Genomic DNA, 72,089 nt, shown 5'->3' with positions numbered 1-72,089 from the left:
GATCAATACCTTAGGCTTGAGTGGAGTGGAAAAGATAAGGATATCGTCTTTGCATGTCCGCTTCGGCCTCCCAAGTAGCACTTTCAACTTGTTGATTTCTCCAAAGGACTTTAACGGAAGCCACATCTTTGTTTCTCAACCTCTTCACTTGTCTATCTAAAATCTGGACCGGAACCTCTTCATAGGTCAAATTATCTTCAACAACACCCACAACATCAAGAGACACAATGGCATTCGGATCACCCACACACTTCCTCAACATAGACACATGAAATACCGAATGAATCAAATCCATTTCGCTAGGCAATTCCAACTCATAAGCTACCTTGCCAATTCTCCTCATCACCTTATAAGGACTCACGTATCTTGGGCTCAACTTGCCCTTCTTACCAAAACGAACCACACCCTTCATGGGTGACACCTTCAAATAGACCCAATCACCAACTCGGAATTCAGGAGCCCTTCTCCTCACATCGGCATAGGACTTTTGGCGACTTTGGGCCGTCTTCAACCTTTCTCTAATCATTCTAACCTTCTCAAGAGCCTCCATAAATAGGTCTGGTCCTAACAAGGCCACCTCACCAACCTCAAACCACCCAACCGGTGATCTACAACGCCTCTCATAGAGAGCCTCAAAAGGAGCCATACCGATGCTAGAATGATAGCTATTGTTATAGGCAAACTCAATCAATGGAAGATGATCATCCCAACTACCCCTAAGCTCCAATACACAAGCCCTAAGCATATCCTCAAGTGTTTAGATAGTCCTTTCGGCTTGTCCATCCGTTTGCGGGTGAAAGGTCGTAGTAAGCTTAACTCTCGTACCTAGACCCCTTTGAAAGGACTTCCAAAAGTGTGAAGTAAATTGAGTACCACGGTCCGATATGATGGATAGAGGAATCCCATGCAACCTTACCAAGTCATGAATATATAACCTTGCATAATCTTCCGCCCCATATGTTGTCTTTATCGGTAGAAAATGAGCCGATTTTGTCATCCTATCAACCACCACCCAAATAGAATCAAAACATTTTCTAGTCTTGGGTAAACCAACTACAAAATCCATATTAATTTCTTCCCACTTCCAAGTAGGAATCTCTATGTCTTGGGTTAGACCACCCGGCCTTTGATGTTCGGCCTTGACTTGTTGGCAACTATGACAACCGGAGACGAATTTGGCAAAGTCCTTCTTCATGCCTCCCCACCAATACACGTCCCTCAAATCTCTATACATTTTGGTGGAACCGGGGTGAATGGAGTAGGAAGAATTATGAGCCTCCTCAAGAATTTTCTCCCTCAAACTATCAACACAAGGCACACACAACCTACCTTGGTACCTAAGGGCACCATCTCTCCCTTGGGAGAAAACTTCCACTTTGCCCTCTTTCACCAAGGCCTTCAATTCTAACAAGGAAGAGTCAAAATCTTGTTTTGCTATCACCTCATCAACCAAGGAAGACCTAGCACCATCAACAACGACCACACCACCATTACCAACCTCTTCCAACCTAACCCCCAACCTAGCCAACCGATGCACCTCCTTAGCCATTTCCCTATCACCAATATCAACATGAGCTAGGCTACCCATAGACACCCTACTCAAAGCATCCGCCACCACATTAGCTTTACCGGGATGATAATGCACACTCATATCATAATCTTTAAGAAATTCTAGCCACCTTCTTTGTCTCAAGTTGAGATCTTTTTGGGTGAAAACATATTGGAGGCTCTTATGATCGGTGAACACATCAACATGTACCCCATACAAGTAATGACGCCAAATCTTTAAAGCAAACACCACCGCGGCTAATTCAAGATCATGCGTAGGATAGTTCTTTTCATGCACTTTGAGTTGTCTAGAAGCATAGGCTATCACCTTACCATTTTGCATTAGGACACAACCCAAGCCAACTCTAGAAGCATCACAATACACAACAAATCCCTAAGCCCATCCAGTAGTGACAATATAGGAGCGGACACAAGTTTATCTTTCAAAGTTTGAAAACTCCTTTCACACTCGTCGGTCCACTCAAACTTAGCCTTCTTTTGTGTCAACTTAGTCATGGGAGAAGCAATAGAAGAAAACCCATTCACAAATCTCCGGTAGTAACCCGCTAAGCCCAAGAAGCTCCTAATATCCGACGGGGTCAATGGCCTAGGCCAATTTCTAATCACATCGGTCTTCTTAGGATCTACCTTAATACCATCCCCCGACACCACATACCTAGGAAGGCAACCTCCTTCAACCAAAATTCACACTTTTCATACTTGGCATACAACTTCTCCTCTCTCAATCTTTGCAGCACAACCCTCAAGTGACCCATATGTTCTTCCTCGCTATGCGAATAGATTAAAATATCATCAATGAAGACCACAACAAAGGAATCAAGGTAGGGTTTAAAGACCCTATTCATTAGGTCCATGAAGATAGCCGGTGCATTGGTCAACCCAAAGGACATGACCACAAATTCATAATGCCCATACCTAGTCCGGAAGGCTGTCTTGGGAATGTCACACTCCCTCACCTTCACTTGATGATACCCGGACCGAAGATCAATCTTAGAGAAATGGCTAGCCCCTTGCAATTGGTCAAACAAGTCATCAATCCTAGGAAGAGGATATTTATTCTTGACGGTGACCCTATTGAGTTGCCGGTAATCAATACACATCCTAAGGGACCCATCTTTCTTCTTCACAAACAACACCGGAGCACCCCATGGTGATTGGCTAGGCCTAATAAAACCCTTCTCCAACAAGTCCCTCAATTGTTCCTTCAACTCCTTTAACTCCGCCGGGGCCATACGGTAAGGGGGAATAGAAATGGGTTGAGTATCGGGGAGAAGGTCTATGCCAAAATCTATTTCCCTTTCGGGAGGAACACCGGGAAGGTCATTAGGAAAGACATCAAGAATTCATTTACGATCGAAATCGACTCTATAGGAAGGGTTTTGGACTCCACATCCTTAACCCTCACAAGGTGATAGAGACACCCCTTAGAGATCAACTTACGGGCTTTAATGCAAGAGATGAACCTACCCTTGACTACCACATTTTGGCTTTCCCATTCAAGAATGGGTTCACTAGGGAATTGGAATTTGACCCTACGGGTTCTACAATCAATGGAAGCATAGTATGCATGCAACCAATCCATCCCAAGAACAACATCAAAATCGACCATGTCCAACTCAACAAGATCACAAGGCAATATTTTATGCAAGATGCAAATAGGACAATTCCTAAAGACCTTCCTAGCAACAATATATGCACCAATAGGAGTAGACACCTTATATGACTCACGCAACAATTCGGGCTCAACATGAAACTTTTTGGCAACAAAGGGGGTGACAAAAGAAAGAAAGGCACCCAGATCAATTAATGCATATACATCAAAGTCAAAGATTTTCAACATACCGGTAACGACATCGGGGACTTCATCGACCCCTTGCCTCCCATGCAAAGCATAAAATCGATTGTGCCTTGGGGCACCATCTTGTCGGCCCCCTCTCCCCAAAGGAACCGCATTGGCACCTTGTGGACGGACCTCCTTACCCTTGTTGCGATTTCGAGGACAATCCATTGCCTTGTGCCCCATTTCCCCACAATTGTAGCAAACACCGGTATTTCTCAAGCACGGGCCACCATGGCCCTTACCACACTTCGGACATACATCAATAGGACCCATACCACCAACACCTTGGGCCCTTGGAACATCATTGGAAAACCCCTTATGGGGCGCATGAGAAGACCCTTGGCCTTGATGAAACCGGCCTCCCCTTCGACTTTGGAACTTGCCCTCAAAACGGGCCCTCTTGGCCTCATGACCCCTCCTCTTTCTCAACTTCTCCTCCTCCATTTGTTCGGCATAGACCATCAAGCGGGACAAGTCCATGTCACTAATCAACATTGCGGACCGGCATTCTTCACTCACTAGGTCGGACACACCCATCACGAATTTGTTCATTCTAGATCGTGAGTCGGCAACCAAGTGTGGAGCATATCTTGAAAGTTGGTTAAACTTGAGGGCATACTCCCTCACACTCATAGACCCTTGTTTTAAATTCATGAACTCCACCAATTTCGCTTCCCTAAGTTCAAGAGAAAAGAATCGATTAAGGAAAGCCGTTTTGAACTCTTCCCAAGGCACCACATAGTTTGCCCCCTTCTCTTCCTTCCATTGGTTGTGCCATATTTAGGCCACCCCTTTTAGTTGGTAGGCCGCCAACTCCGCCTTATCTTCTGACCTCATGCCCATGATAGCTAATATCTTGTGCACTTCATCAATGAACTCTTGAGGGTCTTCATTTAACTTAGACCCATAGAATTCCGGGGGATTCATCCGCACGAAGTCTCTCACCCGAGATGCCGGGGTAGGAGCCTGAGGGGCTTGGGCCCCATGGTTGGCTTGATTAGCCATAGCTTGAGCAAATAAAGTAAGGGCATCCCGAAGATCCCCATTGGTCGGTTGCTCCTCGGGTGCACGGGCTCGTCTTCCTCTTGTATTAGGCATGATCTAGCATAGCAAAGAACAACCGTTAGGGAAGAACTTAATTCAACTCTATAGCATGACTTAGAACAAGGAGAAGGGAAACATTTCCTAAAACATCTCATAGCCTCCTACTCATAGTTGTGGTGCACAACACAACCATGAATCGGACTCTAATCAACGCGGTGTGTTGGACTCCGAGGATCTATCAACCTAGTGCTCTGATACCAAGTTTGTCACGACCCAAGCCTAGGGCCTAGACGTGACAGGCGAATGGGGAACCCGAAGGAACCCCAAACAAGCCTCATAGCGTATCATTACACATCCTTGGTAGCGGAAGCAATTAAAATGACCATAAGCGATAAGCATAATTAAGGGGGAAATCGGGACTAAGGGAGCAAGAAAAAGAAAAGAAATGATACATAAATACCATAGATGAGTCAAGTTCAAGCATAATACACAACTTGTCCAACACCACCTCTAAACATGAGTACTTAGCGGGGGCCAAGACAAACTACCGGGCTCACCCTCATAGTCAATACATAACAAAAAAAAAAAAAAGTCTTATACATAGCAAAAGATCATAAGCAAAGTCCCCGGAATGGAGGACTCACCAATAACCTCGATAGAAAATCGTATTAGCCACGCGGAGGAGGATGGTCAAGCGGTGCTCCGGTCCCTACATGGTGACATCATGTAGGCATAGAGTATGCATTAGTACGTTTGAATGTACTAAGTATATGGGATGCAATGCAATGCTACAATAGATGGACATCATAGGAAAAATGCATAATCATACCCGATAGATAGCACATTAATGAAATGATATATATAATGACGCTTACATAAAAATCATATTTAGTGGGACGTAGTACATGTGTGGCGAGTGACCATCAATATAGTATTTCCAAGGCCTACCACCCCCTTGGAGAGGGGAAAGAGGTACAAACCCCTCAATGTGGTTACCCGGGCCTACCACCCCCCGAGCTAGGGACCAAGGTACAAACCCCTCGATATGGTTATACGGGCCTACTACCCCCCATACTAGGCAACCAAGGTACCAACCCCTCGATACGGTTATACGGGCCTACTACCCCCCGTACTAGGCTTGGTCGACTCACAACACTATATAGAGAAATCATATACATGTATCCCTTTCATCATCATTTCAATAATTATATAATCATCCGACTCCTAGGATGTACATTGGACCTTCCATTTCCTAAGAATTCTATAAATGGCATTTTATCAAACACATGGTGGGCTATTGTTCATGTAGATAAAATTATGTCTTTCAAGAGTACTAAGTCCAACCAATTTCGAAATACATATAAATCAGCCCACCAACAACATACATATATATATCAACCTTCATAATTTGATCATGGAAGCATGAAAACCATAAACATCACATAATAATTCCATTTCATGATAATATGCAAAAATAGACCATAATAGAATGTGTAGTAGTAATTCCATAATTCAAGAGTTCATAAATGATCATAAGGACCCATAAACTTGAAGTAAAATAGAGGATAAATGGTTGGACTTGTGGAAAGGAAGGTTTCCACAATCAACCCGCATACCTCAACTTTGGAGAATCCTTGATGAAGATTGGAATGGAGAATTGAAGCTTGAGATTGAGTCTTGAATCCAGAATTAGAGCTTGAGATCTTTGAATTTGGTTGAAGATCTTGGTGGAATTTTGGAGAGGGCTTAGAGAGTGTTTTTGAGTGTTTTGGAGCTAGAAAAATTTATAACTAAGTATGGGACATATCCTCTTTTTATAAAAGAAAAACGTCTCCAGCCGCTACAGTAACTTTGCTCACTGGAATTTGCAATTCTGCCGAGACAGGTTTTACGAAAATGGTCATAACTCCCTCGTCCTAACTCGGAATGAGGTGAAACTAGGTGCGTTGGAAAGCTAACTCAAAGGGATTTAATTTAATATGTGGTGGCCCTTCCAGTTCCTTGTGTGCTAAGAGATATGCCCCTTTAAAGTTGACCCTGAAAATCACTTTTTTTGTGATTTTCGAATTTTGATACAATTGTTCTAAAATTCGGGTTAGACCCATTTCCTACTCAACTTGACCCCCTGAATAAGAATATGAAGTCGAATTTCCAAAATCATGCACGGATTTTGAGATATATGGAAATTACAATTATAGGTGTTTCCGAAACACTTTTTCTGGCATTTTGGGGTCGTTTCAGTGACCCTGTTCATTATCAGCCAAATAGAGTCATGTTGTTTATGAGTACGAAGTAAACCCGTAATGAAGTCCATGTTTATCACTTCCCACTTCCATGTAGGAATGCTAATCTGTTGAGTCACACCTCTTGATTTCTGATGTTCTACTTTGATATGTTGACAGTTAGGACACTTAGCCACGAAATCTGCAATGTTTGCTCTTCATGTCGTTCCACCAAAAGACATCTCGTAGATCATGGTACATCTTAGTGGCATCCGAATGAATAGAATACCTAGAATTATGGGCTTTTGTAAGGATTTGCTTCCTCAACTCACCCACATTAGGAACACATAAGCGACCATAGTAACAAAGCACACCATGTCCCCCTTCGGAGAAAACCTCAACTCTTTGCTGATGAATTGTACCTTTAAACTGAAGTAATATAGGATCACTATCCTGTTTTTCTATAACCTCCGCTACCAATAAAGATTCTAACCCATTCTGAACTATCACGCCACAACTGACGGTCCATAAGGAGAACTCCTAAGTGAGCAAGCAGGTGAACATCTTTGGCTAATTCTTTCTTATCTTCCTCAACATATGCTACACTACCCGTGGATAGTCTGCTCAAGGTGTCAGCTACTACATTGGCCTTACCCGGATGATAGAGCACATTCATGTCATAGTCTTAAAGGAATTCAAGTCATCTCCTCTGACGAAGATTCAACTCTTTTTGGGTGAAAACATACTGGAGGTTGTTATGATCTATGTACACATCAACATGAACACCATACAAGTAGTGTCTCCAAATCTTTAGGGCAAACACTACGGCTGTAAGCTCGAGGTCATGAGCCGGTTAGTTATTCTCATGGACCTTAAGTTGTCTGGAAGCATAAGTTATGACCTTACCATATTGCATCAATACACAACCTAGGCCGACCTTGGATGCATCACAATATAGCACATAATTGCATGACCCATCTGGTAGAGTCAAGACAGAAGTTGTAGTCAACCTGGTCTTCAGTTCTAAGAAAAATTCACATGCTGAACTTAGTAAATAGCTGGCGATCTTTGAGGTTTTGCAGAACAACTCTCAGATGAGTTGCATGTTCTTCCTTACTCAGAGAATAAACAATGATATCACCAATAGAGACGATGACGAACAAGTCCAAATACTATTTGAACACCTTGTTCATTAAGTCCATGAAATTTGTAGGAGCATTCGTTAGTCCAAAAGACATAACTACAAATCCATAGTGACCATACTGAGTCCTGAAGGTTGTCTTTAGGATGTCACTATCACTGATCTAAGCTGATGATAGTCGGATATGAGGTTTATCCTACAAAAGCAACTAGCACCCTGAAGTTAGTCGAACAAGTCATCAATCGTGGGGATGGGATATGTATTTTTGATTGTGACTTTGTTCAACTAACAGTAGTCAATGCATATTTTGAGAGAACCGTCTTTCTTCTTCACAACAACAATGGAGCACCCCATTGAGAGATATTGGGTCTGATGAAGCCCTTATCTAGAAGGTCTTTCAACTGCTCTTTCAATTCCTTTAGCTCAGCTGGAGCCATTCTTTAAGAAGGAACTGAAATAGGTTGGGTATCTGGAAAGAGATATAACCGAAAGTTGATTTCCTTTTTGGGAGGGGCTCCGAGAAAATCTTCTAGAAACACTTCTCGGAACTCATTTACAATTGGGACTGACTCAAGAGTTGGGGTTTCAGAGTTTGAATCCTTAACCTGAATAAGATGATAGAAATACCTTTTAGAAATAATTTTCCTGGTCTTAAGGTAAGAGATACATCGACCTATAGACCTTGAGTTACTACTCTTCCACTCTAAGACTGGCTCGTTTGGAAACTGAAATCGAGCGATCCTAGTTATACAATCGACTGAGGCATAATAGGAATGTAACCAATTCATGCCTAGAATGATATCGAAATCTATGATTTCTAACTCTACAAGGTTTGAGGTAATTTTTTGGGAAACTATGGCAGGGAAATTTTTGTATACCTGTCTAACTATATCTGGGTCACAAGCTGGAGTAGAGAATGAGAAGGGTTCTAAGAGAGTTTCTGGACTGACAACGAAGTTTACTGTTACATAGGGAGTTACAAAATAAAGTGTATCCCTTGGATCTAACAATGCATAAATATCTAAACAGAAAACTTGCAATGTATTATTGACCACATCAGGAGAATATTCTTGGTCATGGTGAGACTAAAGAGCATACAACTTGTTCTGGCGCTGACCACCACATGTACCAAACGAAGCACCCTGTTGAGTGGGGCGACCTGCTGAAGTTGTAGACTGAGCCTTGTTACCTCATTGTCCTTTCCTAGTAGAAGGGCAATTCTTCAACCTATGACCAGACTACAACACCCAAAACACCCCTCTCTGCCAGTAAGACACTCGCCCAGATGGTTCTTACCACACTTTGGACAAAATGGAAAATCCTATTACCTAAAGAACTCCCCTAAGACTTAGAGCCTGATGCCCTTCCTTTCTGATCTTGTCAAAAATCTTGTCGAAACCTAGGAGATAAAGTACTACCTGATGAAGGCGTAGGGGCAGTAGACCTTTGGTGATATTATGAGTGATTCCCACCGCCCGACTTATGCTGAGAGTATTCATAATCACCTGTTCTAGCCTTTTTGTTATCCTTAGTCATTTCTTTGAGCTTATCTCCCTCAACCTGCTGAGCATGGGTCATTAGTCTAGAGATATCCATATCCCCTAATAGCATAGCATTCCTACACTCGGTCTTCACCAGATCGGATACTCCAAATAAGAACTTACTCATTTATGCTCTCAGATCGGCAACCATATGTAGAGCATACCTATAGATCTAGGTAAACTTTAGCACATATTCTTGGACTGACATCGAACCCTTCCTCAAGATCATAAACTCTTGAGCCTTAGCCTCCCTCAACTCTCTCAGGAAGAACCAATCCAGAAAAGCTCCAATAAAACAATCCCAAGTCATAGAAATTGCATCCGCACCCCTGTTATCTTTCCACTGCGTGAACCAAATATGAGCCACATCCATAGGTTGATAGGATGCTAGCTCAACACTATCGGTACCAGGCACTTGTATTACCTCAAGAATCTTTTTGACCTCATCAATGAAGTTTTGTGTTTTCTCACCAACCTTTGACCCTAGAAACTCTGGCGGATTCATATAAACAAATTCTTGAACCCTAGCTGCAATTGATCCACCAGTGGTGTTTGCAGGAACTGGGGCCTGCTGATTGTTCTGGTTTGATACGGTCTGATCCAAAGGTTGGATCGCATTACGAAACTCTGCATTCGTAACCTCATGGTTCGGGACTGGAGGAACTGTGTTAACTCTGCGAGGAGGCATGATCAGAAGCACATAACGACAGATTACAAATGAGAAGTTGAATCACACTTCACGCACGATAGGAATAACAAAAGAAAGGAAATTTTCTTAGAACAACTAGTAAAAACTCTCTCTCTCTCTCTCTTTTAGGTGTGGCACGCTTCACACTCAAGAAACAAACTCTACTCAGTGCGTCTTTCAGACACCCTAGGACTCTTGAACCTGATGCTCTGATACCAAGTTTGTCACACCCTGAGGCTACCCCCTAGACGTACCACGGGACCTAGGATCAAAAGTGACCCCAATCTAACCTTGAGTCTGGCATATCACAAGTATACTGAATATAAAACTAAGATAAGCGGAAGCATAACTAATAAATGAGTCAAACCAAAGGACTCCAAATGAAAATATATCTGAATATTTAGGGAAACAACCCCAAAACACTTAACACTGATTATATGTCTGAAAGCCTATACTATTGATGAGTTGTTGGGACAAATCCCCAGCTAACTCAAAAATATACTGAAAGACTGAAAATAAGCTAACTAAACCAAACATAATGAAACAGGCTTGAACTGTGAGGACTCACCACTGAAGTTGTTGAGTATGGGTTGGAAATCGTACTAAGCGTGATCTGGATGTTGAGCGCCTGAACCTACATCATAAAACGATGTAGCGCAAAGTATGTGTCAATACTTTGAATGTACTGAGCATGCAAGTTATATACTAAGTTGAACAATATAAATAAAACAATATAATACTAACAATATAGACTGAGCATGGCAATAGGTTGTGCTGAAGTATAACTGAAAACTGAGCTAGATGCAATAACCAAGTACTAATCATGAAGATAACATGTAGAACTGAATACTGAATTAAATTCTGATAACATGGTCAATGTAATAAGAGTATGACTCAGGGAGCTACTATCAACCAACATAAACAACGTGAACTAAACATGGAGTCTGTTGTATACGCCTCATCGAGAGGACCCAATATACCTTGCCAGGGGTATAGAGGAATGATTGTGGCATGATAACTAAAATTGATGCCCAACAAAGGAAACTTCTGAACCTACATTGGCACATAGTTCTAGGACTGCGATGGTACACTGAACCCTAGTCCAACTTGGTGCTAAGTCTACTCCCAACTGAATATGTATATAGCTAAAATGCAACTAAAATACTGAGTAGCTCAAAATACTGTCATGTTATCTGAAAATGCAACATACATATACTGAAAGATATGACATTCGAGTTCTGAAGCATGATTTTTTGACTGATATGCCTAGCAAGTATAATTCGTGAGTATTGATAATTAATACAAGCTAGGGTTCTGAATTCTATACATGGAACTATGCAAATTTTCCAAGAAACATGTTATTTAGAATCGTGGAACTATAGCAGCTAAACTCACAATGAATCTCCAAGATTTGGAAACCCCAGGTCTGAACAATTTATGAGAACTTGAAGAACTGACCAAAATCTAGGGACCTAATGGGTGAAAGGAACCCATTAGTGAAATCTCATATACCTGGTGACGAAAACTATGGAGAAACCCTTTGGATTTTGGGATTGAACTTGAAGAAGACCTATGCTTGTTCTTGGGCAAACTATCACATCTTTTCTCTTCTTTTCGTTCTAAGTTAGATGATTTTAGGAAAATGAGGGTTCTGGGTAGTGTCTAACTAGATTATTAGGCTTAGACTAAGTAAAACGACATAGTTTAAGAATTAAACGACGTAGTTTAAGTACCAAAATCATAGGGGAAAAGACCAATGCCACCCTGACTCAAAAGCTGACGAAGTGACTTCAAGACAGGTTTTACGGGCCGTCTAGAGCACCACGGCCCATCAAGTGGGTCGTGAAGAGGCTCTACACGACATGGCTTCACTATTTCGGGCATAACTTTTTACTCTGAGCTTGGATTAGGCAAACTCGACAGCGTTTGAAAGGGGATTCAGAGATCATTAATTTGATAGGTTATGGCCCACGTAATTCATTTTGTGTTGAAAGATATGATCATTTAAAGTTGTCCCTAAGCTTCAAGTCTAATAAGTCTCTTTCACAGACAACTTTACGGTCCGTGTGAAGCTTCACGGATCATCTAGGCATCTAAGTACTTCACAGTGGCCTTGGGGGTGCAACCTCACTTAAATCTCACGAGGTGACCTTTAAGAGGGGCTTGACGGGCCGTCTAAGACGTGATGTCCCATCTAGTGGGTCGTCATGCTGCCCTGCCCGACAGGGCTTCACTAAAATGTGCATAACTTTTTACTCTGGGCTCGGAATTAGGCAAACTTGGTGGTGTTGGAAAAAGGACTCAAAGACTTAATTTGATAGGTCTTGGTCCACCAAAATTCATTTTGTGCTAAAAGATGTGATCGTTTGAAGTTGCCCCAACACTCAAGACCTGACATGGGTGCAACTTCTTTGACTGAGTGACTTGTACAGACACCTAGATGGGTCATCCAAGTCACCATGGACCGTCTAGGGCGCCATCTAGGTGACCCCTCCCAAGCAGTCCTGGATGGTTATTCACGACATCCTTAACGGATCGTGGTCCCCTACACAAACCGTCTAGCATGTCACGAAGGGTCCATGGTGCATTTTGGATTTGTGGACTTGCCCAAATTTCCCCTTTTAGCCCTTTCTCGAAGTTTGGGGTGTTACATTATCCGACATACCTAAAGCAATAGTATGTTGTGATAGTGTGTGCATATATATATATATATGTAGTGATGGTATCATGCAATAAGTGAGCATTTCTTTTCTTAATTTTTGGTTTTGTTAATTTGCTTGTATACTTTTATTATATGTGCAGGTTGTGAATTTTATATCAAAATAGATATTAATTACAAGTCGAGGATTGAATGTTTCACGAATTGTGATGTAGTTAATGATTTGATGATATTTTGTCAGTTGTACAAATTAAATTGTTTAGACAAACTTTCTTTGATAAATATCTAGATATGTCGCCAATTATGGTGGAAGGACGCGTTTGGCATAATTTGTTGATGAGGCAAGTGCATTCTGAAGAGAAGTTTATGATGCATTTTTTCGGTAAATGGTACGCATTTTCATTTTGGATTGAGTAAGTCTGCCCTTGTTACAGGGTTAAAATGCAAAGGTAATAGGGAGAGAGGTGAACACAATCGAAAGGTTGCGAGCAAGTTAGTCTATGTATTCCACATACATGCAAATCACACTAGATACATGTATATGGTATCCCAGATACATTTTGAAATATATGTACATAGGGAGAGAGGAGAGAGGAGAGGGGGAGAGGAGAGAAGGAGAGAGGCGAGCAAGAGAGTCAAATAAATGTGAATCCACTTGGTTATAATAGATCTAAAATCAATTACACTTAATTTTGACCTCATGTATTCGAGATACATGTATCTTAGACACACCATATACATGTATCCATAGTACAAATTCCGATAAGATTCATAATATTGAAAACTCACTTGACGTGGAGTAATTTGCTTCTAAACTAGTGAGATTTGTATTGTTTACCCTGTTTTTATTCATCTTGATGTAATTATAATATTTTTAAAATAAGTTTATTATTCTTTAGCAAAGTTCAAAAAATATATGTATTTGTGGCCAAAAAGCAGAATTATATTTTTTTTCTCCTTTTTTTTAAACCTTTTTGTATATATATATTTTTTTCATTTAATTTTTTTTCTAATTTTTCTACTGGTGTTCATACCAGCATCGGAGCCTTGTTATTGAGATTTGAGACGTAACCGATTTTGCTCATTTTTCTGTCACCTCCTACCTATAATAAAGATCCGAACAATCAACAAATTGAACAACTGCTCCGCTCGGTAGATTCAACAGCGCTCGCTATGTTTGCTAAATTTTTTGAAAAACTCAATCCCACGCCACCGGTAAATTGCTCCATTTCATCGTTTTTGAATTCTCAATTTTGCATATTGATCTTTTTTCACATTATAACACAAACCTGATTTGCTTTCCCGATCCTTTTTGCTTTTTTGGTAAATGTTTGAGTAATGCAATTATTTGCTGAATTGTTTGTTTAGAGCTTTTTAGGAGAGGGGTAACCACTGTCAGACATTTTTTTAGTCTTCTTCAATTAATGCTTGATCTTTTGATTCTTAGAGATTCTGTGCTACCATTTGTGTTGTTTGTCCAATCGTGTAGAAATCTGACGACGGAAAAAAAAGAAGGAAAATCTGTAATTATTGCGGCAGGAGAAGAGATATACCCCACCTAAAAAATGACAGCAGATGGTATTTCTTAGCACAAATATTAGCATAGGAGTATTTGACGTGACTTTTTATATCTGTTATGAAGTGGAAAGGATTACAAATTTTATTAACTTTAAGTTTAGTTCCATGAAATGGCTGATAAGGGTAAGAACTAGAAAGAAAGAGAAACCTATTGAATTACTTCCCTTAAGTGAAGTAATGGCTTCTATTTTTGGTTGTTTGAGATGTAAAAGATACATTTTTTCTCCCTCCTCGTCCAGTTTCAAAAGGAGAATACCCAACACTTCCAATTTGAGCTCTCTTCTGCCTCCACTTCTATGCTAAACAGGGGAATAACTCTTAAAGATACTCCTTTTTTAAGCTCAAAAGGAAGGAAAAGATGGTGTTGGTAGTGATAACCTGCCCCAAAAAAGTTACAACGGGTAGTTACTTGAAGTTAGTTAGTTGTGTAATAGTATTCTGGTGATTGATTGATGTACATAGAAGGTTCTTGTGATCAATTGATGCTAATACAATACACCTTCTGTTTAAAATTCTCTCAAGCTCTTTTCTTGGTGCTCTCGGATCAATCTTGATCCTTTGTAATTTTTCTGCCTTTTCGCTTCCCTTCTATCATATGGTTGTACAATTATTAATCATCACTGACAGTGTATGGTGCAAGATGCTAATGCAGTGGAGTTCTTAGATTTTGTTAAATATATTCTTAACATGTTTGTCATTTAGTAAAATTTATTCACAACGTGTTTGTTGATGACAAAGTTTGAAGATCAGTTTATGCTGCCAAAACTGATTTCAGTGCAAGGCAGGATCAAAGTGGTGTTTGTTGAGCTCCCAGAAACCCTAGGTCCATGCCTTTATCTTCCTTTTTAGTGTGAAGTAAAATCTAAGAGAAATCATCAGCAATGATTTCTGCTACAGTGCAGGAAAAATATAAGACATAAAACAGAAGAATAAACATGCCGTGTAGGACAATATGAAGTAAAAGAACTAGCATTTCGTGTCAGCTCAAATGCAATAGGGAGAGCCAATTGTTTCTATTGGAGCATTTTTTATTTCTTATAATCTGGGCTAGGGCTAGGGCCAGAGACACATTCCAGGATGTAAATGACTAAATGCTTTGAACTTGTCTCTGTCTTTGTTGAACTTTTTTCAGTCTTTAAAATGAAGACTTGAAATATGAGGTAACATTATCCAGACCTTGTTTCATGTCCTGTGAAAACAGGGCTAGGGCTTTGATTTCAGGTTGTGGATGAGATTAGATAGAAATATATAGCAAGAGTATGATTAAATGGAATAAACAGTTTTCTTCTTGAGACAATACCAAATTCTCAGAAGTTTGGTTTATGATATCGTGAAGGGTAAACTTTATATGCTAGGTTCAGCTAATTGTTGTTCTTGAATTGCTCCAATACAAATACTGTAGACTGGGTCAGGGATTCTACCAAGTAAAATGCAACACAATGTAAGATCTCGCTTCTTCTTATAAGATCTTCAATCAAGCATGCTACTGTATGTAGTCTATTTTCGTTCTCTTCCTGCTTATGAAGGGGAATCAAGGAATGTTAACTTCTCTCTTGAGCTGATGTCGACTCGTGTAGTGGTCGGCCTTCCTACCAGAATGCCTTCTTAGTTGAAGAGCATCCTGCAAACTAGTAAGGATGGAGGAAGCAAAAAAGAACTTATGTGAATGGTGTTTTTCAAAGGCCACGGAATAGACTGCATTGAAGATAGAAAACATGAAGGGAGAGAATCAGAGAAATGGTTCTAAGTTCCACTTGTGCTGCTTTGCCAGTCTGAGATGATTAGTATTGCTCCCATCATGCATTCTCTTCCTTCAATCAGCTCGAGATATGTTACTTACAGTTTGATAGTGCATTTAGAAAGTCGTCCAGCTTGCATAACAATACTTGCTCCCTTCACAAACTAGAACTAATGCTTGTTTGCATAGTATATAATTCAAACCTAATAGTCTCTATCTGCTGAATTTACTGTATTGTGCTTTAAAACTCCCTTACCACATTTTTCTCAGAATAATGCACCCGAAGGAAGTGAAAAATTGACAGACCTGGAAGCAACAGTTTCTGTTCACTATGGGATTCCATCTACAGCATCCATTCTGGCATTTGACCCTATTCAGCAACTCTTGGCAATAGGAACATTGTGAGTAAAAAAACATAGTAATTTATATGCCTTTGAAGATGCTTATGACGGTGCTTTGTTTAGTCTACCAGACCTTTCATTTACATGTTGTACAGCTTATAAGAAGCAGATGATAGTGCATTATTTGTCTCATTCAGCAACAAGGTATGGAGGCCTCTCAACTTTAGAAGTAGCACATTAATTAAGGAGTTCATCTGGGGAGTAATAAGTTCCTTTGAGAGAATTTCAAACAGTAACGAAGATAACTAATGACATGAATTTTTCTGATTCTCTTTTTGATAGCCTTAGCAGGATCCTAGAGTGCTAATAGCAAAAAGCAAGGTTGCACAATACTTAGTGCTGTAAATACATTTTATAGTTCTTTCAAGGCTGAAGCATCACCATGTAAAACACATATTAGGACCAATTGCCATAATTTTCAGGTCATGTGGACATAACATTTTTCCATTCTAAGCTGAACTCATAATCCATTGTATAAATACATGAAACTTCTTCGACCTCAAACATAGTTCAAAAACATGCCATTTAGGCTTCTGTGTTCATATGCAACAAGCGGGAAGGCATAGCTTGAAAGAACTGCCATCAACTAGAAATGTCCCATCCTCATGTCTCTCTCCTAGTTCTTTCATACAACTAATAATCATTATAATTACAGGGATGGAAGGATTAAAGTGATTGGCGGATCTAACGTCGAGGGCCTTCTTTTCTCTCCTAAGCCATTGGCGTTCAAGAATTTGGAGGTTTGTAATCTGAGCTGTGTGAGGTCTCTCTGTGTATCTGTACAGGTACACTTTTCTAAATTAAGACCGCGAGCATGTGGGAATTCCAAGCTCTGTTTCTCCAGAGAGCTTCATTTATCGCTTGTAGATTTTGTTTTGGAGTCTGGCATTATCATCTGATGAATTTTATATCTGGTTTCATGATATTTTTGGCAAGCTGATTCTTGACTCTACGCTTCCAATATTTAATGCTATATAATTTACTACTCGGGTGATGGTTAGCATGCACTTCAAATGTGTATGATTATGAACTTTAGAAATGGCTGTGATATTGGTAAAATGAAATAGGACAAGTGTGCTGTGCCCATGTGGAATTTGTAGTTTCAACCCTTATACTTGCATAGTGCATATGTGTTGGGCTCTTTTGATATAAATATATTTTTCTCTTACCTCTTTCCAGTTCCTGCAAAACCAAGGATATTTAGTGGGCGTCTCAAATGGAAATGAAATTCAGGTAATCTGTGATCTTTCTCCTACGCAATTTGACCTGTTAAAGACTAATTTCCGAGCTGGGAATTACTTGAATCTTTTAGCTCACTGGTGGAGATGTATAGCAACATTCTTTTACTTTGAGGGAACCTTTTGATAGGAGAGTATAGGCAAGTTAGTTCACACAGACACAGGTACCCAGGAAACTCTTCTCTCGCATTCATGTGTCTTTGGGGGAGATGGCATTACTGTTAATCAGTCATGAATCTGCACCACACTCTTCTTCTCCTCTATCAGTGCTTATATCTTCCCCGTTTTTCCATATGCTGCATTTGTATCTCTTTAACAGTTAATTTCCTTTAATAATTGACAGGTTTGGGATCTAGAGAACAGGAGAATATCTTCTAGTTTACAGTGGGAGTCCAATATTACTGCATTCTCCGTTATCTATGACACTCATTACATGTAAATGGGTAGATATTGTTATTTCAAAAGATTCTTGTTCACCGTACAGTTAGTTTTTTATTTGATACATGCGATATGACTGTACACAGGTTCGTGGGAGATGAATATGGTTATCTCTCTGTTCTGAAGTACGTGGAAGGAATCATGGAACTGTTGCCTTATCACATGCCTCCGAATCTTATAGCTGGTAACGGGATTGCTTTCAGATATCTGTTGTATAGTAGGTTCATATAGTTAAAGGATCATGGCTTTACTGGAAATTACTAACTAAATGTTCTTTTAGTTACATCTTTCTCCGGAGAAACTTAAAATGATTTGAAGCCATTGTGTTTCTTTCTTATTTCATTTCTTTTTAGCCTTCCATTCCAAGTTCGGTTGTGGGAACTTTCAGCTAATTTTGACCGAGGGAATAACCTATTGCTAAATCTTTCTTCTTTTCCTGATGCAATTTCACTGTCATTTTATCTCTAGGATTTCTCTCTAGTTTTAATATGCACAGTGAGAGGTTAGAAGGAGAAGAGAATTTTGGAATTAGTGTCATAATTATTCCCTCAAGCTAGTAGGATTAAATAGTTGTTACAAAGAACGTAAAGAAGAAAGGAAACTAATAAGAATATAACACAACTTACTAATTGCCTAATTACAGAGATTTGAGGATATTCTCATATCTACACTATCTAATTATACCATACTTAACAATTTCAAAAATTATACCATATTTAACACACAATATCTCAGATTTGCATTAGTGAGACCCTGATTATTTGACTTATTTCTCTTGTTATATGTAAGTTTTTATGAGAACTTATGGTTGATCAATTCGCAGTAGAGAGATTTGGCAAGAAAGTGACTATATAAAGTAGTTGACAATTTTATCTTAGCTCAATTGCATTTGTAGTCACAACACTACTGACAAACTAACTTGAACTAGAGGCCAAGCAGTGAAGTTTGACATGCACTAAGAATATCTACTCTGTGATTTATGATTAGCATCTTGTAAGCCTTAAAATTAGCACATAGGTTGATGGTTCGTATAAGAACATTGACATTAACTCTCAGGGTGATGTATGCCAAACGTTACACCATCCAGTTTTTGGAAATTTCTTTAACTTTTGACGTGCTCCTAATAACTCAAGTGCTTTTTCAACGATTGTTCATATTTTTAGGATTTCCCAGAAGAGTGCAGTATCAATAAGCTTATGATTTTACCATGAGAAACACAAATCTTTCGAATTAAGAGGGTAGAAGAGTAGGATGACAACTGATAATTAGAAACTCTTAAGGTCAATATGAGTAAGAAATGTATTTTCGTGAAAGTCTTCCCCTTTTCTTGGAAGGTGCTGACTTGTCGGAGTAAGTCAGTATCCTTCTCTTTTGGATCTTCCACTTCTTGCAAATTGCAGTGTGGTTTTCATCCTCCAAAAGCAAGTGTACCGATGAATACAATTTCTGTGTACTAACTTATGTGAACATCTTCTCATATACCCATGATCATCTGTTGCAGAAGCTGCTAATATTTCAATGCCCGACCAACTCGCCATTGTTGGTTTACTTCCCCAACCTAGTTCACATGGAAATAGGTAAGAGATGATCGAAATTTCTCCCTTAGTTTCTCGTCTTTGGTTTTTCATTTTTAGAGTTGTTTTCAGCATCCACATTCTTCTGCTTCTTATCACACATCTACCCTTGGTCTCTTGCTGCACTCAAGTACTTTTTGGGGTCCTAGCGTCGTCTTTCTTTTTGTTTCCTCAGGGTCCTGATTGCTTATGAGAATGGATTAATTGTTCTCTGGGACATTACAGAAGATCGAGCTGCTCTTGTTAGAGAGTTTAAACAACACCAATTAAAGGATGAAATTGTTGTTTATGCTTCAAAAAATGCTAGTGAAGAGAAGTTTTGTGCTTCATCAGATAATCAAGAAGGCGAAAAAGAAATAAGCTCACTCTGTTGGTTGTCATCTGATGGGTCAATTTTGGCTGTTGGTTATGTTGATGGTGATATTTTGTTGTGGAATATATCAGTTCCTGGCAAGAAAAGTCCAGAGGCTGAAGCTTCGTCTAGTTATGTTAAGCTGCAGCTTTCAGCAGGAGACAAAAGACTCCCTGTTATTATTCTGCGTTGGTCCGCTAAAAATACACAGAATGGTTGTGGGGGCCAACTATTTGTCTACGGTGGTGATTCAATTGGATCAGAAGAAGCCTTGACGGTAAGCTCTAATCCTAATCCTAATTTAATTTCCCATCTTAATCTTTTTGTTTATCCCCATCATAATTTTGTTAGCATTCAGCAAATATGGCGTTTAAAAAAGATTGAGACATGCAGAATCCTAAATGGCTTGAAATTGAGGTTTAGTTGTTATTGTTTTAATTGGTAAAAGTCTATGGAGTAATTTGACTTACACATCCAGAAAAGGTAACAAAACTGATTTTCAAAATTTTAATTTTGAAAGTGTTGAGAATATAATTAAGTAAATAAAAGTGTGCTCTCCCTAACAACTTAAGCTTTAAGATGAGATGGTCACATACTTTAACATGGTACCAGAGCAGACAGATGTCCTGGGTTGAGTCTCAATGCCACCCGTTATCTAAAAGAATTTCCACATGCTTGTCCCTGTAAAAAAGAATCAAGCCCGCACTTAAGGGGTCATGTTGAGAATATAATTAAGTAAATAAAAGTGTGCTCTCTTTGATAGGCATCAACCCTTCTTCCTTTCAGATCCAATAACAGAGTTTTGCACAAAGATGGGGGAGAATAGGATTTACTTCAATGCTGGTTTTAAGTCGTTTGGCATCACTAGTGGACATCTGATAGTGCCATCTGGTATGAATGGGTGGAAAGAAGTCATAGTATGATGAGAAGATCATGGAATGGATTTGTTTTGTGCTTAGAGAGGCCTCCAAAGAGCAAAGATCAGCATAAAGTAGTTAGGAGATGGAAAACCACAGAACATGATGCAGAGCACTTCTGCACCAGGAAATTTAATGAGTATGGTAGATAATGAGCATATTATCCTTGAATGGAGGTGGGGGAACAGTCATTATTATCCCAAAACAACTTTGAATGCAGGTTGATGTGATATTGCATTTAAGATAGAGAGATTCATTAAATGTTCTTCAAAGTTGGAATTGACAGTTCTTCCCAGAGCAACTGAAACCAACTACTCACATGTTAAGGTAGTGCAAGAAAGTAAATGGTAGTCCAAGAATCTTAGAGAAGCTGAGGTGGGGATACAGAAGGGTATAAAGGTTTGAAATGTAGAAGAGAACGATGATTTTATTCATGAACAACATGCTCCTTATATAGAGCAGATACAACACTGAAATACTAATCCAAAAATACATCGTAATCTGATAAGATACTGTGCAACTAAAATACAGGAAACTAGTGAAAGTCCTAAATGGTTAAAATTACTAGAATACGGAAAGCAGATAGCTGGAAAATAGGAAATAATAACAAACTTCTAAACTAAAGGATAACAAATATTATCTGATAATACGCCCCCTCAAGTTGGGGGGGGGGGGGAGACCGGAACCAGCCCCAACTTGTGAAAATGGCGCAAAAAAGCTGTACTTGTACGTGAAAGAGGCTTGGTAAGGATGTCGGCAACTTGATCAGCATAGTGAAGGTGACGAATTTCAAGTGCTTTTTGTTGAACTTGCTCCCGAAAAAAAATGGAAATCAATAGCTACATGCTTCATCCTACTGTGAAACACTGGATTAGCACAAATTTAGGTGGTGCTAACATTGTCACAGAGGACTGTTGGAGCAGACAGTGAATAACGAAACTCATGGAACAATTTTGTGAGCCAATTGTCTTCAGAAACAGTAGCTGCAACAACTCATACTTAGCTTCCGTGGGTAAGTGTGAGACAGACTTGCTTTTTGGAAGACCAAGAGATTGATGAATTCCCAAGGCAGACAACATAACCTGTAGTTGAAGTTCTGTCTTGTGGATTTCCAGCCCAATTGGAGTCAGAATAATCAAGTAAATGATCTGTTGGTTGTCGACTTAGCTGGACTCCCACTGTGCTTGTGTGTTTGAGACAGCGCAACAGACGTTTGGTGGCTTTCCACTGAGACACTTTAGGATTATGCATAAACTGAGACAACTAGCTAACAGAAAACCCTATGCCAAGCCTAGTGAAGGATAGATAGTAAAGTTTACCAATGATTTTTCTGTAAAGGGAAACGGTCAACTGTAGAATCATTTTTTGAATCAGCGAAGGAGCAGGTTGATGTCATTGGTGTTGGAACTCCCTTGCAATTAGCCATATGCAATTCATCTAGAAGATCCATGACATATTTATGTTGAGACAAATATATGGCAGTTGGCGTGGATATCAGCTCAACACCCAAAAAATAATGCAGGAGCCCAAAGATCTTTTAGAGAGAATCTTGGGAAAGTGATGTAATTATGGACCTGATACTTGTCTGAATGCTTCCGGTAATAACTATGTCATCAACATATATGAGAATGAATACAATGACACCATAATTATGAAGGATAAACAAAGATGAGTTGGATTTTGATTAAACAAATCCAATACTTGTCAAGTAGTTGGTGAACTCGGTGTACCATGCCCTAAGAACCCGATTAAGTCCGCATATGGCCTTTTTGAGCTTGCAGATGTATGTGGAAGTTTGAGAGGACTCAAAACCAGGAGGTTGTCACATGTACACTTCTTCTTCAAGACTACCTTGCAAGAAGGCATTGTTGATATCTAGCTGATGAATAGGCCAGGAGCATTGGGCAACAATTGCAAGAACTAAGCAGACTGTTGCAGGCTTGCCAATGGGGCTGAGTGTGGAATGATAGTATAACCTTGGTATTTGAGTGAAGCCTTTGGTTACTAGGCTAGCCATATATCTGTCAATGCTTCCATTAGGTTTATGTTTAATTCCAAACAGCCACTTATAGTCCACAACATTTTGAGAGGGATCACTAGGGACCAAATCCCATGTCTGGTTTCTGACTAGAGCATCATATTCTGCTTTCGTTGCTTCTTGCCATTGGGGATATAGTTTTGGTTGACGATAGGAGTGGGGAATTGGTGGCTAGAGATTTGTGTTAGCAAGAAAATTCTTGGGTATCAGGCTATTATTTTTTAGCGAGTAACCATTGGGTGAGAAGAGTGGTTGGTTTCGGTTGCGATGGAGGGGCATTAGGGTGTGGTGGCTGCAATTCAATGGTTGGAGGTAGCTAAGGGGCTTGGACAGATGTTGTAACCTTAGAGGCCTGACGGCTATAGGTGTGGGTGATGGGTGGCTTACATGGTGGGGCAGGGAGTGATAACACTCAATTATACCTCGTGATTGAGATATAGAAGGTCGTATGCAAAAACAGTACCCAACTTAGGAGTCAAGCTTGTATGGACACTTGTCTTGTAATTTTGGAGTTCTTTTTTTATGATAAGAGAAACCCGCAGCCGGCGAGCTGCTACCCTTTGGGTGCGCACATGGTAAATTTGGAGTTGTCATTCTGCTTATGAGAAAAACAACTTGATGACACGCTTAATTCCAAAAGTGGCTGGTAAAGAAGCTTGGTGCATTAGAGTTTTTGCAATCTCTACAACATGGCGATATCGTCTCTCTACTACAACAACACTTTGAGGAGTATAAGGTGGGGATATTAGGTGTTCAATGCCCTGTGGTTTTAGATAAGAAGTGAAACACTGAAATTCACCTTCCCTGTCGATATAAAAAGATAATATTTTGTTCGAAACCGACATTCGAGTAATGGATGTAGTGTTTTGAAAGCATCTAAAACTTTGTGTTTGGATTGAATCGTGTGGAGCCACATGTATTTTGAAAACTGATCGACGAACAAAACATAATTATCTTTTTTCTATTGATGGACAAAACTGGTGATGAGCCTCACAAATCACAGAAAAATAACTTGTAGAGGCCTGCAACTCTGCAGAGAATTTGTAGAAAAAGATTGTCTGTGGCTTTTATTTGATTGGCAGGAATTACAAATCGAAAGAGAGTCTTTCTTATCAGGAATGAAAAAAATTATTTTAAAATATATCTAAAGTACGGCGTGTTGGATGCTCGAAACGCCCATGCCACAGATCTAAAGACATAGCGACATGGCATGCAGTTGAGAAGAAAAAGGATTGTTTAGCGGCCACTCATAAAGGGGTCCTCTGCTCCGTTCTTGAACTAACGGTGCCCCTGTATTTGGACCCTTCACAAGATAAGAGAATGAAAATAATTTAATGGATGTTGTATTGTCACGACAAAATTGAGAAACTGATCAAGTCATTGGCAATTGAAGGGGAGCAAAGTATATTGGATAATTGAAAGCTACAATCAGATGCGTATAAGTCAGTGTTACCGGTTACCATTTCCCATATAGATTTTTTTGTAACTAGTTTCCCATATAGATTTCTTCCTGACCATTGTAGTCAGTGATACTTGTGAGACTTTGGACATCTGATGCAACATGCTGTGTAGCCCCTGAATCAACTATCCATGGGGCAGATTGTTGCATCCATTGTCCAACTAAATTGGCTCATGCCTGAATATGATTATGAGACTGAGACCGACAACCGTGAGCAAAGTATCCAGGTCGGTCACATAACTGGCACACTAGGCCGATTTCTTGTGGATTGGTGCAACGACTGCGCCTTGGCTGAGAACGGTGCTGCTGGTTGTTGTTCTGACGCCTATTGTTGGTGGTGGCACTGTTCCTTGTTTGAGAGTTGGTCTTTTAAGCAATAACAGCAGTAATGATGTTGGATTGAGGCGGAGCATTGTGTTTGAGGGAAAAGCTCATGATCAATTAGCTTTTCAAACAGTTAGGCATATGAAATTGGGGAGTCATGTGCTCGAATTGCTGCTGAAATTTTTTGATATTCTGGTCCAAGACCAGTGAGAATCTTGATAATGAGTTTGGCATTGGTGACAGAAGCTCGGGCGATCACAAGCTCATCTCAGAGAGATCGGACTTGGTTGAGATAACCCGTTACATGAAGACTCTCTTTGGTGAGACGAGCGAGTTGATCTCACAAGCTGAATATGTGAGTTTGTGACTTATTGGCATAAGCAGTGTGGAGTGGATCACAGCCTGCTTTGGCAGGAGTGTTATCAAAGGTGTGCTTAAGCCCTGAAGAGAGGCTCAAAACGTTTCCTTTCCAATGAACCTCTTCTGAAGAGACGACACTAAACAATTGATACTTCACCTTATCGTAATTATTTTTTAATTTCTTTGTTCATAGATTTGTCATTCATGCTTATAAATTATCAGTCTTGGACTAAACATATATATATATTTGTATTTTTTTCTCCCTTTGCGCCTTTTCTCATTAAAGCCCACTATTTTTTGCCCTTTGCGTTTAAAGCCCCAACGAACCTTAGAGCTTTTTTGTGCTTTTTGCTTTTGATAACACTGTTTGGCAGTGGTCAATGGCTGCAAGTGTTGGATCTACTGATACTAAAATTGCATTCTGGTCAATTGGTCCTGCCAAAACCAATTAACATAATCGGGGTTAGCAATTGTCTGGTTGTTTTTGGTGGTGGTATCGACAGGAGCAGGGAATGGGATAGTTCCATCTAGATGTCCATAAAGATTTTGTCCTCTCATGAACGTGGATACTTGTGCCTTCCATAGAAAGAAGTTATGGCTGCCAGCAAGTCTAATTGGAAGTTGGGTAACTGAGTTGAATTGAACAATGGTGGTGGTATTGGTTGCATCAGAATTGGTAATGGAGGGTGCCATGTGTGGTGGGAGGGTAATAAGAAACTTAGAACTTTGTGAGGAGAAAAAAAGCTCTTGATACCATATAAAGGTTTGAAAAGTAGGAGAGAGCGATGATTTTATTCATGAGCAACGTTCTCCTTGTATAGAGCAGCTACAACACGGAAATACTAATCCAAAGATACATCGTAATCTGATAAGATACAGTGCAACTAAAATACAGGAAACTATAGAAAGTCCTAAATGAACAAAATTACTAGAATACGGAAAGCAGATAGCTAGAAAATATGAAATAATAACAAACTCCTGAACTAAAGGCTAACAAATATTATTATCCGTTAATAAAGGGAAACATCACCATTAAAGCTAGTAGCTTTGAGTCTAAAGAGATGATTTGCTCAAAAAATGCTTAGTTAGGCATGTTGGAAAGGACACTGAAGAGAAACCCACCTTAGCTGGCATGAGGAGATGGACAGCAGCCAACTGGAAATCTACTTTCGGGCTACTCATATATGTCTGTATGGATGCTTATTTCTTTTTGAGTTTCCAAATAAATTCATGGTTGAGAAGATTTTCCAAGGTCACTGGAGTTGGAAGAAATCATAGTTCAACCTGGAATTTTTTTATTTTATTTTTGGATGAAGTAAGACATTTTATATAATAGGCATCATCAAGAAGAACAAGAGGATAGTGTGGGATGAGATTGAGTTTGTAAAGGGACTGATGGAAGTTTGTGGGGACTTTAATGTCCCCAGATTTAGCTCACAGAAAAGAAATTGTAATAGAAGAACGAGAGGTACGGTTACTTCATTGAAGATATGAACCTAATTGACACCCAACTTGAGGGTGGAAATTTCACTTAGTTCAAAGGGATAATCGTGAGACAGCCTCAAGAATTGACAGGATTCATTGCAAAAGAATGGGATGACAACTTCAGAGATATAAGCGCTCCCTTCTCTAGAGAATAATATCTGATCACTTCCCAGTAGTCGTACAATGTGGTTATTGGGTCCACAACAAGAATTACTTCAAGTTTGAAAACTGGTGGTTGAGAACTGAAGGATTTAATGATAGAGTTAGTGACTGATGGAACTCTTTTACTTTATTGAGAGGCCTGACTACATTCTAGCTTGCAAACTGAGAGCTCTTAAGTCAACGCTGAAGAAATGGAGAAAGACTGAGCAAGGAAACCTGATTTCACAAAGAAAGAAATTGTTGGGACAGATGGGAGAGCTAGACTCAGTACTTGGTGACAGAGCCGTAACCGATGAGGAAATAATGAAATAGACCGCAACATATATGGAGTATGAGGAACTTGTCAAGAATGAAGAGATTTCATGGAGACAGAAGTCTAGGACTCTATGGCTTAAAGAAGGAGACATGAACACTAAGTTCTTTCACAAGATGGCTAATGCACATAAGAGGTACAACAATATTGATCAACTGCTAGTCCAAGAAGAATTAATTAAAAATGCAGTGAGAACTGAAGGGGGAAATCATTGATTTCTATCAGCACCTGTGTTCAGAAAAGGATGAATGAAGACCTTCCTGTCATTTTGAAAGATGCCCTGTCATCTCAGAGGAAGACAGGGGGCTTCTACAAGACAGGTTTGCGGAACAAGAAGTTTTGAAATGTTTGAAGTTGTATGCAGCTGATAAAGCACCTGGACCAGACGGTTTTACAATGGTTTTCTTCATAAAACACCGGGAAGTGTTGAAACATGATGTAATGAATGCTATTAAGAACTTCCATGAACAAGAAGTATACCTTTATTGCATTGATTCCTAAGAAGAAAGGCGCAAAGGAATTGAGGGATTTCAGGCCTATCATCTTGATAGGCAGTTTCTACAGGCTAATAACTAAAGTGTTATCAGGAAGATTATAGATTGTCAGCAAATGGCTTTCATCAAAGATAGAAAAATCATGGATATTGTGCTAGTGGCAAATGAAGCTGTGGATTCTAGACTTATGCTAGCAGAAGCCTGGTATTCTATGCAAGTTAGACATTGAGAAAGTATATGATCATGTTAAATGGGCTTTTTTTATGAAATTAATGGGAAGGATGGGTTTTGGACATAAATGGATTCATTGGATCAAGCATTGCATCACAACTGTCAATTTTTCCGTACTGCTATATGGCTCTCTCTGCTGGGTTCTTTAGTTAACAAAGAGGTCTCAGGCTGGGAGATCCGCTGACCCCCTTTTTGTTCCTATTGGTTATGGAAGGTCTCAATAATATGATTAAAATAACTTAGCAATGGGTGGATTAGAGGTTTTGAAGTGACTACAGTTGATAGGGGCAGTATGGAAATGACTCATTTCCAATATGTTGATGATATTTTGATTTAATGTGATACAAAAGAAGATCAACTGAGATATTTGAGGGTGATCTTGGTTTATTTGAAGGGGTGTCTGGTTTACACATCGATCAGAGGAAAAACTTGCTTTTTCCCAACAGAGATTGCCCAGCTAAATGCAATTCTAGGTGGAAAAATGGGTACATTACCAACTACTCAACTAGGATTGCCACTTGGAGCAAAATCTAAATCCAAAGGAATTTGGGACACTGTTAATGAAAAATGTGAGAAGTAATTGGTCAGATGGAAAACTCAAATACTTATCTTTGGGTGGTAGGTTGACACTCAGTCCTAGATGTTCTTCCTACATACATGATGTCTCTGTTTTCAATCCGAGCAGGGTTATTAGAAGGTTGGACAGTATTTGGAGAGGTTTCCTTTGGCAAGGTAACAAAGAAAAGAAAGGTTTTCTTTTAGTAAAATGGAAAGCTCTTACTTTTGCAAGTAAATTTGGGGGTCTGGGAATCATGAATTTAAAGTTTCACAATAAATCTTTGAAGATGAATGGTTGTGGAGACTTCCAATGAGAATCAGTCTTTGTGGAGTAAAGTTATAAATGCAAAATATGAGGAGGAAGACAAATGGATGACCAAGGAGGTTGATACACTATATGGGGTTAATGTATGGACGTCCATCGGGACCTTCTTGGAGCGACTTAAAGAGCAAAACAAAGATCAAAGTTTATAATGGTAGCTAAACTAACTTCTGGGATGACAACTGGCATGAAATAGGGATTCTAAAATCACACGGTCCAGACATATTCAATTTGGTACTTCACCAACAGAAGATTATAGTAGAATTGTGGACACCTCAAGGTTTGGTTTGGATATCACTTTCAGAAAATTACCCAATGATTGGGAAATGGACAGGGTAACTGAATTTTATAGCACTCTTGCACAATTTAGTGGGTTACAGGCAAGGAAAGATGTATTGAGGTGGCAAGGTAGCACTAGTGGTGACTTCAAGGTGAATGTAGCGTATAGGATGATTAATCAGTCTAATCCGCAGGTTGATAATTGACTTGGAAACATATTTGGAGAACTAGTATCCCACACAAAGTAGCTTGTTTTGCGTGGCTCTTGGCTAAGGAAGCTGCCCTCACCCAGGACAATCTAATGAAAAGAAAGATCACAATGTGCTCCAGATGCTTTCTGTGTGGAGTTAAAGCAGAGATTGTTAGCCCTCTGTTCCTTTATTGCAAAGTGACAGAACAGCTGTGGAGAATTTTCTTTAACTTTAAAGGCATATCCTGGATCATGCCTGGAAAGATTATGGAAGCTTTACAGATTTGGGAGGAAACAGGATCCATGGAAAAGAACAAAAGTAGATGGAGAATTGTCCCTACTTGCATCAGGTGGACAATCTAGAAGGAGAGAAATTCAAGATGTTTTCAAAATACAGAGAAAAGTTTGCAGAAGATCAAATTGAATTGTCTTTTGCTATTATGTTTTTGGAGTGAACATTTTTGATGTTCTAGAGTCAATATAGAGGTAGATCAGTTTAGCTTCTGGAGTACAATTGTAAATTTGGTTTCAGTACAATTCATGTGCTCACTTAACAACTTAAGCTTTTAGATGAGGTGTCACACACTTGACACTAAGTTTGTTAGCTAAAGGGAATATCATGGCATGTACCTTTTTTTAATCAGCAAAGAGAGAACATCATCTCATTGTTAATTTTTTAATTCAAAAGGAAACCATTGTGGTGGGGGATTAGGCTATGACCCAACTTGTTAATTTCATCTCATCATCACATGGTTTAAATTTACATTCTACAAACTTGCGTGGTTATCTTAGTTAATTGTTAATTTTGGTTAATTAGCATGTTAACTTGGTTAAATAAGAAGAACAACAATACAAGAATGTGGGAAATATTAAAAATCCAATAGTTTCCACACCATAACCAATACATTGAATCATATGGAATTTTTAAGCTTTGCTGCATTCTTGTAGAACCATATTTCTTCCTAGGTTTTCTACTTTTTGGTATACTGCTTGTATACAGGGATTTCCCCAATATTAATAAAATTGTTTACCTTATCAAACAAAAAAGAAGAGATAATATGATTTTTTTGTGGTATCTAGTTTGATGTGTGCCTACACTTATGCCATTTTTTTTTCATTTTCTTCTGCTTGTGTTAGGCAGGTTCTGAATCTTGATTGGTCCTCCGAGATAAAAGCACTGAAATGTGTTGGTCGAGTAGACCTTGGACTTGATGGATCTTTTGCAGATGCCATTGTTGTTTCAAATGTTAATGAAACAGGAATTGATGATGCTTCTTCCTTGTTTATGTTGTCAAATCCAGGGAAACTGCACTTTTATGACAAGGCCAGCTTGTCTGCTTTAAAATCTAACCCAGAGAAGAAGCATGCAGATTTTGCTGTTAAGTATCCTACACTTGTACCTACCCTTGAACCACGTATTACTGTGGCATACCTATATCCAGTGGATAGGAAATGGAATTCCTCAAGGACTCCTTCAGAGGTACTAGATGCTTTGTAATTTAAATCGTTCAATACAAAATCATTATCGTGTGTTTTAGTAATCTTCTTCAACTAGTATTAGTTGTTTCCTTAGGAAGTTATGGTTGCGCAAATCCGTCCAGCTCATGGTGTGACTGAATTGGAAATCAAAATGCCTCTAAGTAGTATTCCCAGACAACCTACCAAGGATGATGGAATAGAGAGAATACTTGTTGCTGGCTATCTGGATGGATCTGTCCGTCTGTGGAATGCAACATTTCCAGTCTTTACACTTTTAGCTGTTCTGGAATCTCAGGTCTTTGCGTTTTGCATTTATTTGACTCTTAACTGATAAGATACTGCCTTGATATGTTCTCATATTCACTTATTTAGTAATAAAAATAATCTCTAGTTTCATTGCCATGAGCTTATATGTCAAAGTATGATGTTGGGGTGAAGGGAATTCAAGACACTGGTCCTAGAACAGCAATATCCGCTTTGGACTTCTCCTCTACTGCTTTAACACTTGCCATTGGCCACCAATGTGGCCAGGTAAGACCCATCATGTTTTCAATGGCTACATCTTTGAGAATCTGGTAACATCAGCTGTGCATAACTTACTGATACTTTTGGTTTGTGTAGGTGCATATGTATAGCCTCAAGGGGCAGTCTAAGACAACTAGCTCCAACTTGGCTACAGATGCTGAACAGGACGGTATGCCTTTATGTTCTTAACCTTTTCAGTAACTTATGTTATTTTGAAATTTTCTTCTAAACGATAGATGGATACTGGCTTGACATGATTGGAAGTCTGAAAATAGTTCAGCATTTAATAGGACTTAGGAGCCTCCAGGACAACAATCATCACCATTCTGTTTACATTAAGTTCTGATTGCGCTAGGTGGTGTTGACAATTGATTGGAGAGGAGAGGCATGACGGGAGAAAAAATGTTTTCCTTAATGGTTAAACTCAGCATAAAGGAGCTCTTGTATAGGAGTATTTAGACGCAAGTGTGTTATTGAAAAGTGATCAGAGAGGAGTAGCAAGAGGAGTAAATTTGTTTTTCGTGATGATTAAACTAAATTGTAACTGCCCACAGGCTCTGGGCGGTTGAACTCGAGAGGGTTTTCTGTGAAACATGCCTTAGGAAAATCCCACATCAGAACAGGAGGGAAAAGTTAGGGGCCATATAAGGTGGTTCAGGAATTTAATTGGTGAGGCGCCTTTTAGGTTAAAGCCCGAGGGACAAAACTTTGAAGCCCAAAAGGTTGGGCCAAAACGGACAATACACCTTGGCAGTTGGATTACATATTTCATGTCATTACTAGTTCTGTACTGGTAGCTAACCTAATGAAAGAAGAAACAGGTTTTATGTCTTCCATCAAGCTCCTTGCCATTACATATTTTCACTTACACACATACCATCTTGTTCTGCATCATTATGGTGATCCCTATGTAGTTTGTTTTCAGCTCAGTTCTGTCCAGGTGATACTGGATTTCAGTTTTCCCTCATAAAATCTCCAGTACGCATCCTAAAATTTGTAGCTGTGGGTGCCAGGCTTGTTGCAGGTTTTGAAAGTGGCCAGGTAAGATCAATCCAGACGTGATCATTACTAATTGTTGTGGCAGATACTTTTGGAAATCTATCAGATGTTTATGTTTCTGTTGTCCTGTCAGGTTGCCATGCTTGATGTTAGTTCATCATCAGTTTTGTTCATTACGGATTGTTCATCCAGCTCAAGTTCCGAAATCACTTCTGTGGCTGTGAAAACATTGGGTAATGCTCTTGAAGACACTGTGGAACTAAGTGAAGAGGGAACAAGAAATGCATGTGTGAAGGAGGTTATTTCAGTATTAAACAGAGATGCAGAAGTAGTATTGCTTGATGGCTCCACTGGCAAAAAAATTAGCTCCCAGGCAAAACACCCAAAGGAGATGTCAACTGCTATATCTCTATATATTTTAGGCAAGCATGACTTTTTCATTTTTAATCAATTTATGTTAGCTCTGAATGAAAACATTTATGAAAAGGAAAAATGTCACTATGTTCATATAATTCTCTATTATCAATAACGAAAGTTATTAGCTTCTTACGGAACTTTTTTTGTTATCTGTAGATGGCATTACATCTGTCTCTGAAGAATCGCAAAAGCATTCGTCAATGCAAGACAGCGCCGTGCAGCCTGAAGATTTGATGCAGAAGTGTATTGATTCACAAATTTTACTTTGTTGTCAGGAGGGCTTGCATTTATTCTCCTTAAGTTCTATAATTCAGGTGCCTTTCTTTTACCATTCACTACTGCAGCATTTCCTGTTATTCTCCTAAATTCACCAGTTTGTAACAGATTATGTAATTATAGGGCGATATCAACCCTATACGTGAAGTGAAACTTGCTAAACCGTGTTCTAGGACTTCCATTCTTAAGAATGACATTGAAAATTTTGGACTGGTTTTAGTGTATCAGAATGGAGCAGTTGAAGTAAGGTAACATGTTTTTATTTGCATCTTTCTTTACTATCGTACTCTTCTCATGCATACCTTTAGCAGTGAGATGAACATTACTGTATTACAGACATGTTCCAATTGTACTCTTTTGGTGATGGATTTTATTTTTTCTTGAGATTACCAATTATTTTGAGACTCATTTGTTATTGTTCGAGTATTTGATGTATGTTTGTAGAAACTGTATGCTTAATCTCTTTCTCAGAAAAAAAAAAAACAAGAATGTATGGTTAATCTATCCAATCTCTTGCCAGGTCCTTGGTGGATCTTGCTGTCTTGGGAGAATCTTCATTAATGTCTATTCTTCGATGGAATTCCAAGATAAACGTGGATAAGATCATAAGTTCTCCTGGTAAAGCGATGATTTCACTGGTTGGTATTTTTTCAACTCTATTTCTCCATTCTGCTTAAAATATAGACTACTTGTTTTACTCTTGATACTGCTTGCCATTTACATTAGGAACTATGCTGTTGTCCATAACATTTCATTAGTATAGAGGACCTCTATGTTATGTTGAAACCAATAGAACTGATAACGGCTGCTTTCCCTTCCCACGTTCTAGATTATCGTTAGGAGTTAGGACAACATCTGATTCTCACCATAATGCTTTTACTCAGTTTATGGTGGTTGTAAATATTTTCCCGACAATTACAACTAGTTAACAGTCTATGACAATGTTTCAAGGTGTCAAGCAATTAGAAACGATCTTGGAAGAACAAGGCAGGATAACTTGGTACAATCTAAGGGGTTATGATAGGCTGCTAAGGGCTCAGTATTGACTTCACTCTTGATTGTGTTTTCTTTATTTATGCTAATATTTTTGCAAAGTGTTCTTACAATTTGTAGGTGAATGGGTCTGAATTTGCTGTCATTTCACTGTTGGCCTTTGGAAATGACTTCAGGTCTGTCACCCTCATTATATTCTGTCTTGCATGCAATCCCCATTCCTAAAATACTCGGGCTGAAGCCCAGAGTAAGATCAGAAGAGTTTCCCTACACATTCATGAGCTTTCTGTTCATGACACAAAGGATGACAATGACCTTTTACAGGGTTCCGGATGCCTTACCTTCACTTTATAAGAAATCTCTCACAACTGCTGTAGATGATGTCAGTGCATCCCAACATCAAAAGAAGAAACAGGTTCGTACAATGTGCTACCAGGTTCCCATTCTCTGTCTTTTGATAGACCTCTTATGGAAGGTCATTTTCTGCTTTATCTAGAATGTTACCACCAGTATTTTTGGTGGCATCGTGAAAGGGTTGAAAGGGCTTAAAGGACAGCAGGCTGCTGATTCTGTGAATGCTCGAGATGCTCTTGTTTCTCATCTGGAAAACATATTCTCAAGATTTCCTTTCTCAGACCCTACATACGTAACAGATGACCTTGGAAGCCTGGAACTGAAGTTAGGTATTTTTCCCTGGCCCTACTATGCCCATTCTTGAAAATGATTATGGTCCACTAGTACAGATATTCCCTCAACTGCCCGAGTTCTTCCATTGCAGATGATATTGAAATTGATGAACCTGTTCATGTTGCTTCATCATCTCTCAGCAGTGATGATGTCAAAATAGGTATTTTTTCATTCTATACAGTAAATAGAATCTTATTTCCTTCTTCTATCCTTGATGAATTTGTCGTTTTATTCCACTCATCCAGAAAAGGAAACCGATAGAGACAGGTTGTTGGAAGGTGGTTCTAGTGATGCCAAGCCAACAGCTAGAACTCGTGAAGAAATCATTGCTAAATATAGAAACAAGGGGGTAATATTATCCTACAAATATATCTCACGTTAAATAAACTGCATTTGGGCATCTTTATTTACTGACTTGCTTATAACTTGTAGGATGCGGCCTCTGCTGCATTACAGGCAAAAGATAAGCTTCTCGAGCGTCAGGAGAAACTTGATGTATGTCTATTTAAAGCAAGTTTATGTTAACTACCTCCTGCAATATGCATATGCATTTTTTGCCATGAGCCTAGACACCTGTAGTTGGTTACAATGAGCTGAATTCTCGCCTCCTAAAGTCTAGTATCATCACTTTACCTCCTTGGAAAGACATTTTTGTACTTAAAAGATACCTGGCTCTAATTTAGAAGACCTTGATGAGGCGTAGTTTGTGATATTGTTTTAGATCACACCAATCTTTTTCTTAATTTAAATTGGACAATGGACTTCTTGAGTGCATGGTGTTTAGGCCAGAAACTTCAGTGGGTTGACTGAACATCATGAATAATTCCCCCCTCCCCATATGTCGTAAGTTTGTTATTATTTGATGGAAATGAAATAAATTTAATTAGTGATGTGTCAGTAGAAATTAGTAAACACCATTTAGTGAACGTTGAACGTTGAACCCCGGCTTTATCTTTCTATGGTCTTGTTCTAGTAAAATCTGCCTAATAACAATGATGTTGAGTTGAAATTCTGATACGTGTCCCACATACTTTGTTGTACCAGAGGCTCAGTAGAAACACTGAAGAATTACAAAATGGTGCGGAGAACTTTGCGGATCTTGCAGGTGAGCTTGTCAAAGCCATGGAGAAACGCAAGTGGTGGAACCTCTAATAGACGCAGAAAAGGCATAATTGTACATATTATAAACGTGTATCATACATTACTCTCTGTATGTTAAATAAATGCTACAGAAAAAGCAAAATTGACTAATTTGTTGGAGGTCACCTCAAATAAACATTAACTGTTGATTTAGTCGGAGAAGAAAAAAGTGAGAATTCATATCACATGCTCTATAAACTGACCACAACAATGGACGGCAGTTGCCATAAATCGCACTTTGTGATTTAGAGTATGCCGTCAAACATCACATGGCGGAGAATTTTGTTCACTTTTAGTTTTATGTCATCTTCGGACCGGCCATTAATGAACTATCTACTCTTTCCGTCCATCTTTACTCGTCCGCTAACAATACTTTTCTCATTTATAAAATCAATAAGTAATTTATTATTTTCTATCTATTTTACCCTTGCTATTAAAAGTTACTCCCTCCATTCCATATTAATTAAATTTTTGAGGTGTTTCACACCCTTTAAGAAAAATAGATTAAGGCATAAATTAAATATAGTTTTCCATTTTTACCCTTTTTAATTATTGTCAAATTTATGATTAAAATAACTAAATATTAATTTATCACTAATTCCAATACTAACTAATGAAGGGTAAAATTGGAAGAACACTCTAAATGTAGTCTTGAAAAGTAAACAATTCAGTTAATTTGAAAAATGAAAAATGTCTCAACAATTCAATTAATATGGAATGGAGGGACTATTCATTTTTCAACGTTTAGATGATTTATATTTAGAGGGGTGATTTGATAAAATTATCCTCATTATTTTAAGGCTTTTTAATTTTTGTGTCAAATTAATAGTAGACAACTATTGTTGGATCGACAATTTTCAGAATTGATTATTTCCGTATTGAAGTTTGAAAAAGTCCCAAACTTTGATTCATTGCGGTCAATTGTTTTTTATTCCATCTGTAATGTTCCTTTTTATTAATAAAAAGAAAAAAAACGTTTGTTTGGACGGTTGTTACTTGTTGTATTGTATTGTATTGTTAGTTTAAATGAAATGTTTGTTTTTACTTAAATTTGATTGTATTGTATGGTTTAAATTCATATTTAGGTAATTACAAAAAGACTTATTTTATGTTAGGACTGATTTGGTGTGATGGCATTGTTATTTTAATATTTTCTTTTTCTTTTTGTTTTTATTTATTATTTAATAATATATTTCATCTTTTATCCTACCTTTTCACAATAACTCTATCTCGTATTCTAATTTTCTTGTAGGTTTATCATTCAAATTATGAAGTATGATATTATGTAACAACAGCGAACATATATCTATTCAAACACTATATATTCATTAAATTAAAACAATATAATACGATACATTATAAAACAACAATATGTAATCCAAACAAAGTGTAGTTTGTTTTCATCACAAAACTATGCCTCTCCTCGTTCACAAATCACAAGTGCTTTCGCTACAATTGTATGTATTATCTAGGAGGACCAACCCTCACAAGCCAACAATTTTATCACAATACAGCTCATAAATATAAATTGCAGCATAGTGGTCTAGATCTGGGAAAACCATACAAACTACCTCCTAAAAGTAAACTAATTATTTTGATTTATCCTTCTTACTGCATCTGTCCACTTTTAATTATCATAATTTCCTATTTTTAGAGTTAAATTATAAAAACTTTGACTAATATTTTACGATGTATTTTTTCATCATATTGATATGCAATATACTTTTCGTATAGTTTTTGAATATCTAATTTACTTTTAAAATATCAAATTAATATGATCTAATTTAACTTTGAAAATTAGTCAAATTAACTTTTAAAAAATCTTACATGACAAATAAAAGTAGACATAGAGAGTATTAATTTTGTCAATACCTCTACAATAGAAAACATTTACCCAAATACCCGTTAGTTTGCACACTAAAGCAGTGCTCCTTTCTTCTTCTTCTTCTTCTTTTATCCTTTCCTTTATTGTTTTTTTGTCATTACAATTATTGATTTTGTCATTTTCTCATTTATTATTTTTATACCTTATTAAATATATCACTAGTAATATTTTTTTTAATTATCTTTTCCTTCTGGTTAAGTTAGTTTATATTCTTTTTTTTTTATTTTGTTTTTTTCTATATTTTTGTCTTTTTCTAAAATATAGAAAAATATTAACTAATTACTTTTAGATTAAAAAGAAAATTAAATAACTAAGACTATAATAAGAAATAATTAGAGAAACACTACAGAAGTGGTTTACTGAATGATCAGAGTAGCCATGAATGATAATATGCCGGTATAAAGATATAATGTGATGATATCATGAAAGATCAAGAAGTGTCTCACTAGAGAATTAAAGAAGATCGGAAGGTTATCATGATATACGGTATCTTGGAAGACTAAGACATCTATCGTCAAAGGAATAAAATATACATCAATGATACCATGCAGTATATAGATATACTATAATGGTATTAAGGAGGATTGAGAAATCTTACTATAGGACTAGAGTAGACCTCAATGATATCGTGACAATATATAGATATACACTATGATTTTATGGGTGGGGGTGGGGGGGGGGGGGGGGTCTAAAGAATGTTTCACTGAAGGATTGAAGGAGACCTCAATCATACCATGTCAATATAAAGATATTGTTATAGTATAACGAAGGATTGAAGAGTGTCTCACAAAAGGACTGGAGCAAACATAAAGGATACCTCACAATATATATTGTCATAGTATCATTGATAACTGAAGGATTGAAGGAGACCTCAATTATACCATGTCAATATAAAGATATTGTTATAGTATAACGAAGGATTGAAGATTGTCTCACAAAAGGACTAGAGCAAACATGAAGGATACCTCACAATACATATTGTCATAGTATCATTGATAACTGAAGCAGACTTTGACGATACCATAACAATATATAAATATATTTTTATGGTATCATTAAGGATTTAAACATGGCTTAAGTCATCTGCAGTCCCTTAAAGTTGTCCGCATAACTCATTGAGACACCTCAACTAGGGCTAGTACCTATTGAACACCTCTACCAATCAAGATTTGAATCGTTTAAGCATTTTTTACCTACATGGAAAAATGTTTATGAGTCACCCAAAAGGCGAGCGTGATTCCTTTTTTCTCCCATCTAATCTATGCATTTAACTCCCCCGATGTTAAAAGAAACGGTCATTTCTCTTCTTCCCTAAATCCATTGTTAGAACTAGGGGTGTACATAGGTCGGGTTGGTTTGGTATTTTATTTTAAAAAATCAAACCAATTATGTCGGTTTATTAAATTAATAAACCAAATCAAACCAATATAAAATCGGTTCTTTCAATTTTGATTTTAGTCGATTCTTTCGATTTTATCGATTTGTCAGTTTTCTCGATTTTTTTAAAGAATATTTAGGTTTTACGATAGGAGAAGTCAATATTCATCTATCCATCTTTATTTTGTAGAAGCTGGAGGTGTTTTAGTACAGGGAATTGGCTTTATTCTACATTTGGACAACTATCATTGTATATGACCTGCACTCAATGTAGCAGTATGTTTATCTACCCATCTGCAATATCTTTATTAGGACTTAGGAGTGTACAAATGAACAAAGCTTTGTACCTCCATAACCCAACATCCTGACAACTATTCAATAACCATTTCATTTCAATCTGATTTCTACAAGTTTTGAGTATCAAGATCCTCACATGATCAGCAGGAGCAAATTTCTTATAAAAAAATAAGTCTATTTAACATTGAAAATTAAAAACACAACAGTTCACATCATGTTTGTAAAAAATCCTCTTAGAAACCCAACAACAGAACTACTAAGCTACTTCAATAATCTTCAACCACCATGATGCAGCTGCATAGTTTCTTCATCCAAACTAATATATACTCAAAAGGTCACCTAGACATACATTCTGAAAGAAAGAAAATTATCAGCACGTGAACGAGTAACTAGACTTGTAAAAGTAACTTTGTTAGATAATAAAGAAATATAAAACGCTATTTCAATGAAGGGGAAGGAAATACCTATATATCACTAGAATTGCAAAAAGCTATTTCATTAAACTAATCGATACTCAAAGGAGCACCTGGACATTCTGGAAGGAAAAGAATTATTAGCACATAAATGAGTAATTAGATATTGAATCACTTTTCAACTCAACTTTCTTAGATAGCAACTAGCATAAAGTTGTTTTCAAAGTAGAAAATTAATAGCAAAAATGGAAAATTAAGAATTAAATTAGTAAATTACCTTTTTCAACTTCTTCAATTTTCTAAACTTCCTCCAAATAATCTTGACCCTTTCATTCTTTAGAAGGTGACTGTATCCATTGTTGAGTGCAAATAAGAGCTTCTACTGTCTTTGGTGGTAAAGAACTCCGATATGAATCAAGAATACGACCACATTTACTGAAAGTTGATTCAGATGCAACAGTGGACACAGGAATAGAAAGAACATCCCTTGCCATTTTTGAAATAGTTGGATATCTATTTGATGAAGCTTTCCACCAAGTCAAGATATTAAAATCTTTTGGCTTCTCTACATTATCCATCAAATATTGATCAAACTCAGATTTTTTTCCAGTAATTTCCTCTTCTTCTAAATGTTTCTCCCATTGATCATGCAATATATCATCAACTTCACCCATCATGTTAATGTCACCTCCAATATTATCAGTAAAAGTTCCAGTCGAAGAATTATTATAGTGATTATACAAGCGTTTCAAGACACCTTCCACATTATATGCCTTTACTTTTCCCAGTAAAGAGCCATATGATTTGCTAAGAATAAAATTGACATATCGCATCTTATACCTAGGATCCAACACAATATCAATGAACAACAACATGTTCAAATTCTCGGGTTTCTCAATATTCTCCCAATATTTTCAAACTTAACCTTCATCATTCCAGCCATGTCAATCAAAATAAGATCTTCACTACAAGAGTACTTCAGTATAGAACTTCGAACATTAAAAAATCCATGGAAGAATAAATTTGAAGTAACATTATGCTCCCTGAAAATTTTAAAGTAGACTGATAGAAGATTTTAAGAAACTTTATAAAACCTTTCACAAGCTGCCAATCATTTGTAGTTGGATGTCCTTTCAATTCACTTTGAAGACAATACTTTCGATAGTTATGATCATCCACGTACATTCTTGCAAAGGCCTTTTCAAAATTTACAGCAGTTTCTAACATCATATATGTAGAATTCCACCTTGTTTCAACATCCAGACTTAAGACACCGTGAGTGTTTAGCTTAGCCTTCTCAACATATGACTTGAAAGAGGCAAATCTAGATGCAGAAGACTTGACATATTTCAGTGCATTCATTATGCGAGAAATTGACTCAATTTGTTCATCTAAACCTTCTTTTACAATTATGTTCAAAATATGAGCATTACATCTAACATGTAAAAACTCATTTCTCAATATGACCCCTTTCCAATCATCAATACGTGTCTTCAAATGATTAATGGCAGCATCATTGGCAGATGCATTATCCAGAGTCACTGTAAACAAGTTTTCAATTTTCCAATCCAACAAACATGCTTCAATACCTTTAGCTATAGTCTCACCCTTGTGATTCGGAGTTTGAAAAAAATAAAGAATCTTCTTCTGTAAGTTCCATTCATTATCAATCCAACGAGCAGTCACAACCATATAAGTCAAATTTTGAAGTGATGTCCATGTATCACTAGTAATACATATATGTTGATTCTTGACAAGTTTTTTAAGCTTCTTTCTCTCTTCTTGATAAATCTTCAAACAGTGTCTAGCCACAGTTACCTGTGAAGGTAATTCAAAATTAGGAAAAAGCTTTGGCTATCAATTTTTTTAAACCTTCCCCTTCAACAACTTTAAATGGTTGTTCATCAATAATGACAAATTCGGCGATGGCCCTCCTGATATCCTCCACATTGTACACAACCTTTTCAATAGAACTTGTTCCATTTTCTTTCCCCCCCCCCTACTTTGATAGGTACAAATTTCAAAGTTGTTTGTCTTCTATCAACAAATCTAAAGGGAGATTTGAGACATTTGTCATTTAAATGTGACCACAATACATAAGTTCCATTTGTTTTTGTCTCAGCAGCAAAATGTTTTACACAATAGTTACATTTTGCTCTCTGTTTACCTCCTTTAGCAATAAATTTAGCAAAGTGATCCCAAATTTGTGACGTTTCTCTTCCATTATTACCATCTGTAGGATTGGAATCTATAGGGGTTGTTCTTTTTTGCTTTCTAGGAGGAGTGTGGAGATGAGGAGTGCTTTTACCTTTCTTTTGAGGTATTGATACAATCGGAGAACTGTCGATAATCATTTCTACATCTACTCTAGCCGTAATCTCCATCTAAGAAAGCGAAACACAAAAAATTAAAACTTGTCGTAGCAGTAGCCAGCAACGATTCAAAATAAGGTTACTCTTTGTGAAATAGTATACTTTGTTTGAAGATATTGTTAGTGACGATTTTCATTTATAAATTTACATTCGCAAGAAAAAGGAAGATAAAAACAAACCTGACTATCACCAAATAGATGAGCTGATGAATGAGGAGAATGAGAAGATAAAGGATTGAGGAGCTCTCTGGAAAGTGGAAAGACTGGAAAGTAGAAAGTGAGAAAGTGAGAATAGTGACTAGTTTCTAGGGTTTTAACTTTTAAGTTTATATTGGGCTTGGATCATATATCTAATTTACAAGTTATAAGCCCAAATCTGAATATATATCTAATTTGTACATATTGAAAATTAATAAAACTAATTTTAAAATATTTACAAAATAGATTATATGAATATTTCTTATGTATAAAAAATTAAAATTATATATGCATTATGTCGGTTTGGATTGGATTCGGTTTGACTTTTTTTTATTAATACCAAACCAAGAGTGGTCGATTTTTTTTTCAACGCCAAACCAGTCAAACCAAACCATAAGTCGGTTTTTTTTCTCGGTTTGACTTGGTTCATCGGTTCGGTTTGACATTACGGTTTGGTATGTACACCCCTAGTTAGAACCCTAAATCCCCAATTCTCTCTTCTTTCTCTAAATCCCCAACGTTTCTCTTGTTTCTCTCTTCTAAATCAAACCCTCTTCTCCATTTTTTCTTTTATGAAATGTAGCATAATTTAGTGAATAACGAGGAAGTTGATATATGTAAATGTAGTAATTATTGTCTACCAAAAACTTTGAGGATTCCATTAAATCCAGATCGTCGATTTTTTGGATGCAAAACATCAAAGGTTTGTATATATTTTGCCACGCTCCGAGCCTATACCTTGGACGTGACTGGAACTAAAGAACCATTTCTGATCCCCAAGCGAACCATTGGCCTGGCTACATGACTTACATGACATTAAACAATATGCAGAAGCTTAAATATGTGAACAATTGAACATTTAAGAAAGTCTTAAAATACTGTCTTTGTAAAATGCTTAACATGAACCATGAGTTAAACAGAGAATCCTGAGAAAACAATGGAAAACACCTACTCAATCTGTCTACGAAGCCTCTAACAATGTGAGATGAATGTCGAGACAAGACCCACGACATCTCCTAAAGCTACTAACTGAAATGAAATGGAGTTCCCTGAAAGTAAGGAGGCCTCACCAAATGATGTCTGCGAGTGGATAATGATCTCAACGATTCTCATGTTAATGATCCTGAATACATGTAACTGCATCATAAAATGATGCAGGTCGAATGACGTCAGCACATTGAATGTACTGTTACGTGAAAAGGTTATAGTAAAAATAATTTGGCTTTGAAGGACTGTAACAACATAACTAGATTAATACATGAATATGAAGTGAAAAACCATTTAAGCTTTACAATATAATATGCAATGAAAGTAACATGAAAATAACATACTTTACTTGTGGGGAGTTTCTCTAACCCACAACCATTACCATAAGCCTAGCAATAATACAACGTTTCGCCTCACGTTGCCAGGGTCACCCTATACTTTGCCGGGGTATAGAATGATATCGTGATTATGGATCCATCTAATTGGCCTTATCAGAGGCAGTGAGGAGTCACATGAAGAGTCAATGATATCATATCCTACGTTGGCTACGTAGTTCTGTGGGACTTCCGAATCATAAGAGACTCTAACCTAACTTGGTGCTCGATACTACTCCCAAAATAATAGATATAACATTATGCTCAATTCACCCATTACAATGAATGGAATTCTTACTTGATTGAAATACTTTTCAAACATTAGACATGTTTACATTCTTGAAAACATGTACTTTTGAACTTATCTTTCAAGTTCAATAATCAACATAGATACATAAGTATACATTTATTTATATAAATAGCATTTGAAAACTCTTAAGTGTTTATAAAATAAAACCTTTGAACTTTTCTCTTAACTTTACCTAGACTTGAAAATGTGAGTTTAAGAACGATGATTGGAATATACATAAGATCTTTCAATGATTAATGGAGGTTTAGATAGTTGATAATAAGAAGAGAACGACAACTCAACTCAAAGGAACAAGTACAAACGAGAACAGAGAAGGAACCATTTACTGGGGTCTGATTGGGCGCACTGTTGGTGCGTCATGCCAAACTCTTATTTACTGGGGGTTTGATTGGGCACATTGCTGGCGCATCGCACTAGGCCCCCATTTACTGGGGGTCTAATTGGGCGCACTATTGGCGCGTTGCGCCAGGCCCCACCCCAAACCCATAATTTTGATGAGTTTTTCTTGTTCAATTCATGACCTAACCCACTTGGAATCGAATGATTCATTCCCCAACTCATTTAGATTCATAAACCCCACGAAATTCATCAAAAAAATCACTCAATTTACACCAAGAACAACAATCATTCGCAAAACCCTCACTTTAACAATCCAATATGACTCCATTGATAAAGAATGAAGTACAACCTTAAGAATTCCTCAAGAACCTATATATAACAATTTCATGGATGATTTACTAAAAGAAATACATGTTTGGCATGAGGATGAACATATCCATCACTATGAGAAACCTCACGTACCTCGAAAGAACCAAGTTCTTGGCGATTTCCCCAAAACCTTGAAAAACTTATTCAAATCTCCTCATTTTTCCTCTTGAACTTTGCCCTAACTTGCTTAAACGTTGTTTGAGAGATTAAAATTGATTTCAGTCGGCTTAGACCCCTATTTGAGTGAGTCAAAATGTGTGGACTTAATGGCGTAAGGAAAATACCAAAATACCCCTCCTTAAAATGGATGAAAAGCTCTATCTAGAGAGGCTGCACTCAAATGGGTATATCTCCTTCATCCAAACTCAGAATTTAGTAAACTTGGTGGCATTGGAAAGAGGACTTAACGACATTCGATTTGATACCTCATGGGCCACCTAACTCATCATGTCCTAAAAGTTATGGTTATTTGAAGTTGACCCAAACTTACAATTTGAAGAGTAACTTGCATGACTCTAAATTTGGTTCTTTCAACTTTAGCTCTTTCTAAGTCCGAGGTGTTACAATATCTCCCCTTTGGGAACATTCTTCCTTGAATGAGATTACTCTAAGCAAAAAAAGAAAAATATGAAACATCTAATAACTCCAACTCGAGTACACATTATGCAACTTACATACACTTAACACATCAACTTAACGAGTACCAAGAAAAGAGTTTGTACCTTGGTTTGGAATTTCTCTGGAAGCAAAGAGATGCGGGTATCTCTTCTTCATATCCTCCTCAGCCTCCCAAGTAGCTTCCTCAATAAATTGGTTCCTCCATAAGACCTTGACCGATGCCACCTCATTGGTTCTTAGCTTGTGAACCTGATGATCAAGAATCTGAACGGGTATCTCTTCATAAAATAAGTTATCCTTAATACCAATATTCTTAGTAGGTATAATAAGTAAAGGATCGACCATACACTTCTACATACAAATGTGAAACACCGGATGGACTGTTGTTAACACTGGTGGTAGCTCCAACTTTTAAGCTACATTGCCAACTCTCTTGGATATCCTGTAAGGACCAATATATCGGAGAATTAGCTTCCCCTTTATACCAAATCTCATAACACCCTTCATAGGTGAAACTTTCAAGTAAACCCAATCATCCACCCCAAACAAGTCTCTTCTCCTAACATTTGTATAGGATTTCTGACGACTTTGCGCTATCTTCAACCTTTCTTGAATGATCTTCACCTTCTCCATGGATTGATGAACTAAGTCTGGCCATATCAACCCATCTTCCCCAACCTCAAACCATACAATAGGATATCTACATCTTCTCTCATAAAGAGCCTCATAAGGATCCATTTGGATGTTGAAGTGATAACTGTTGTTGTAAGCAAACTCTATGAGAGGTAAGTGATCATCCCAATTACCTTTGAAATCGATCACACAAGACCTCCACATATCCTCTAATGTCTGAAACGTACACTCTGCTTGGCCATCAATCTGAGAATGAAAAACAGTACTCAAGTTTACCTTCGAACCCAAACCTTTCTAGAAAGACTTCAAAAATTATGCGGTGAATTGTGCACCTCTATCTGAAATGATCGACACATGAACCCATGAAGTCAGACTATCTCTTGAATATACAGTCTGGCATAATGTTCTCTTGAATAGGTAGTCTTTTTCGGCAAGAAATGGGTTGATTTAGTCGTCCGGTCTACAATCACCCAAATCAAATCACGTTGCCTGCGAGACCGCGACAAACTAGTAATGAAATCCATATTGATCATCTCCCACTTCCATTCCAGAATCTCTATATTCTGAGCCATACCACCGGGTCTTTGGTGCTCTACCTTGACTTGTTGACAATTAAGGCACTTAGCAACGAACTCTGCAGTACACCTCTTCATACTACTCCACCAATATACTTCCCTCAAGTCACGATACATCTTTGTGGAACTAGGATGGGATGAATACTATGAGCTATGAGCTTCTTCCATGATACTCTCTTGGATTTCATCCATCCTAGGTATACACAATCTACCTTGATATCTAAATACACCATATCCCCATTGTTCAAAAACCATCACCTTTTGCTTATGAACATTTGCCTTTGATTCAAGAAAAGCAGACTCTTGTTTCTCATTCACTTCAGACACTAGTAATGATTCAACCACATTCATCATCATCACTCCGCCTTCATTGGATTAACCGGACTCTTAATCATGCAAGTATGTGTACGTCTTTGGCCAATTCTCTCTTGTTTTCCTCAACATAGGCAGTACTACCCATAAACAACCTGCTCAAAGCATCAACAACAACATTAGCTTTACCTGAATGATAGAGAATGCTCATGTCATAATCCTTGAGTAACTCTAACCACCTCCTCTGTCTGAGGTTAAGCTCTTTCTGACTGAAAACATATTGGAGACTCTTGTGATCGATGAATACATCAACATGCATGAACACTATAGATATAGTGACATCATATTTTCAAAGAAAATACAACAGCTGCCAACTCGAGATCATGAGTCAGGTAATTCTTCTCATGAATCTTAAGTTGTCTGGAGGCATAAGCTATAACTTTGCCATTTTGTATCAATACACAACCAAGTCCAACTCTGGACGCATCACAATACACAGCAACGCCTTGTGTACAATTTGAAGTTGACCCAAAACTTACAATTTGAAGAGTAACTTACATGACTCTAAATTTGGTTCTTTCAACTTTAGCTCTTTCTAAGCCTGAGATGTTACATATTCGAACAAACACTAGTGTTATTGAATTATTTGAAAAAATCAAAAATTTATATATTTACTATTGTTATGTGGTTTGTAGGAAAATGGTGGTTTTGGATATTTTAGATGGATTGATCCGTCGCTTGAAAATGTTGATGAATCATCTAGATTTGCGTCGTCCTTAATGAATAGATGATGAAAATTTGATTGATCGACTAAAGAGAAAAGTGAAAAAGCTTGAAGAAGAAAGAGATTTTTTGAAATTTCAATTGAATGAAAATGAAGATAAGATGATGGTATTGAACAAGAAGCTAAAGGAAGTTAAACTCCAAAGGGATTGAAAATATCAAATTTAACCGACTTGTGATTGTTTTTCTTTGTATGCCAACTATAAAATGGTTCTTTAATATGGTATAGTTTATAGTAGTTCAATATTGTAGTACTTAATTGTTTAGTTTTATAGTAGTTAGGCGGCTAATCTAGACTAATTAGTTTTGTACTTAATTGGTCAGTTTTGTGATAGTTAAGCCTATGTTAAGTTCATATTTTGTATCAAATTGGAAGGTTGAATGTGACTTGATCAGTCTCTTTTGTATCACGAATTGGTAGCAGTTGTATTTGTGCTACTAAAACTTGTAGGAATATCGTTGCCAATATTGAGCCATCCGAAGATTAGGCTAGTCATAAAATTGTAACTTGCCCTGTGTTATAGAAAAACAGAGCAATTTTCCAAACCAATTAGTTCAGGGATCGAATAATCTTATTGAGAAGTTTGTGTAGTTAATTTTGCCACAAGAAGAAGGGATACATTAAGAGATAGTCTAGGCTATAGAGCTTGTTATGAATGTAACAAATAGAAAAATAACAAAATTATATTGAGCTAATAACACAAAGGCATGGTTCAAAAATACATAACACTAGTTGTTGTTCAAAAATGCATTACACTTATTGCTTATATTTTAAGGCCCTTTTAAGGCCATTAAGACAACCTAGAGTCAACTGATAGCCATAGTCTTTCTAATACAAATGCATGGTTCAAAAATACATTACACGAGTTGTTCAAAATACACTAAAGATTAAATTGTGGAAGACCCTTTTAACAGAGGCCAAAATCATAACAACTTTCTAGATGAACTACTTCTTGGAGGTTCCACAAGATCCTTTGTTTTTCTTGTTTGCTTTCATTTGTTGCAATTGTGATGTGAAGTGTTGACTGCATCTTTTCCCTTTAATTTTAGGCCACAGGGTCTAAAGCCAATATTTATATTGGTTGGTGAAGCACTCTTCAATTTTGTTGGCCCATGTAGAATCTTCTCACTTGATGTACCAGGCTGTAATAGAAAAAAGAAAGTGTAAGATAAGGCAAGATCAGAATATACACCAAAACAAAGTAAACATATTAAGTGAACATACATTAAATACTTGGGCTCTAGTTGTAAGATCAAAGTAAACACCAAAACTAGTTGTAGGCCTTCTGTTTCCTCTAGTAGCAGTAGAAAATGAGGCAGAACTATATGGTCTCTTGTGACTTAATAAAGGTGGCAGTTAACTAGAAGAATTATCTCTTTCAATAACAAATGGGGCCCCTTTTGCATTAGCTTTTTTTCTCCTCAATCCTCTTCCAGTTCCAACTTGCACCCTTTTTTGAGGAAGTCTTGGCACAGATGTTGTGTCACCACAAATAGAGCTTGGTTAACTTGATTGTGTTGTTGCATATGTACTTCTGAAAGTAGAGTGTGATGGACCTCTCATTCTAAACTATATAGCATAAATAAATATATATATGAATAACTTGTAGAACAAACATTACAGGCAAATGAATATATAAATCTAATCTTACTCCTGTTTGAGTAGCTCTTGGCACAACAATAGTGTCACCACAAACAAAATTTTGTTGACTTAATTGTGCTCTAGCTTATTGAACAGAAATAAGGAGATATGAATAACTTGTACAATAGAAATTAAATGCAAATGAATATTTAAATCTAATCTTACTCATGTTTGAGAGTAACTTTATTGACTTGAATTTCTCTGACTATCAGGTTGAGAAATGCTCCCCCTCTCATACTATGTCACCACAAAATATATGATTATAATATGTATAAACTTTAAGCAATTTACAAATCTGAAATGAATTATTACTTACTCTTGCACACACGGCTTTGTTATGACTAATTTTCTTGTATATGGAACATGTCATCTTTACTCCATTTTTTGAAAGTTCACCACATTTCTTTGGCTCATCCTTACTATTTCTTCTGTTTTTGTCAGGTCTTCCTAACATTAAACTTGACTTAGGAGGCTCTATTGGTGGATTTGTAGTGTCAGACCACATCATCATATTGAAAATAGGTTGGATGAAATGGTTGTAAGACTTGAGAAATGTTTCTTTCTTATACCAGTGCTCTATGTGTTGATCAGGATCTTGATTCAAGTAATAATGAGCATAAATAACATGAGGGAAAGGAATACTTCTCAACATCCACAACCTACGATCACAATGCTTCTTGTCCAAGTGAACAACAAATGAATATCCCCCCCCCCCTCAACTAATTTCAAAATCATTTACCTCATTCCATTAAACTTTACACTTGTTAGAATACTCATCGTCTTTTTTTAGTATTGTCCTTGCCATAAGTGAGATATCTAATATTCATGTTTCAACAAATTTGATAATGTCTATATGTCTATTCATTATTTTATGGCTAATATCATCTAACATGGAAATAACTGATTTACGTCTAGCAGCTAAGATCCAGGAATTGAAAGTCTCACAGATGTTATTTTCTACAACATAACACTTGGAGTGAGTTTTCAAAAAAGCCCTAGACCAAGTAGTGGGATCATAATGCACCAAGTCCTCAGTTATTTCCTTCTTACCTAGCTTAGTCATTGCATGAACTTCTTCTCTAAATTTAACTTTGAAGGTGGACTTTGAGCATCTCCAAAACTGTTTCCTTCTTTCTTCTCCTTTCCATTGCACATGTCAATTACTCCATATATGTCTAGCACACATCCTTCTCTCAGCATTTAGAAACAACTCTATCAAGACATGAAGAAGTCCCTAACAAAAAATATGTACATAATAAGTAATTAAAGTAGTAAAGATCAAATTCAAACTAAAAAAAAATAAGAAATTATGTAATCAATATCTTTTGCATATCTGACATTACAGTCAAACCTTCACCAGTTCCTGAATTTAGATCAACAATTAAATACCTTATGAACCAACTCCAACTATGTTTTGTATCTGTATCCACAACTGCCCAGTCAATGAGATACATTTGATTATTCTCATTCTTTCCAACGGCAACTAATAGCTCACCTTACAAGCTCCTTTGAGAAAACAATCATTAAATCCAATTATATTCCTACACCCCTCCAATCATCCTTCCTTAAATGCATGAAAGCACACATAAAAATAAATAAAAAAGTTCTTTCCTGGTTCAGTTTTCTTATCATTTTTTACTCAACAAAAGTTTTTAGGATTTCTTTGTTTGATCATATCTGCATAGTCACATAATCAGGCAAATTTCAAATTCTAATCACCTATGTTTTCCTTCATAATCCTCTGTTTAGTCATGTAATAGACAATCTTATCAACATAAAGACCCAACTTCTTTCTTATCAAATCTTGAATTTCCCCAATTCTTATGTATGGTTGAGATACAATTTTGTAGGGTTAACGAGTGTCTCACTGAAGGATCAAAGAAAATCTCAATAATCTCATGCCTATATATATATATATATATATTGTCATGGTATCATTGGGAATTTAAGTAAACCTCAATAATATCATGAAAATATAAAGATATATTTCATTAAGGATTGAAGTAAACCTCAATGATATCATATTCATATATAGATATATTGTGATGGTATAATGAATGCTTGAGGATTGTCTTATTAAAGGAATGAAAAAGTCTGTCATGATAGTATATTAATGTATAGATATATTGCCATGATATTATGGAGGATTTAAGAATCTCATTGAATGCCTGAAGTAGTCTTCATGATACCATGACAATATATATATATATATATATATATATATATATATATATATACTATGATGAATCATGATGAACCAAGGAGTGTCGCATTAAAGGACTTTGTTGTATTCTATGGCACAGTGCTAGTATATAAATATATAGTAATGATATCATAGAAGATTAATGAGTGTTTCATTGAAGGAATGAATCAGGCCTACATGCAGGAGCGGACCTAGAGGTTGCCGAGGGGGTTTATCCGAATCCCCTCGATAAAAAATTATGTTGTATATTTAAGGTATTTTAAAAAAAATTTATGTCTATATATTGATTTTGAATCTCCTAAATGTAAGATTAGAGATTGACTTAGTGGTTGAGGAGTTCAAACACAGTTGAGGTTCCAAGATCAAATCTTAGGCACTACTCTTTTTTTCTCGAAGCTCCTTGATGCAAATCCTGAATCTGCCACTGCCTACATGATATTTTGTCAGTATATAGATATATTATGATGATATCACGGAGGACTGAAGAGTACCTTGTTGAAGGACTAAAGCAGACCTCGATGAAAATCACCAAAAAATTAAAAAAGAAGGATAAAGAAAAAGAAAAAAAAAAGTGAATGAAATTACATTATGAAGAAAAAAATAAAATAAAAATTAATTTAATGAAATTAAAAGAAAAACACGAAATATATAAAAGAAAATAGAAAAAAAAAACTAAGTAAGTATGCAATTACATTATAATGAAACATATGAAATATGATTTGAAAAAAAAAAAAAAACAACAAAGGAGAACAAAAATAAATAGCAAAGAAAAAGAAGAGGAAAACAAAGAGAAAAGAAAGAAGAAGAAAAAGGAATAGTGAAATAAATGAATGTTTACTCTATCAGTTATTTTTTATTACGAAAAATTAGTAATAAAACTACATGTGTAATTAGTTTAGGGGCATCAAAGTACAGATATATGAGTCTTTTTTCTGTATATGTCTGTGTATTGTAGGTGTAAGTGTAACTAGTTTGGTCCTTGTGGATAGCTATATTTAAAAAAAAAAAAATATATATATATATATAAAATAAAAATAATAATAATAATAAAAAATAAATAAATATATATATATATATATATATATATATATATATATATATATATATGGGTAGTGGGAATCCTAGTTGGTAGCTTAGGCGGAAGGATTAATTTCATATAGCTTGTCACATCATTAAAAAAATTGGGTTATTAATTCTTGGAGGGTATTTATGGTCTCCTAAAATAACGATAGTGTATTTTTTTAACCTAAAATATAACGAAAAATATAACTAATTTATTTCGTATAATTCAAGAGCAATTTTGACATTTTCCATTTGAAAATATTGAACCCGCAACAAATAAGTAATCAAAGACATAAATTTATTTCTTGAAAATGTGCAAAAAGATCTTATGACAGAAAAAGCATGCTTCAAATTTAATAAGGCTGCATCACATCAATAGAGGCAAATTTTTCGGGAAGAGTAATTAATGTGATTTAGATTACTAGCCTTAATAGAAATTTCACTTTTACACATAATTGTCTTTTTAAAAATATGAATATTCATCCATTTTCAACACATCAATCTCATAGTTTGAAACTTTGAATGGTAGGATCATTCTATCTTGTTTGAAAGAAATAATTATATTTAACTTTTATGTATTCAAATTAGGGATGTCGTATGAACGGGTTGGATTGAAATTAGAGATATATTAAAATGGAAAATTGAGTTGGATTTTAACTCGCCCAAGTTTACTTTGGACTCGAATGAGTTGGACTCAAATGAGCTTAAAACAGATTGAGTCTTGACCCACTTAATCTCAATAATTTTAATATATTCTTATTTAAGTTTTATATCCATAATTTGAATTTCAACTCAAAAAAATTTATAAAAAGAAGTTACAAATGGATATATAAATCCTAAAAGATATAAAATAGATAGTAATTTATACCTTCAATATAGGAACATACATTACATCAATGTAAATAAAGAATATTAAAACGGGTTGCAATTGGAGATTAAATTGGGCTCGATTGAGAATTTTCTTAAAATGGATTAAGGCTTAAGTGGTTGAGATTGAATCCAATTCAAATTATCTTGTGCTCAATCCTTAAATTCTAGGCGGATTGAACAAGTTAGTTATAGTTGGGTTCATTTTTGACACCTCTGATTGAAATGAATTTGAAACACAAAAATGAATTATCTATAAGATTTTGAATTTTAGAAAAGGGTGAAAAAAATTCTATGAAAAGTAAGTCAATTTACTATACAAGTTAATCAAAATTACTCTTATAAAACAAAAAAAAAAAGAGAAAAGAAAAAAGAAGAGGATCTTATTAATTTGGAGGAAAAGAAAGTCCTAGTTAGGTATCATTAAACCACACAAATGACTTTTTTTATCTTTCGGGTCTAAAATGCCATTGACATCAATTTTTTGATTCTATTTTATCCTTATTTTTAACGGACTAAATCATAACCTTAATTAACAAATTCATTAATGAAGTTTGGGTATCCTATTTACAAGTGTACTTCCTCCCTCTCTATTTACTTATCAAATATTTTTTAATTATGTCATCATTTTTATTTGCATGTATGCCTATTGGCTCTGAATTGTCTGAACTTTTACCACTGACTAAAATCCAATTTACTGTGAGAAAGCCAAGTTTGCCCACGTATCACCCTCTTTTGACCTCCACGCGTTTTTGACTGCTGACACTTGTTTCCTCTATTTTTTTGTTTTAATTAATAAAAATAATTCTGGTGTCCCCACTGCTCATTAGGTTTATGAGAAAATATTTAAAAAATTAAGGTTTTGAAACAATCCCCTATAGTCCTTTCTCATATGTGCTAAACTCCTCGTGATATTATTTATTTATAGCGATTAGACTAGTAGTCAAGGAATTTGGTCTATATCATTAAGAAAAGTAAAATTAAATGGTGGAAGAGAAAAAAGTGTATTGTTAAGAGTCAATCTTGTATTTGCATAAAAATCACGTTCCTACCCTTTTTTAAAATATTGGGCGGAGATGTGAATAAGAAAGATAGAAGAATGAGAGATGTGGGTGGACGTGAACTAGTACTATATATATAACTATAACAACAGCAACTTGGGAATATGAAGAGATAAGAGTAACAAGAAGCACAAGTTGAGATTTCTGTAGTCTAAGGAGAGACACACATCTTATTACTCCTTAGCCTAAAACAAACAAAGAAATATAGTAGTACTCCGTATAATTTTAATTTGAAACTCTTTATATTCAGATTGCAGACTTCACCCAACCCAACCCAACCCAATATCTCTCTTTTTATTTCTCTTCTTCTCCCAAAAATGGCAAGTTGGGTTCTATCAGAATGTGGTCTTAGACCACTACCACGAATATACCCAAAGCCCAGAATAGGGTTATCTTCCGTTTCCGCCACCAATTTAAATCTGAGAAGAATTTCACCTTCACCTATACGAACAGATCGGAATTGTTGGGCATTGAGGGTAAGTGCACCGCTTAGGATCCAAATTGCCGGAGAAGAAGAGGAACAAACAACAAACAATGGGGATGAATTTTTTGACCCAGGGGCACCACCACCCTTCAAGCTTTCTGATATTAAGGCAGCTATTCCTAAGCATTGTTGGGTCAAAAATCCATGGACATCCATGAGTTATGTTGTTAGAGATGTAGCTATTGTGTTTGGGTTAGCGGCTGCTGCTGCTTATTTCAACAATTGGCTTGTTTGGCCTCTTTATTGGTTTGCTCAGAGTACAATGTTTTGGGCTCTCTTTGTTCTGGGTCATGATTGTGGACATGGAAGCTTTTCAAATAACCATAACTTGAATAGCGTTGCTGGACATATCCTTCATTCTTCAATTCTCGTTCCTTATCATGGATGGTTTGTTTTCTTTCTTTCTTTCTTCAAAACTTAGGGAATTTTATTTATTCAAATCGTATTTTTGTTTGATGAATTTGATTGTTCATATTTCAGGAGAATAAGCCACAGAACTCATCATCAGAACCATGGACATGTTGAGAATGATGAATCATGGCATCCTGTAAGTTTGTTTGATGGTTTGATATATATTCACTTCTCAAAAAACTATTTTTCGCCTCTTAATTACCTTTTTTTTCTCCCAGTTATCTGAGAAGCTTTACAATAGTTTGGATGATATCACAAAGAAATTTAGGTTCACTCTACCCTTTCCCTTGCTGGCATATCCTTTCTATCTGGTGAGTTAGTAGTCCATATCCAATGTATTATTGACAATAACAAAATTTGATGTAACTTGGAACTCATAATAATCAATAATCACAGTGGGGTAGAAGCCCGGGAAAGAAAGGTTCTCACTTTGATCCAAGCAGTGATTTGTTTGTCGCAAGTGAAAAGAAAGACGTGATTACTTCAACTGTCTGCTGGACGGCAATGGCTGCATTGCTTGTGGGATTGTCCTTTGTCATGGGTCCTCTCCAAGTTCTTAAGCTTTATGGCATCCCCTATTGGGTTAGTCCATTTTCCAACCTTGCCTTCTTTTGTTGTTGCTGACTCATTTTATTAACTGAATTCAATTCAACATGTAGGGCTTTGTCATGTGGCTGGATATAGTTACCTATTTGCATCACCATGGCCATGAAGATAAAGTTCCTTGGTACAGAGGAGAGGTATAATTTTGATTTGGCTAGCGGAGTAGTATCTCCTACTAAGCTAGAATGCCAAATGAAATATGTTCAATGTTTTTGACTTTTAGATATAAGCAAAATATAGTTGTTAGTTACTCCTATTTTATGAAGAAAAAAGTTGGGAGGTGATTCAGTAATTGATATGTATTTATGAAACAGGAATGGAGTTATCTGAGAGGAGGGCTTACAACGCTTGATCGTGACTATGGATGGATTAACAACATCCACCATGACATAGGGACTCATGTGATACATCATCTCTTCCCTCAAATCCCACACTATCATTTGGTAGAAGCAGTAAGTATGAGACAACATTTTACGTAAACTGCTCCAAATAGTTTCTATTGGTGTCTTAATAACATGGATTCTTTTGCAGACGGAAGCTGCTAAACCAGTGTTAGGGAAATATTATAAGGAGCCAAAGAAGTCAGGGCCTCTACCATTTTACTTGTTGGGATATCTGATAAAAAGCATGAAGGAGGATCACTTTGTGAGTGACACAGGGAGTGTAGTATATTATCAAACTGATCCCAACCTTTATGGGTCTGAGAAATAGCAAAACCCTGTTAGCTGATTCTTTTTCACTGACACTATGGCCATGCCCCATCCATTCAAGTTGGTTGTATAAGCACTACTGGTTGAGCACAAAGTAAAGTTAGCTACCTGCCATTAGAGAAGAGCAAGTTTCAATTCTTCTCTTGGGTTGGCCAAGAAAGTATATTATCTGTATTCTGGATTCTGAAATGATTATTTACAAAAAGATACTTCAGTCCCACCATCTTTTATTGTTTTTTTGTTGCTGTGCATGGATCCATTAACATCACTTATGAAGGAAATAGTTATTTTTGACCCAAGAACATGAGGGGGGCAAAAAAAAAAGGGGGCATGGGTGGTGGTTAAAGGGGAAAGAAACAACCAAGGTAATGTCACATTCAATAATAATCAACTTAACATTTTACATGTTAAGAGCCTATAGCATGTGGTTGTTATCATTGTAGTCAATATCCACTCTTTATCAAACAAGTCATGTGTTTCACTCCTGTAAAGAAGTTGACGTCTTAATACTAGTAATTTGATGTGTCATGAGATATCAAACAAGGATTTAGTATAATAATTTTATTTTTATGTACCAATGTAATAAATATTACAAATCTAAATTAGCAAGAAATACACTAAGATATGTTACTGGTCTAGATTGGGGCGATGATGAACTTCCTTGGTACATACGAAAGGTATGCTCTTAAGAGAAATTCGATTCTACTTGGATTCCTCTACTAAAATATTATGATACAGACAGATATCTACCTGATAGGTCATTAGGTTGGATTCCTTTTAATTTAGTCAATATCAGGAAAATGTTTTCTTGAACATAAGTTGATTTCTAAATTATTTTTTCATGTTAGGTTGGTGAGGTGAAAATATTTTTTAATGTATGGCTAGTGGATGCAAGGAACTGATCCCGACGCTCTGTCCGGGTCATGGTTAAACCCCTATCCGATAGCATCTTACTTTATGAGTTGATTAGTTGCTTGAGGGAAGTTGCACTCTTACAAAGAAATTGATGTTTTTTTTTTTATAATAGTACAAAATTGATGTATCATGAGATATTAGTCTTAGCCTACACAAATCAGCAGAGCAATGACAAAAGGGATCTGGACCAACATTGCAGTTGATTTAACAATCTGCAATAGGAATCTTGCCTCAATAGTGTCACAGCTATTCAAAATCAACTAGAGGTGTAAAGATTTCACTGCATTCATTAATGATTGTATCCGGAACTCATCCTTTTTGATGCCGTCTTGTCCACATATGCCACTACTGACATCCACTCCATTGGGTTTCAGAGCAGAAAGAGCTTCACAAACATTGTCTGGGTTAATTCCTCCGGCCAAGAGCCACCCGTGTTTGCTTCTAATTGATGTTAGCTTAAACTGAGCCCAGTTGAATCCTTTGCCACTGCAAAAGTATGTGAATACAAATTTTATTTCATAATTTACAGTCCAACACTTGCTCAACCTTAGCTATCATGAATTCATCTCCTCTAAAATGGTCAGTGTCCTCATTGCTACTAATGCTATTCTTCTCTCATTACAATGTCACTGTTAGTGTTTTACTTCCTATCACATTAGACTTAGTTGCTTGGTCATGCTAAAGTTACAAAAAAAACAAGTTTCCTTTGGCATGAACGAATCCAAAAAAGAGTTTGATAATACTAACCCAATGGAATTACATTATGTTAGCTCCATATGGAGTGGGATTAAGCTTAGTCCAAAAGAGACTGTGTATGATAGCATACCAGCCATGCCAATGGCAGGTATATCTATAAGGAAGAAACTGTACCTGCCACCTTTCGCACTATCCACTAGAATCCAATCAACTAGAGAAGACTCCTCATCAGAGATAGAGTTCAAAAGGCCTCCCTCTTCATCTGCATGAAGTACGTATACTAAACGTCTCTCCCTGACTAAAACTGGAAAAGCATCTCGAGAAACATTTCCATGAAGCTGCTCAATTTGAACATGTTGCGGATTTTGAGTATTGAAAACAATATATTCAAGATGGTGAAAGATGGCAGTTCCTCACCTGCACCAATTCAAGGTCTGCTGCATCAGACGCCCTTAGTATTGTGTCAGCATTATCATCTACAAACACCCCAACTGGCAGAGCTCCATATTCCCACGCAACCTTCGAGATTTCCTTTGCAGTAGAAAGTGAAACAGAGCGTTTTGAGTTGGGCCATATGATCATACCAATAAAATTGGCTCCAGCTTCTGCTGCAAGAGCAGCAATTCTAGCTGATGTAATTCCACACATTTTGACTAAAGTCCTACTTTCTGTTTGCGCTGCTTGAGCCGAGACTCCTGTTGACTGATTTAAGGTGCACATAAATCTGTTGCTGGTGGAAGTCCTCAGTTGTGCTCTATTTGTAGAATATACTTCTACATCCAATACACCTATAAGAAAAAGATTTGGATGTATCATTTCTAATATATTCTACTTCAACCAGATCTGTGAACAAGTTTTATAAGAATCTCAAGGAAAAATCATAATAAGTTACTTCTAAAACACCGATCAATTGCAAATTTGCATCTTTCCACATATTGTTAATAAGAATTAGAATAAGAGAAGGTCAAAAAGGAAAACATTTCTCTGTAAGATTAAAACGAACTCGAGAAAAATGAAATAGTGGCCAAGCAAGCAATCAAAATCCAAAGTTTAACTCAAGAATAATTGTTAGGTGTAAGCTTCCTATCCCGGTCCTGGTAGGCTTCTCTCTTTTGCTTGTGTGAAAAAATTAAACGGACAAATCGAATAAGTAATAGTTGTGCTGATTGCTCATTGGTTTTTAGATCACGTGTTTTCTTAAGAGAACCCAAGTTCTCAAAATTCCCAACTTATTATCTTCTGAAGATACAGATTATTTCTTAAGAAGTGTTACTCTTTCTTCTTGTGTTTTTCTTACAATTATCTTTTAGGGTGGGGATACTATAAGTGCAAAGAATGTCCATATAATCCAAACCTTCACTTACCTTGACTTCTGGGAAGGCCTATTACTCTTGGTTGAAGCTGAGTTCCCATGTTGAACACTGAAAAACACAGAACTATCGCTAAGACTAAGTAAATAGTGACATAATCTGACACAATGTTATGTGCTCTTATGCCACTCAAACAAATTATTAAACAAGCAGGGCCTTATAAAAAATTTAGCTGCTGGATAACAGCTCTTAAAAGAAAGCCAACATCATAATGGCACGTCTACTGGGGTTTACAATTGTTTCTTTGTTTGTAAATAGGAAGAGCTTTCAGGGTGATGATTGCATTTTGATAAAAGTCCAACGCTCTTTTGCACACTGTTTTTCTGGTGCATGTTGCACTGAGGAACACCTCACATCTCTTTAAACTAAAATCTATTAGTCTCTGGATGAGACGACACTTGTATAACTTGATAGTTTGAAGTTGTCTATTGACTGGTACACTCTTGGTGCTCTGCCCTATAAGAAGAGGTGCATGTATAAAGATGGATGAAGAGAAATATAAGTAAAGCAGAACCTGAGAGCATCCTTCCTTCCTAATTCTGTTTTACCACTGTAGTGCTATGCAAGAGAGGAGAGATACCGTGAAATAGTCCTGCTACTCATCAAATATAGGAACTGGTCAAACAGAGGAATTGCTAATTGCTAATACATTCTAAAAACTAGACTAGTCAGCTTATACTAGCTAGTCAACAAAGAAACCTTTTAAAATTGACAATTAGCAAACAAGCAACTAAAATCCAAGAAACTGCAAAGCAACATTGACCAGCAAATTGTGGAGATATCCAGAGTATTTCACTACATGATTAAATTCTAGAATGAGTACAAAATAAATATAAACAAACAATATCGTATGTCTGTTCGGAATCTAAGGAGTAGTTTGGTTTGGGTTTTAGAAGAGCTAATAATAATAATAATAATAATAAGTTAATACCAACAACAAACCCAGTGAAATCCCACAAAGTGGGGTTTGGGGAAGATAGAGCGTATGCAAGCCTTACCACTACTGCAGAGAGGGTGTTTCCGAATGACCCTCGGCTCAAGCAAATCAAAGTAGTAATTAAAAGAAAAACATGACAGCTAATGGGAAAGTAGTGTGGAGAATATATGCAAGGAACCATAACTATAACAACAAGGTGTAGTCACCTAACCACAACAAACCACATATGATATCACATAGCAAAAACCAAAGACTACATGAATATGCTAATACTACGACCGACATGGAGCTCTAAACTCCCACACAACCAAAGTTTGTGGGTATTACTATTAGCTGCTAAGTCACACCTTGAAAGTTTGGAAGAGGGTTGTGGAGATGAGGGTGAGAAGGGATGTGTCAATTTCCAAGAACTAGTTTCATCTGTCAGCCATAGATTCTGTGTGAGCACCTCCACAACAATTTTAAGAGGCAGAGACAGGACGAGATGATACATTTATCTCATCTTACATTATGGATATCAAACATGGTCATTTTTTATGCTGCTTTTACTCTATTTTGCTGTCAATTGATATTACAAGATGGCTTTACTGATCAAGTATTAGTCATTTTTGTTACGTGCAGGCTGGAATAGCTCCTAGTGAGTTGCAGCCAGTGGGTTATTCAAGTGGCTAGTGATTTAAGTGATGGTTATTGGTGTAAAGTTGGTGTTACATTTTCTCTGGCATCTTTGGTTAGAAGTGTAAAGCCAAAGTTCTGTTGCTGCTGATTTTTAACATTTTGCTTTGTAGATAATTTATATGTATTTTGCTGCCTCGTGTTAAGCTTATATGCATCTACTATACGGCAATGAAGCTGACTACTTTTGACATATATTGCACCGTACCAAAGGATGTACTAAGCCTATTTTAGTTGCACTTGAATATTCTTCAGTTACCCAGAAATATCTAGAATATAGCTAGCAGCCTAGAAAACTATTCTTGATTCAATGGTCGTTACTGTACTGAAGATTTTGTTCTCTCCTTTTTGCTACCAACATTGTCTCCACTTCTCTTTTTTTACATGCCTCTCAGCTAGTAAGCTCTTCTCAGCACCAGATTCAACAGAATAACAATTCAGGGAAACTCTACACCATAACCATAGGTACATAGCCAGTAACGATACATCAGGGGAAAAGCGTTCTGCCTAACCACATTCAACATAATAACCATTCACCAGAATAACCAGTCATGTGATGAAAAATTCTTTGTAATTGACAGAAGAACCAGTCATTGATAACCACAAAATTCTGCAATTACAAGTTCAGATTACAGCTTAAATAGTTCACTTCTTTACCAAATACCAATGGGCAACAGCTTCCTTTATGAAATAGACTAGTTAAACTCTTGGAAAGAAAAATGAAAACAACTTCAGGTAATAAGCTTGGAATTTCGTGCATCAACTGGGAATTTCAAACTGATAAGCGAAAGGGAAGTAGACTTTTCAACTATAAAAGCATAAATTTTGATTTTGAATTGTGCGAATTAACTGGGAATTTTTATGCAGTATTTTTGGTTTAAGTTTTGGAATGTGGCTTTTAGGGATCACATCAAGTCAATGCAAATAAAATTAACCAACTCATGATCTTGAATACATCGAACTAGATGAGACAAAGACATCATATGTTTTTTCTTTCAAAGCTAAAAAAAACCACATGGAATAGAAGCTTGTTACACTCAGGTCTATCACATAATTATTGGTATGGGACCTGAATGCTCAGAAGCTTAAAAAAATGACGCTTCAAAACAACTTAAATTCGCTATTGATTTAGGAAAAAAATCAAATAAAATCAGGAGTAAGCTATATCATCAAACCGAACAAATTACTCATTGGTTTCCAAGACACTTTTCCTATCTAAATTCAGTACCCTTTTCTTTTGGAGGGTATATTGATCAATTTTAGACTTGAACTGACATAGATTAATTCATTTTTTTTTTAATAAAAACTTATACTTTAGAAACTACACCAGAAAGTAATCTATATCCCAACATATCCCTAGTTAAAAAAAGATGAAATAGATAAAGATCATTAGCTGACTCTTGAAAAGAAAAAAAAGGAACAGAAACTAGTAACTATAACTCATAGTTTCAAAATGGAAATCTGAACGAGAAAACAAATAATATGAGATATAATTCGAGTCACCCAATTTGTACATAAAAGAAATCCTCAGAAACCAGCAAAGAGAGCAATGAAGACAAAAACTAGGAATTATTTCAACACTATTGATTAAGAACTACATCAAAGTCTACATTTTGCAGATAATTAATCTTTCACATACAAAAGAATGGCCAAAATAAATTGAATAGATTTATAAAACTCAGATTTGAAGAATACCCACATGAAATTTTACATCTTTAAGGGAGAAACTGACCTGAAAAAATGGCTCTTGAAGTTTCAATGGTGTCCTCACATACTTTTATTACCCAATTAGGACCTCCAAGATTGTGAGGATTTTGCAAATTTTTTGTATTTGTATTTGTAATTATTACTAAATAATTGCTTAGTAATACTCCCTCTATTCTATAATATTCCGAGTGAATGAAAGGTTTACCTCAAACAACAAAAGGTGTGTTAGGCTACAAGTGCCATAATAGGTCCTAAATATAATTTTACTTTCTAAATTTTTACCCTCTTTCACCATTTTTAATTTATTAGTTCTCTCGAACACATGCATTGCATGTGTATTCCACACTTAATAGTATAAATATTTAAAGGTTAAAGTATTTGAATGAAAAAAATTAGATATTGTATGAACATGTGAAGAAAACACCTATATTTTAGTTTTTAGAGCTATTTTTTACATTAATTTTTATTTTATGAGGTACATTATAGTGTAATCATTTAAAATTTATTAAATATAAATTTATAAAATGATTTGGATTATATTAAATTCATGAATATATTAGTCCAAATAAATTATGGATTAATATAATTGGGTTATTATTTAAGTCCAATAAATATGAATTTAATTAAAATCCAAATTAATTGATTTGGGCCCAGTTTGCTAAGCTCAATTTCATCTCATCCTAGAGGCCCATTTTGGTGTCACTTGGCAAATGACGTGGCATGTCAAGTCAAACTAGAAGTCAATAGGATCATGACATGTGTCAAAAATGACAAGCCTGCTCCATAAAGTCCATATGTCATGTCACTTAAATCTGATTGGGCGAAGGCAATCCTGTTCCAATCACAATTCCTCTATTCTAAAACTATAAATAGGGGTCCTCATAATTTAGAAAAGAGACAGGAAATTCTAAACAAGAAGCTAGAGAAAGCTCGTGGGACAAACTCCACAGATTTCTCTATAAGCTACAAGTTTAAGAATTCAAGTTCAAGAACGATCAAGATCAAGACCATTAAATTCAAGAACAAGCTCGAAGCCCTTGAATTCAAGTAAAAGTCAAGATTAAGATAAAGTTCAAGTTCAAGTTCATCAAAGATTCAAGAATAAGTTTTAAAGCCCTTGAATTCAAGATCAAGTTCAAGACAAATTCAAGATCAAGAGCCCTTGAATCTATATTTGATAAGACGAATTCAGATGAATCATAGAGATTGTAACACCCGCCCTTTAAATCAATAAATACGATTATTGCGATACTTTACCATTTTTTATTATTGTTTTCTCGATGCAAATTTTATTGTCTACAAATTCTGGCACGCCTAGTGGGACAATTTCTATCTCTCATCTTAACTTTTCAAGTCAAAGAATATCGAGATGACTTCCAAAAAGGTCAACTCTCAATTAACTGCCTCTAAAGCCACTAACTCTAAACTTTCTACTGAAGTTGAAAGGATCCTTGGTAGGGGTGGGCATAAATACCGAAAAACCGGAACACCAAACCGGACCGGAATTTTTTAATTTTCGGTTTCGGTTTTTTTATTTTTCGGTTCGGTATCGGTTCACATTTTTTGTTACTTCGGTTTTTCGGTTCGGTTTTCGGTAACACAATTTTTGTATTTCGGTTTTTTGGTTTTACCGAAATTTATGCATTACTATTTTAAATATTATTTAATTATTAATATTATATTATATATTTTCTAATTTCTAGTGACTATTGGTCAGCATCCCTTAGTTTTCATTTTTGACTTTGTCTTTTTACTTTTCATTCCAAATTTCAATACCCACCCGCTGCACCTCCTCTTCCAACTCCAAGTTGCAGGCGCAGTGTCCGTTTCAATTTTTTATTTCTCGTTCCAATTTTTTTTGTCTTTTTTACTTTTTCGTTCAAAATCTTAGGCTCCAGCAATTTGCAGCGTCCGTCCGTCGGCCAGTGTTGTCTGCCTGTCAGCAAACGGCGTCCACCTAATGCAATCTAACACCGGCGAACTACAATACTACAACATTAAAAACCGAATTTAATAAGCCGAACCGAATCGAATTAATTCGGTACAACAAAATCAATAACCGAAAAAATCGGAAAAAAAAAAACCGAACCGAACCGAACTACCGAATGCCCACCCCTAATCCTTGGTGTTACCTTTGGAAGTTTCGGAGCTGTTACGAGGAGCAAGGTTGCTACGCTAGGACAACAAACACTTTAAGTGTCGTCCACATCAACTCATGTTTTTGGGTCTTCAACTCCAAAATGATCAAGGTCTTCCACAAATACTTTAGGAGAAATGAGCAGTGTTGCTGAAACGAACAAGAAGACCTTAGCTCTACTTGAGCAATTTGGTTCCAAGAACTCTACCATAAAGGAGAACTATGATTCAACTAATGAATCATCTCCACATGTATCACGTAATGTGATTCTATTGAAGATCAATTTGCACGACAATTCATGTTACTCTCCTACATCCCCAATGATTATGCAAGCAATGGTAACTGTTGCTACTTCCACTGAGGAACAACTTGCAAATCTGGGGAAGTTGGTTGAAGGATTGACAAAGCATGTACAACACCAAGAGTCACGAATCGATAAGTTGATGGGTAGGATGGAAAGCCTTTTAAATGGAGAAGTTAGCCATGGGCCTGGAAAGGGTGGTGAAGTTCAAGAGATAAAAAATTATGCGAAGTAAACACCGCTTGTCAAGGAGATGTCAATTTCTACTGAAGGAATGATCTTGCTCGATCGCTTGAAGGAGTTCATTGAAGGGACAATCAAAGATAAGTATGAAATCTCCACCAAGTCTTCTCATATGTATGCTAAGCCATACACTGCAAGAATTGATAACTTTAAAATGCATGTTGGTTATCAACCTCCCAAATTCAACAAATTGAGGGTAAAGGAAATTAGAAACAACATGTTGCACACTTTGTGGAGACATGTAATAATGATGGAACTATGGAGACCATCTTGTCAAATAGTTCGTCCACTCTCTAAAAATAAATGTCTTCGATTGGTACATGGATCTTGAGCCTAATTCTATTGATAGTTGGGAGCAATTAGAGCAGGAGTTTCTCAATCGCTTCTATAGCACAAGGCGTACATTGAGCATGGTAGAACTCACAAATACTCGCCAAAGTAAGGATGAACCGATTATAGATTTTATAAATCGATGGAGAAACGTGAGCCTAAATTGCAAATCTAGGCTTAGTGGAGCTTCTGCAATAGAAATGTGTATCCAAGGAATGCATTGTGATCTTCTTTACATCTTACAAGGAATAAAACCATAATCCTTCGAAGATCTAGCTACTCGCGCTCATGATATGGAGTTGAGCATGTCCTCTACTAGAAAGATATGACGTTTTTCCACAATCCACGCAAAGGAAGAGACAAGCAAGAACCCAAAAGATGGAGCAAACTTGTGCCTAGATGACAACAAAGAATCCATAGATGTCAATGTGTCGCCTGTGAAGTTCACTATGAAGGAAAGTAAGAAACAAAGTGTGAAAACGACATTCCAAGGGCTTTCGAATCAAAAGTCGACACTGAGGGAGATGCAAGAAAAGGAATACCCTTTCTTTGATTCTGATGTTCTCGAGATTTTTGATGAGTTGCTCGAGTTAAAGCTCATTGAGTTGCCAGAGATAAAGCGACCTGATAAAGCTGGAAAAACTAATGACCAAAATTATTGCAAGTATCATAGACTTGTGAGCCACCCTCTTGAAAAATGTTTTGTCTTCAAGGATAGAGCTATGTGATTGGTTAACGAAACGAAGATTGTCCTCGATAATGAGAAGGCTAGTTAGAACCAAATCTCTATCACGTTTGGCTCGCTCAATCAGGTCCAAATATTTATCGCCAAAAAGCATGAAGAAGTTTCATTGGAGAATGACAAACCTCAAATTGATATAGATGGTGATAAAGGCTGGATTCTTGTGACTAGGCGATGACGTAACAAGTCAAGCTTACAAAAAGAATCATTTGAGAAACCAATTAGAAGGAAGATGGTGAGGAAACTTGAGAAGCATAAATCAATCAAGCGTCCAAAGAGGGCAAAGGTAGAAGTGCATCACTACCAAAAACCCCGATCATGTGACTCTAGAGGAATTCTTACAAAGTTAGTAATGTACAAAGTCTACTCAAGACAATGTCGAGGCATCATGTTTCAATGCTGATAAAGAAGAAATAGTAAGTGAAACCTCATCAAAGGTGTCGCCTACTTATAAAGAAGAAGCAATGAGAAAATCCTCACCAAAGGTGTCTATTACTGATGAAGAAGAAACGACGCGAGAAATCTCATCAATGATGTCTCCTTCATTTTCTGAAAAGCCTTTTGAACCTTCTTCCCAAGAAGTACATGCATGTGATACAAAAATCACATTTACAAATAATGATCTTCTATTTGGTGAAAAACTACACAATTGTTCTTTGTATATGGTAGTCCACGTGCTAGAGAAGAAGATAAATAGAATATTAATAGATGAAGGATTTGAAGTCAACATTCTGCATATCTACACATTGAAGGAACTCGACATCACGATTGAAGAACTTAGTGAAACTCATTTGTTGATATAATGATTCAATCAATGGACAAAGGTCCATAGGCTCAATTAAATTAGATATCCACATATGGAAAATTTGTGATCAAGCGCATGGATGCATATGATCATTGCAAAGCCTTCATACAATATACTACTCGGTAGGCCTTGGCTACATGAGAATAAAATTATCTCATCTTCTTACTATCTATGTTTGAAGTATCTTGAAGGCGTATGAAAGGAAGATAATTGTAGATGATAATCTTTTCACCAAAGTTGAGACACACTTCGCCGATGCAAAATTCTATTTGAAGAGTTACGTTGTCAAAGGTGAAAAATCTATTGATGTCAAATCAATCAATTCTGATAAGGTCGCAAGCATAAGAATCAATGTGGTTGTTGGAAAGGTAAAAGTTGACACTAAAGCACCTTGTCACATACCGAATGAAGGGAAGATCGTGTCTTTGAAGAAGAAGCTGACTTATGTACTCCGCTACGTTCCAAAGGTTAAAAAAAAGAAGGTCAATCATCTAACCCTCAAGAAAAATACATTAAGAGGACTAACTTTTCCTATCAGACAGATTGATGCAATAAACTTATCCTCGAAACTTCCAGGAAAGACAATCACTCAAAATCAAGTGTGAGATACAACCAGGCAAGCACGTGGAGGCATAGGCCATAGCCAACTGCCGCCAATTTGCAAGGGCAAGCAATAACCATATCACTATAGAAGATGATGCATTCCAACAAAAAGCCTTCCATCTTTGATCGATTTGGGAAATCGAATGCAAGAACTTCTTTGAGAGGTTAGATCCATTGAAGATGATGAATGACAATAATCAGAGAAGTTATCTAAGAGTGACAACACTTGCTTCACCTATGATCCCAAAGGATTTCTAAAGTTTGATTCCTTTTAGAATAAGGCGACGAGTGGAACTTGTGGTTTTTTGTAAAGAAGAACAAAAGACAAAGACTCTCATTGTGGTTTACACCAAGGAGCGCAAGGAAGATGAAGAAAGTATAGGCTCCTCATATCATGTTACAGTCCAAAATGATCATGATGCCTTGCCTCAAACGAAGATTGTTAAAGAGTTTGGAAGATATTGTCTAGTGTTATCACATATCTATCTGTCAATGACAATGATCCTCTAGAAGAGAAAGATGTTGGAGATGATCCACTAGAACTTGAAGAAGGAGTGAAGACCACAATAGATCCCTTAAAGGAAGTTAACCTTGGCACTGATGAAGACCCAATGTCGACTTACCTGAGTGTCTTTCTAGAAGTTGATGAAGAAATCTCTTATATGAATATAGTAAAAGAATATAGGGATGTCTTCACTTGGTTCTCGTCCTGTTAAGCAAGCCCAAAGGCATTTTAGGCCAGACTTGATTCCATTGATAAAAAGTGAAGTTAACAGACTTATTGAGGCATGCTTTATTAGTGAAGTCAAATATCCTACATGGATTTCAAGTATTGTTCCTGTGAGAAAGAAGAATGGCTAAATTTGAGTTTGTGTTGACTTCTGGGATCTCAATAATGCATGCCCTAAAGATGAGTTCCCTCTTCCCGGAGCTGATCATCGATGTTACCACTGGTTATGAGACAATGCGTTCATGGATGGTTCTTTCTGCTACAATCAAATCTGCATGACACTAAAAGATGTAGAACTCACCATATTTCGCACACCTAAGGGTATTTATTGCTACAAAGTGATGTCATTTGTTTTAAAGAATGTCGTTGCCACATATCAAAGCTGTTGTGTCGTAATTTTACTGTATTCAGAAAAACCGCTTTTGAAATGTTCTAAGTATAAAGCAATTTGAGAAAATACTTAGAAAAGAGTCGCCACTTAATCTTTTAAAGAAATTAAGAAAAACTTATAATTTTCAAAGATTTAAACAGAAAAAATCATTTTGAAAATACCAAAGAGGGTTCGAGGTTCAATTTACACTTCGAGAAGGGTTTAAGCATTCGAAATGTCCGCTAACATGCAGTTGACCTGCGACTTGACTAATATATATTTGACTATTTTTTAGAAAAATAATGTTTTAACATAAAAAATAATAACTTACAAATTTTTTATTAACTTTGAGAAAATAATTGATTAAATAACGCTTTTTTTTTATTTTTTTTATTTTTTTTTATTTTTAGAGACAAGGGACCCAAAAAATGAAAACATTTGAATTAGATTGCAAGTGATTAGAATATTAAATAAACTAGACTAATTAGAATCTATGTAATTCATAAAAAAAAAAAATTAAACCAATTTAATAATTAAAGCATGAAAATCATTTTTTATTAATTGACTAACCTCTTTGAGAAAATGACTAAGTAAGTATTTTATAATAATAATTAACATTATTAAATTAACTTTGAGAAAAAAATAAATTAAACAAATAGCAATTTATTTTTTAAGAAAATGGGACCTTAATTGAAACATTTGAATTAGAGACAAGTAATTAGAACTTTAACGAAATAAAATGAGTTGGTTTTTATTTGAGTCATTTTTGGTTTATGAAAAACTATTTTAAACTAATAAAAGAAAAAAGAAAGTTTTGACTAAAGATTATAAATGACAATACAAAAATTGATAAAATGAGATTTGTTAGAAACAAAACAACATAGAGAAATAGCTCGTCTTTTGGGGGATCCAACTAAGTTGATTTACGATTATAAAGTTAGAGTTAAACAACAAATAATAAATAATCACAATTAAATAATTAGCGAGTGAGGGAGAAATTTGAATTTGGGCCCCCTTTTGGGCCAATTTCGTTGGTATTTTTGGGATTTAACCAAAACCCGTTTTTGGTATACAGCTGATGTATATCAGTGTATATCGGCATGTATATCAGCCCTTTCCATGTATCTCCTGCTTCCGAACACCTGTATTTCGCCTCAGCCCTGTATTTTCCATTTTTTGACATATATATCGATGTATACTGAATGTATACAGCTGTATACATCTTGTATACAACCCCTTTTTGGGTTTTCTGGAGATTGTAATTCAGTTTCCCTACTTCTTCAGACGGAATGACTCGGAGAAGAGATGTGTTAGGCTAAGGAGCCCAACAGGATGCAATGAGAGACTTGGGGAGTCCATAAATGAACTCAACAGGGCATGTATACAAAGGAAAGGAGTAATGGATTAGTATCAAGTAACAGCTCAAATTCATGACAATGCAGTAACTAGAAATATTTGACAACTTTGTAGAAATATAGTCTTAATTAACGAAAAGTAATGCTTAAATCATAAACATGATAATCAAAGGTTTATTTTAAGACAAAACACAAAGGAAACCCATGAAGGACTAAGACTTGTTGGATCTCACTTAAAAAGCAAAATATAATAAGTAACACATTAGAGGGGAAATCATAATACGACAATCTCAAGGAGGGCACCGAAATCCTAGAATTAGGACATTTTCCTCAGAAAAAAAAACAAAAACAAAAACAAAAAAAACATAGGCTTAACCATATCATGCCATAATTGCTAAATATATTTACTAAAAAAAAGGTATATCATAATATTTTTCACTCCCTGTTGGTCAACTTTTATCATTAGATCCATTTATTAGAGTTGAGCAACATCAGATAGTGATCAAGATGACAAAGAATGACAAAGACTTATATTTAACCTTGTTAGGACTAAAACTCTAGCCAAACCAAGATATGAGAGATTTGAATTTTACACCAACTCAAACTACAAACAAAGATTCATTTAACAAACTTTATTAAGCAAATATGGGATAGGGATTTGAACAAAAGAAGACAATAAAATAAGAAATCCCACGCAAGAGAAAAATAGGAGAATATTAGATCAAAACTAGCTTAGAAAGAGTTATTGAGAAATCGATTTAGCATGATAAAAAAAGGGCACTAAGGACACACAAACAGAAATTTATGGGACATGGGGGTCTTAACAGAGGACAGCAGCTTGAAATAGGCAGCTCATCAACTTATTTTAACTTAGTCGTAGTTGGTACAAGCTCGAAGTAAATGAACTCCAGAATGAAAAGTAATGAAGAATATGCAACTATCACTGCCAGGAATAAGCTTTAGAAATAGGAACAACTTAAACTAGAGAACATAATCGTATTGTAATGAAATACAGGGATATTCAATCATTTCACATAGATTTAATGTATATGCAAGTCATTTGGACAACCACATGCCGACAACATCAAGGACATAGTCATTGACCCAAAATGGCCATATATGCAATCCATCTATAATAACCATATGTGAGTAATCAACGCCTAAGATAGCAATATTAGAACCGGCCGACAACAAATCCAAGGTGTCAACACATCAAAATAAGTAATCAAGTTCAAAGATATGCACTTTTACTATATATATATATATTTTATTATTTTTTTTATTTTTTTTTATTTTTTTAAGCTACCGGAAATATTATTCAAACGACTAATGCCAAACACGATTTCAATGAACAAAACATAATTAAGTGCCAACATAAACACTGAAATAAAGAGAAGATTACCTTTTGCCGAGCAACGTTCCGGGACAGCGAGCTTAACGATGACGTAGCTTTCACCACGAACTTAGAATATAAATGACAAGCTTGGAAAATCTGAGCGGCAATCTTCTCGGAATTTTTGAATCAGAGAACTAGACATACAAATTTATATGTAGAAGTGACTATTGCTAAGCTCAAAACAAAAACCTCCCTTTTCCTTTTTTTTTTTCGCATAGAGAA

At 36.4% G+C, this 72,089-nt stretch overlaps 3 protein-coding genes across 5 annotated transcripts; 2 read left to right on the top strand and 1 right to left on the bottom strand.

Moving 5' to 3' along the window:
* The first annotated feature begins 13,814 nt into the window (after window positions 1-13,814).
* LOC125837627 (uncharacterized) lies at window positions 13,815-60,419 on the top strand. Its single transcript, XM_049516722.1, has 25 exons — window positions 13,815-13,919; window positions 16,291-16,421; window positions 17,077-17,161; window positions 17,601-17,654; window positions 18,003-18,094; window positions 18,184-18,281; window positions 19,599-19,674; window positions 19,847-20,300; window positions 30,297-30,635; window positions 30,729-30,929; window positions 31,073-31,165; window positions 31,256-31,328; window positions 32,085-32,200; window positions 32,292-32,580; window positions 32,732-32,889; window positions 32,975-33,099; window positions 33,372-33,489; window positions 33,965-34,020; window positions 34,169-34,259; window positions 34,341-34,527; window positions 34,623-34,691; window positions 34,777-34,880; window positions 34,964-35,026; window positions 35,576-35,685; window positions 60,408-60,419. The coding sequence occupies exons 1-24, from the start codon at window positions 13,878-13,880 to the stop codon at window positions 35,681-35,683; spliced, it is 3,222 nt and encodes a 1,073-aa protein (XP_049372679.1). The 5' UTR covers window positions 13,815-13,877; the 3' UTR covers window positions 35,684-35,685; window positions 60,408-60,419.
* On the top strand, window positions 54,491-56,776 carry LOC125837616 (omega-3 fatty acid desaturase, chloroplastic-like). The gene is made up of 7 exons (XM_049516709.1): window positions 54,491-55,218; window positions 55,312-55,378; window positions 55,461-55,553; window positions 55,639-55,824; window positions 55,902-55,982; window positions 56,160-56,297; window positions 56,377-56,776. The coding sequence occupies exons 1-7, from the start codon at window positions 54,665-54,667 to the stop codon at window positions 56,554-56,556; spliced, it is 1,299 nt and encodes a 432-aa protein (XP_049372666.1). The 5' UTR covers window positions 54,491-54,664; the 3' UTR covers window positions 56,557-56,776.
* Window positions 57,521-62,940, bottom strand: LOC125837621 (N-(5'-phosphoribosyl)anthranilate isomerase 1, chloroplastic-like). 3 transcript variants are annotated; one of them, XM_049516716.1, is made up of 5 exons: window positions 62,881-62,940; window positions 59,531-59,587; window positions 58,584-58,954; window positions 58,341-58,504; window positions 57,521-57,956 (listed from the first exon to the last, which is right to left on the bottom strand). In XM_049516716.1, exons 2-5 carry the CDS (start codon window positions 59,577-59,579, stop codon window positions 57,731-57,733), a joined length of 810 nt encoding a protein of 269 aa, XP_049372673.1. In that variant the 5' UTR covers window positions 59,580-59,587; window positions 62,881-62,940; the 3' UTR covers window positions 57,521-57,730. The 3 variants fall into 3 exon arrangements, with proteins under 3 accessions (XP_049372673.1, XP_049372672.1, XP_049372674.1); XM_049516715.1 differs by lacking the exon at window positions 62,881-62,940 and adding an exon at window positions 60,051-60,245; XM_049516717.1 differs by lacking the exon at window positions 62,881-62,940 and adding an exon at window positions 59,771-59,789.
* Window positions 62,941-72,089: the final 9,149 nt, after the last annotated feature.

This window comes from Solanum verrucosum, unplaced genomic scaffold (assembly GCF_900185275.1).
Source record: "Solanum verrucosum unplaced genomic scaffold, falcon-dt-bn FXZP01000156.1, whole genome shotgun sequence".
NCBI lineage: Eukaryota > Viridiplantae > Streptophyta > Magnoliopsida > Solanales > Solanaceae > Solanum > Solanum verrucosum.
This window is presented reverse-complemented; position numbering and strand designations above follow the sequence as displayed.

Coding starts and splice junctions, on each gene's coding strand:
- LOC125837621 (XM_049516715.1), bottom strand. Junction 58,955..59,530: donor AGGCCTTCCCAGAAGTCAAG/GTAAGTGAAGGT, acceptor TTTTTCTTATAG/GTGTATTGGATGTAGAAGTA. Junction 58,505..58,583: donor CAGACCTTGAATTGGTGCAG/GTGAGGAACTGC, acceptor CAAATTGAGCAG/CTTCATGGAAATGTTTCTCG.
- LOC125837616 (XM_049516709.1), top strand. CDS start 54,665: ATGGCAAGTTGGGTTCTATCAGAATGTGGTCTTAGACCACTACCACGA. Junction 55,825..55,901: donor TTTATGGCATCCCCTATTGG/GTTAGTCCATTT, acceptor TTCAACATGTAG/GGCTTTGTCATGTGGCTGGA. Junction 56,298..56,376: donor ACTATCATTTGGTAGAAGCA/GTAAGTATGAGA, acceptor ATTCTTTTGCAG/ACGGAAGCTGCTAAACCAGT.
- LOC125837627 (XM_049516722.1), top strand. CDS start 13,878: ATGTTTGCTAAATTTTTTGAAAAACTCAATCCCACGCCACCG. Junction 32,890..32,974: donor CCTTAAGTTCTATAATTCAG/GTGCCTTTCTTT, acceptor ATGTAATTATAG/GGCGATATCAACCCTATACG. Junction 34,692..34,776: donor CAGTGATGATGTCAAAATAG/GTATTTTTTCAT, acceptor CCACTCATCCAG/AAAAGGAAACCGATAGAGAC.